We start from the raw sequence: 69,446 nt of genomic DNA on the forward strand, positions 1-69,446 counted from the left end.
GGTTGTGGGTTCTAATCCTGGCCCTGCCACTTGTCTGCTGTGTGACCTTGGGCAAGTCACTTCACTTCTCTGTGCCTCAGTCACCTCATCTGTAAAATGGGGATTAAGAGTGTGAGCCCCAGGTGGGACAGGGACTGTGACTAACCCGATTTGCTTGCATCCACCCCAGTGCTTAGTACAGTGCCTGGCACACAGAAAGCACTTAACAAATACCACAATTATTATTATTATAGGGTCCTGCTCCCCTTCACTCCCCCACCACTGCCATCCCCTGTGTAGGTACTCCGGAATCCCTCAGGCGCCGGTGTGGACTCTCCCTGGGTTGGCCGCCGCTCAGATCGGGCCCGTGCCCCCTCCGCTCTTCTCCTTCTTGCTTCCCAATAAAGGCTCCGGCTTTGAGCCCACAACTGGTTTGTGCCTTGCTTTCCCAGGGTGGAGCCGGTGGGTGAGGGGCTGGTTTTTCCTCCGTGGAGGAGCGCCCTGACTCTGGGGAGGTCGATTCTCTTCACCGAATCCTCCAACCCCGACTGGAGCAGGTCAGAGGTCTGCTTGGCGCCCAGGGGCCGGACCCCCCTCACCCCAAGGCCCGTGTCTTCTCCTTGTCCCCATGGAGCTGCCCACAGAGAACCACCCCCTTAGAAAGGGTCTCCCCCTAGGAAGGCCCATCCCCCTGAAAAGATCTGTCACCAGGAAGGACACCCCTGAGGAAGGACCCCCCCCTTCTCCCCCTTTTAGACTGTGAGCCCACTGTTGGGTAGGGACTGTCTCTATATGTTGCCAACTTGTACTTCCCAAGCGCTTAGTACAGTGCTGTGCACACAGTAAGCGCTCAATAAATATGATTGATTGATTGATTGACCACCAGCCAGGAAGGACCATACCCCTAGGAAGGATCTCTCCTCAAGAAGCCCTCACCAGGAAGGATCTCCTCCCAGAAAAGACCCCCACCCCTAGAAAGGATCTCCCCCCAGGAAGGCCCAAGGATCTCCCCAAGAATGCCACCCCCCCTGAAGGATTTCCCCCCAGGGAGGGACCACCCCCTTGGAAGAATCTCATTCATTCATTCAATTGTATTTATTGAGCACTTACTATGTGCAGAGCACTGTACTAAGCACTTGGAAAGTATAATTCGGCAACTATTAGACAGTCTCTATCCAACAATGGGTATATCAATGTCTGTCTCCCCCTCTAGACTGTAAACTTGTCTTGGTTTTTTTTAAATTTATGGTATTGGTTCATTCATTCATTCATTCATTCTAGGCTTCAAGGCTCTCCAATCAATCAATCGTAGTGAGCGCTTACTGTGTGCAGAGCACTGTACTAAGCGCTTGGGAAGTACAAGTTGGCAACATATACAGACAGTCTCTACCCAACAGTGGGCTCACAGTCTAGTCTCTATCACCTCTCCTCCTCCTTCCCTTCCCCACAGCACCTGTATATATGTATATATGTTTTTATGTATTTTACTCTATTTTACTTGTGCATATTCTATTTATTTTATTTTGTTAATATGTTTGTTTTGTTCTCTGTCTCACCCTTCTAGACTGTGAGCCCACCGTTGGGTAGGTACCGTCTCTATATGTTGCCAACTTGTACTTCCCAAGCGCTTAGCACAGTGCTTTGCACACAGTAAGTGCTCAATAAATACGATTGAATGAATTAATGAATTCAATCGTATTTATTGAGCACTTAGTACAGTGCTCTGCACACAGCAAGTGCTCAATAAATACGATTCAGATAGAGCAGTAAAGGCAGGAAAGCTGACTGCTTGCCCATTCAATTGTATTTATTGGGCGCTTACTGTGTGCAGAGCACTGTACTGTACTAAGCACTTGGGAAGTACAAGTTGGCAACATATAGAGACAGTCCCGACCCAACACCAGGCTCACAGTCTAGAAGGGGGAGACAGACAACAGAACAAAACATGTGGACAGGTGTCAAGTCATCAGAATAAATACAAGTGAAGCTAAATGCTCATCCTTAAAATAAATCGAATAGTAAATATGTACAAGTAAAACAGAGTAATAAATCTGTACAAACATATATACAGGTGCTGTGGGGAGGGGAAGGAGGTAGGGTGGGGGGGAGGGGGAGAGGAAAAAGGGGCTCAGGGTGGGAAGGCCTCCTGGAGGAGGTGAGCTCTCAGTAGGACTTTGAAGGGAGGAAGAGAGCTAGTTTGGGGTATAATAATAATAATAATGGCATTTATTAAGCGCTTACTACGTGCAAAGCACTGTTCTGAGCACTGGGGAGGTTACAAGATGATCAGGTTGTCCCAAGGGATGTGCAGAGGGAGGGCATTCCAGGGCAGGGGGAGGACGTGGGCCGGGGGTTGACAGGCGAGAACAAGGTACAGTAAGGAGGTTGGCAGCAGAGGTGCAGAGGGTGCGGCTGGACTGTAATAATAATAATAATGTTGGTATTTGTTAAGCGCTTACAATGTGCAAAGCACTGTTCTAAGCACAGGGGTAGATACAAGGTAATCAGGTTGTCCCACGAGGGGCTCACAGTCTTCACCCCCATTTTCCAGATGAGGGAACTGAGGCCCAGAGAAGTGAAGTGACTCGTCCAAAGTCACACAGCTAAGTGGCGGGGCCGGGATTGGAGCCCACGACCTCTGACTCCAAAACCGGTGCTCTTTCCAGTGAGCAACTCTGTTGTAGAAAGAGAAGAGTACGAGTGGCAGAACAGGCCCGATTCCGGCCCCTTCTTCCCTTTTATTTGATTCCTCATCAGAGCTACAGAAATGCACTTTGGCACCCTTTTGTGGGGAGATGTTAGCAGGAGACATCGCCCACACAGGATGGGGTCAGACAGGGCGTAGCCGCTTTGATCAGTGTCAGCCCTCCTCGATTCCAGGAAAAGGCGAGGCCTAGTCCTCACATACCCTGCCCTTGAGCCCTGCATACAATGGAGTCGGTTATGCTAAGCCTTTAGGGAAAATGCAGTCAATTTAGGAGAAGCAGCATGGCTCAGTGGAGAGAGCCCGGGCTTTGGGGTCAGGGGTTCAAGTCCCGGCTCCACAACATGTCAGCTGTGTGGCTTTGGGCAAGTCACTTCACTTCTCTGGGCCTCAGTTACCTCATCCTAAAATGGGGATTAAGACTGTGAGCCCCCCGTGGGACAACCTGATCACCCTGTAACCTTCCCGGCGTTTAGAACAGTGCTTTGCACTTAATAAAAGCCATTTTTTTTCTGCTGGAGCACTCGGCTAGGGTGGACAACAGTGGCTCAGCTCTCTTACAATAGAGACTTCTAAGAGAAGCAGCGTGTCTCAGTGGAAAGACCCCGGGCTTTGGAGTCAGAGGTCATGGGTTCAAATCCCAGCTCCGCCAATTGTCAGCTGGGTGATTTTGGGCAAGTCACTTCACTTCTCTGGGCCTCAGTTACCTCATCTGTAAAATGGGGATTAAGCCTGTGAGCCCCACGTGGGACAACCTGATCACCTTGTAACCTCCCCAGCGCTTAGAACAGTGCTTTGCACATAGTAAGTGCTTAATAAATACTATTTTGTTAATGATGTGCAGCTAGCTTTATTTCTATTTATTCTGATGACTTGACACCTGTCCGCATGTTTTGTTTTGTTGTCTGTCTCCCCCTTCTAGACTGTGAGCCCGTTGTTGGGTAGGGACCCTCTCTATATGTCACCAACTTGTACTTCAAGCGCTTAGTCCAGTGCTCTGCACACAGGATAGGATATAATATATCCTATATAATATATCACATAGAATATATTATATTACATCATATCATATAATATATTGTATATTATATAGACTATATTACATTATAATATACTGCACATTATATAGAATATATTATATTGCATTATATTATATAATATATTGCATATGATATAGAATATATCATATAACATATTGCATTATATCATATAATACATTGCATATCGTATAGAATACATTATATTGCATTATATTACATAATATATTGCATATTATATAGAATATATCCTATAACATTATATAATACATTGCACATTATATAGAATATATTATATTACATCATATTATATAATATACTGCATAGAATATATTATATTACATCATATTACATAATACATTACATCATATTACATACTATTACATATCATATAGAATACTTTCTATTATATATTACATATTATATAGAATATATGATATTGTACCATAGTATACGATATATTCATATTATATTACATTATATTATAGAATATATTATATTACATTATATTATATAATATACATGATATGTCATACATATATGATATATATTACATATATTATATATTGTTCAATTGGTATATATTACATATAATACATAATATACAATTGCATATTTTTGTATATATTGCAATTATATATTATTATGTCATAATAATAGATAATTATTATTATTGCCCTATCTACTGTCAGCTGAGCGATTGCCCACGGGGCCTCCCGCCCGGTTGCCCTCAGCCCAGCGGACTACAAGTCCCAGAACCCCCCGCGCGGGCTGGGGGCCTTCCGCTGTCCTCGTCAGCGATTGGTGGCGGGCCGGGGCGAGGCGGCCAATCGCCTCGCCGGATACAGGGAGGGCGGTGAAGCCAACATGGCCCCTGGCACCGTGTGACCGTTGTAGGGCCGAGGTTCGGTGGCGGGAGGTTGGCGGGCTCATGGAGCAGCCCCGGGGCCTCGAGGTGAGAGTGGAGGGGGATGCTCCATAACCCACAGAATATTATAATAATAATAGGAACAATAATAATCATGGCATTTATTAAGCGCTTACTATGTGCCAAGCACTGCTCTAAGCCCTGGGGAGGTTACAAGGGGATCAGGTTGTCCCATGGGGAGCGCACAGTCTTCATCCCCATTTGACAGATGAGGGAACTGAGGCACAGAGAAGTGAAGTAATAATAATAATCATGGCATTTATTAAGCGCTTACTATGTGCAAAGCACCGTTCTAAGCGCTGGGGAGGTTACAAGGGGATCAGGTTGTCCCACGGGGAACGCACAGTCTTCACCCCCATTTGACAGATGAGGGAACTGAGGCACAGAGAAGTGAAGTAATAATAATAATCATGGCATTTATTAAGCGCTTACTATGTGCAAAGCACCGTTCTAAGCGCTGGGGAGGTTACAAGGGGATCAGGTTGTCCCATGGGGAGCGCACAGTCTTCATCCCCATTTGACAGATGAGGGAACTGAGGCACAGAGAAGTGACGTAATAATAATAATAATGGCATTTATTAAGCGCTTACTATGTGCAAAGCACCGTTCTAAGCGCTGGGGAGGCTACAAGGTGATCAGGTTGCCCCACGTGGGGCTTACACTCTGGGTCCTCGTTTTACAGATGAGGTAACTGGGGCCTAGGGAAGTGAAGTGACTTACCCAAAGTCACCCAGCTGACAAGTGGCGGAGGTGGGACTTGAACCCATGACTCCTGACTCCAAAGCCCGTGCTCTTACCACTGAGCCACGCTGCTTCCGCCCTGCAACGCTTTTCTGAGAGGAAGAGCCCCTGGAGGATCTTCGCCCTCACAGACGTCGCCCAGGACTGGGCCGAGGGCACCTCGTGCCCATTTTCTCGAAGGAGGCATCGAGGCTGGGGCAGCACGGGGCCGCCCTCGCCCGATCAGTACCCACCGACCCTCGGGTTTGGGCCAGTTCAGAGGCCTCTTGCTACACAGTGGCCCAGACACGTGTCAGGATCAGTGCCAGGACCTGTGCCTGGCCCTATTCGCCTCCCACCTCTCCTTCAGGGGTATAATGTCTCACGTTAGGCCCCTCCCGGTGACACCAGGCCCATTATTCCTTTGAATTCTGTCACCTTGTCATCCCTGCCCTTATCCTGATTCTTGGCCTTAGCCCAGGCTGGACTCCAAATCCAGGCCCTCCTGCCTTGCCAGGTGGAATCCCGAAACAACCCACTTTTTGGAGTTATTTTTGGCATTTGGGAGCGAGGTGGTGGTGGTGGGTAATATACCCCCATGTGCTCCCGACATCCAGCCTATCAGGCGTCGTGGGATGGACGGGTAACGACTTTCAGGCGGGGATCTTGCTGGAGAGAGTTAAGCTCTTCAGTGCTTAGAACAGTGCTTTGCACATAGTAAGCGCTTAACAAATGCCCTCATTATTATCTCCTTCCACAGCGAGCTGATTCGTGCGGTGGAATGTGCGGTTGTATGTTGCCAACTTGTACTTCCCAAGCGCTTAGTACAGTGCTCTACACACAGTAAGCGCTCAATAAATACGATTGATTGAATCAAGCCCGCAAATCCCCATCCCTTTTAGAGAGTCCCCCGTGTCTTATGACGAGACCTTCTGCCTCCCCCCCTCGTTTGTGCCGTCCCTCTGCCAGGAGACCACGGCCTCCGAAAGGATGGAGGAAGAGGAGGAGGAAGACGAAGAGGAGGACGACAACCTGGATCTCTTCGGGGGCTACGACAGCTTCAGGGGTTACAATAGCAGCTTGGGCAGCGAAAGCAGCTCCTACCTGGACGAGTCCAGTGAAAATGAGCTGGAGGATCGGGAGGCCGGAGAGTTGCCCATTTCCCCCCTGCAGTTGCCCCCTCCGGTTGCCAGCCGCCTGATGGAAGATAATGGTTCTGAGCCAGGTGAGGGAGGGCTTAGATATAGGGGCCGGGGGAGGGGAGGGGAGGGGCAGGGCAGCTGCGAGCTGAATGAGTGTAGACTTCCGTGGAGCCTATTCACATGCGCGCACTCCCTTTCTTTCTTTGTCCCAGCCCCTCTTTCTTTCCCACCAAGCCCAGGTGGGGGAAATGGAATATGGGTCTTCATGAATCCCCTTGCACAAGGTAGGCTTTCAGTCATTCCTGTCCAGGACGACGGTAGGAGGGGCCGGATCTCCCAGGACCTGAGCAATCACCAGGTTGAGGCTGGGCGTCCTGGGCCATGCTCCGCTTTCTCCTTGCAGCCGTCTGTGAGATGTGTGGCATCGTGGGCACACGGGAAGCCTTCTTCTCCAAGACGAAGCGCTTCTGCAGCGTCTCCTGCTCCAGGAGCTACTCCTCAAATTCCAAGAAAGCCAGTATCCTGGCCAGGCTACAGGTGAGCGAGAGCAGGGTAGCCCCGTGGCCCTGTAGGGTGGGGGGCTGATGGGGGGAGGTGGGAGAACTGGGGAACGAAAATGAAGCAATCGTGGCTGTGGCTGATCCCGAAATTTCAGCAAGGGGGACTTTTGGGAACCATTAGGTGCACCCTCCCATGTCCTCTTACCCGGTGCTGGGCCTGTGAACACAGTAAATCTCTCTTCCCCCCCTGAGCGTGGGGAAATCAAAGTGCTACTCTGTTTCTGTGCCTGTCCAGCCCAGATTGCCTGCTCCCATCCCGTACCCTCTGCAGCCCCTTCTTTCTCTGTCCGCGTAGGGGAAGCCACCCACCAAGAAAGCCAAAGTTTTACATAAGGCAGCCTGGTCTGCCAAAATTGGAGCCTTCCTCCACTCCCAGGGAACTGGGCAACTGGCAGACGGGACTCCCACTGGACAGGACGGTAAGGGGGCGTGGGTTTGGGCAAAGGAAACGAGTGCTGGACCGGGCTGTTTGAGCACCCCGAGACAGCCCGGGGACGGCTGACTGTTAGCTTCGGTGGGGAGGACTGTTTGGGAGCTCATGATCCCAACAACTCTTGTTCTCAGCGTGGAAAACCCAGGTGGCTTCAGTGGGGATAGGTGGCCCCGCGTTCCCGGGAAATCCAGAAGCCTGTGGTCAAACCCCACTGTCCTGTTTGTGTGCAGCTCTGGTCCTGGGCTTCGACTGGGGCAAGTTCCTGAAGGAGCACAGTTACAAAGCCGCTCCGGTCAGCTGCTTCAAACACGTGAGCATCCTGCCTCTCTTCGGTCCTTTCCTTCCCGGGGCAGCGTGGTGGGGTTCCGGGCCTCGGGAAATGGAGGGACCGTGGCTGCTGTGCAGGTTGTGTGGCCCAGTGCAAATAGCCCGGGCCTGAAAATCCGAGGACCTGGTTTGTAATCCCTGCCCCTCCTTCCTCTCCCCCTCGTCCCCCCCCATCTTACCTCCTTCCCTTCCCCACAGCACCTGTATATATGTTTGTACATATTTATTACTCTGTTTATTTACTTGTACATATCTATTTTATTTTGTTAGTATGTTTGGTTTTATTCTCTGTCTCCCCCTTTTAGACTGTGAGCCCACTGTTGGGTAGGGACTGTCTCTATATGTTGCCAACTTGTACTTCCCAAGCGCTTAGTACAGTGCTCTGCACACATTAAGCGCTCAATAAATACGATTGATTGATTGATTTGCCTGTTAGCGTGGACAAGTCACTTACCTTCTGTGTGCTTCGGTTTCCTCATCTGTAAAAAATGAGCCTCACGTGGGGCAGGGAGTGTGTCTGACCCAATTATCTTGATCTACCCCAGCACTTAGTACTGTGCTTAGCACATAGTAAGTGCTTAACAAAGACGACAATCGTTACTGACTTTTTGTCCTAAGTACCACTGAACCAGCCCCCGGGGACTGGGACTTTCAAAGTACTGGGTGGTGTGGAAAGTGAACTCAAAAAACTCTGGTCTGCCCCCACCCCGACCTCTTCAGCCCCAAATCCAGGATATTAAGGCCCCCTCAGTTCTATCTCGGGGTCTCCTAAATGAGTTTTCAGGGATGGAATAATGCCTTTTAAGGTCCTCTAACCCGTGACGGTCCCCTGCATGCCATCAAACTTTCCAGGGAAATAATAACAATAATGATGGCATTTGTTCATTCATTCAATCGTATTTATTGAGCGCCTACTGTGTGCAGAGAACTGTACTAAGCGCTTGGGAAGTCCAAGTTGGCAACATATAGAGACGGTCCCTACCCAACAGTGCGTTCACAGTCTAGAAGGGGGAGACAGACCACAAAACAAAACATATTAACAAAATAAAATAGAATAAATATGTACATACATATATACATTGTTAAGCGCTTACTATGTGCGAAACACTGTTCTAAGCGTTGGGGGTGATATAAGGTGATGCGGTTGTCCCACGTGGGGCTCACAGTCTTAATCCCCATTTTACAGGTGAGGTAACTGAGGCTCAGAGAAGTTAAGCGACTTGCCCAAGGTAACATAGCAGACATGTGGTGGAGTCGGGATTAGAACCCATGACCTCCGACTCCCAAGGCCGGGCTTTTTCCACTGAGCCGTGCTGCTTCTCAGTGTGGATTTCCGAGCCCCTCCCTTCCCCCCTGCCGAAGCTGAATTGGCTTCCTTAAGAGCCTTGGGTGGAGGGGGTGGTTGGTCCAAAATATCACTGGCATTGACTTTTTCCCACTCCGCTGAGGGGTTCCCCCTTCTAGACTTTGAGCCCACTGTTGGGTAGGGACCGTCTCTATATGTTGCCAACTTGGACTTCCCAAGCGCTTAGTGCAGTGCTCGGCACACAGTAAGCGCTCAATAAATACGATTGATTGAATCTGAGGAAGCAGGGTAGAGGGCCTTGAGGGGGAATGCGGATTGGGAAACCCTGCTGAAATTCCAGCTCCCCGTGGTGAAGTAAAAGAAGCTTGAGGGGAGAGAGCCCGAGAGCTGCATGGGCCCTGCATAAATAAATATTATTTATAGAGTGATTTATTATAGATTTATAATTTATAGTATAATTATTATAGGAATTATTTATAGAGTCATAAATATTACAGAAGCAGCGTGGCTCAGTGGAGAAGAGCACGGGCTTTGGAGGCAGAGGTCAGGGGTTCAAACCCCGTCTCTGCCAATTGTCAGCTGGGTGACTTTGGGCAAGTCACTTCACTTCTCTGGGCCTCAGTTACCTCATCTGTAAAATGGGGATTGAGACTGTGAGCCCTACGTGGGACAACCTGATCACCTTGTAACCTCCCCAGCGCTTAGAACAGTGCTTTGCACATAGTAAGTGCTTAATAAATGCCATTATTATTATTATTATTACTCTATTTTACTTGTACATATTTATTCTACTTATTTTATTTTGTTAATATGTCCTGTTTTGTTCTCTGTCTTCTTCCAGACTGTGAGCCCACTGTTGGGTAGGGACCGTCTCTATATGTTGCCAATTTGTACTTCCCAGGTGCTTAGTACAGTGCTCCGCACACAGTAAGCGCGCAATAAATACGATTGATTGATTGATTCTGAGGAGGGAGGGTGGAGGGCCTTGAGGGGGAATGCAGACTGGGGAGCCCTGCTGAAATTCCAGCTCCCCGTGGTGAAGTAAAAGAACCTTGAGGGGAGAGAACCTGAGAGCTGCATGGGCCCTGCATAAATAAATATTATGTATAGAGTAAATTATCATAGATTTATAATTATATATTATAATAATTATAGTAATTATTTATAAATTAATAAATATTATTCTATTTTACTTGTACATATTTATTCTACTTATTTTATTTTGTTAATATTTCTTGTTTTGTTCTCTGTCTCCTCCTTCTAGACTGTGAGCCCACTGTTGGGTAGGGACCGTCTCTAGATGTTGCCAACTTGTACTTCCCAAGTGCTTAGTACAGTGCTCTGCACACAGTAAGCGCTCAATAAATACGATTGATTGATTCTGAGGAGGCAGGGTGGAGGGCCTTGAGGGGGAATGCAGACTGGGAAACCCTGCTGAAATTCCAGCTCCCCGTGGTGAAGTAAAAGAACCCTGAGGGGAGAGAGCCCGAGAGCTGCATGGGCCCTGCATAAATAAATATTATATATAGAGTGATTTATTATAGATTTATAATTATATATTATAATTATTATAAGAATTATTTATAGAGTAATAAATATTACAGAAGCAGCGTGGCTCAGTGGAGAAGAGCACGGGCTTTGGAGGCAGAGGTCAGGGGTTCAAACCCCGGCTCCACCAATTGTCAGCTGTGTGACTTTGGGCAAGTCACTTCACTTCTCTGGGCCTCAGTTACCTCATCTGTAAAATGGGGATTGAGACTGAGCCGCACGTGGGACAACCTGATCACCTTGTAACCTCCCCAGCGCTTAGAACAGTGCTTTGCACATAGTAAGTGCTTAATAAATGCCATTATTATTATTATTATTACTCTATTTTACTTGTACATATTTATTCTACTTATTTTATTTTGTTAATATGTCCTGTTTTGTTCTCTGTCTTCTCCTTCCAGACTGTGAGCCCACTGTTGGGTAGGGACTGTCTCTATATGTTGCCAACTTGGACTTCCCAAGTGCTTAGTACAGTGCTCTGCACACAGTAAGCGCTCAATAAATACGATTGATTGATTGATTCTGAGGAGGCAGGGTGGAGGGCCTTGAGGGGGAATGCAGACTGGGGAGCCCTGCTGAAATTCCAGCTCCCCGTGGTGAAGTAAAAGAACCTTGAGGGGAGAGAGCCTGAGAGCTGCTTGGGCCCTGCATAAATAAATATTATTTATTTATAGAGTAATTTATTATAGATTTATAATTATATTATAATTACTATAGTAATTATTTATAGAGTAATAAATATTACTCTATTTTACTTGTACACATTTATTCTACTTATTTTGTTGATTTGTTTTGATCTGTCACCCCCTTCTAGACTGTGAGCCCACTGTTGGGTAGGGACCGTCTCTAGATGTTGCCAACTTGTACTTCCCAAGTGCTTAGTACAGTGCTCTGCACACAGTAAGCGCTCAATAAATCCGATTGAATGAATGAATGAATGCCCTGGAGGGAGAGGGGTTGGGGGAGGAATAGCTATGTCAACTGCAGCTTTTTTTGTGGGAATTGTTTTTGGTTCTGCCTTTTTTTTTTCCTTGTGTTTATAAGTTCCATTCAGCTAAGCATTGATATGTAGAAGAACAAGGCCCCTTTGGTGGGAACAATGTGTCTTTACCTAGAAGAATGGGTCATGGCAGGAGCCCAGTTAGCAGGTCATCTGAATGAGAGAGGGGAAAAAACTGCGCTTCTTTTCTAATTCATTCATTCCTTCGATGGTATTTATTGAGCGCTTACTGTGTGCAGAGCACTGTACTAAGCGCTTGGGAAGTATAAGTTGGCAGCATATAGGGACGGTCCCTACCCATCAGCGGGCTCACAGTCTAGAAGGGGGAGACGGACAACAAAATAGAATAATCGAATAGAATAATTTCTAATAGAATAATAATTATGGTGTTTTTAAGTGCTCACTATATGCCAAGCACTATTCGAAGTACTGGGGTAAATACAAGAGAGGGTGAACGCACTGCCAGTCCCACAAGAGGCTCCGTCCACAAAATCCCCCATTTTACAGATGAGGTAACTGAGGCACAGAAGTTAAGTGACTCGCCCCTGGTCACAGAGCAGACAGATGGAGGGGCCGGGATTAGAACCCCTTCCTTCCTCTCCCCCCTCGTCCCCCTCTCCATCCCCCCATCTTACCTCCTTCCCTTCCCCACAGCACCTGTATATATGTATATATGTTTGTACATATTTATTACTCTATTTATTTATTTATTTTACTTGTCCATATCTATTCTATTTATTTTATTTTGTTAGTATGTTTGGTTTTGTCTCCCCCTTTTAGACCGTGAGCCCACTGTTGGGTAGGGACTGTCCCTATATGTTGCCAGTTTGTACTTCCCAAGCGCTTAGTACAGTGCCCTGCACACAGTAAGAAGGTCACAGTAGGTGGGTGGCACTCTGTTTGGGTCAGTTCAGTCTCCCTCCTCCCCCATGCCGTCTGCACCCACCCTGCCATCTCTTCTCCCCTCTGTCCTTCCTAGTCCCCTCTGTCCCTCCTAGTTGCTTAGCAACTGGTCATCCCTCACTTTGTACCCCCCCAGCACTTAGAACAGTGCTTTGCACATAGTAAGCGCTTAACAAATGCCAACATTATTATTATTATTATCCCTATTTTATTTTATTTTAATTATACATATTTATACATATTTATTACTCTATTTATTTATTTTACTTGTACATTTCTATCCTATTTATTTTATTTTGTTGGTATGTTTGGTTCTGTTCTCTGTCTCCCCCTTTTAGACTGTGAGCCCACTGTTGGGTAGGGACTGTCTCTGTGTGTTGCCAATTTGTACTTCCCAAGCGCTTAGTAGAGTGCTCTGCACATAGTAAGCGCTCAATAAATACGATTGATTGATTGATTGATTGATCCCTCTTAGCCTTGGCTTTCTCCCTGCCAGGAAGCAGCAGACCCCAGCCTGAACTCTTCTGCTCCATGTGTCTACCACCAAGGGTCTAGGATTCACACACAAGTTTTCCCAGCTCCTCCTTTCCACCTTGGCTCAGTCTGGTCCCAACGCACGGAAAAGAGTGGGGCTGCGAGTTGCTTACTACAGTGGTCACTGTGGGGCCGGGACTCCTCCCTGCTGTCCTCTGGAATGCTCCTCCTTCCATTCCTTCCTGCCTTTCTTGCCGGCAGCACAGGGAGTTACACTGTTGCGGAGAGAGGGAGTTGTGTCAAGGCTTCTCCTGCTGCAGATCCCCAGCTCCTTGTTATGGGTCGCGAGAAGCAGCATGGCCAGCGGAAAGAGCACCAGCCTGGGAGCCAGAATCAATCAATCAATCAATCGTATTTATTGAGCGCCTACTGTGTGCAGAGCACTGGACTAAGCGCTTGGGAAGTACAAGTTGGCAACATTTACAGCCCCTACCCAACAGTGGGCTCACAGTCGAAAAGGGGGAGACGGAGAACAAAACCAAACATACTAACAAAATAAATAGAATAGATATGTACAAGTAAAATAAATAAATAAATAGAGTAATAAGGAACCCAGAAGGACCTGGGTTCTAATTCCGGCTCGGCCACTTGTCTGCTGGATGGACTGTGTCCAGCCTAAGTAGCTGGTTATCTACCCTGGCATGTAGTACAGGGCTCGGCACGCAGTAAGCGCTTGGCAAATACTATTTATATATATTTTTTAAAAGCAGGGCTGTTTATCAGCGTGGCTCAGTGGAAAGAGCCCGGGCTTTGGAGTCAGAGGTCATGGGTTCAAATCCCGGCTCCGCCAGCTGTCAGCTGTGTGACTCTGGGCAAGTCACTTAACTTCTCTGTGCCGCAGTTACCTCATCTGTAAAATGGGGATTAAAACTGTGAAACCCCTGTGGGACAACCTGGTCACCTTGTAATCTCCCCAGCGCTTAGAACAGTGCTTTGCACATAGTAAGCGCTTAATAAATGCAATCATTATTATTGTTATTATTATTACTGAACTTCTCTGTGCCTCAGTTACCTCATCTGTAAAATGGGGATTAAAACTCTGAACCCCCTGTGGGACAACCTGATCACCTTGTAATCTCCGCAGTGCTTAGAACGGTGCTTTGCACATAGTAAGTGCTTAACAAATACCATCATTATTATCATTTATCCTCTCCAACCAGAATCACACTGCCCCAGCCAGTCAGTTGATCGTATTTATTGAGCGCTTATTGTGTGCTGAGCACTGTTCTGAGTGGTTGGGACAGTACAGTATAACAGACGCGTTCTCAGCCAAACCGAAGGGCCGAGCCAGCCAGGACTGTCGAGGTTGCTGGAATTGAAAGCCGTGATGGGCCCCCATAGAATAAGGGAGTCTCTGTTAACCTCTATTACTTTCTCCCATCTGTAATTTATTTTAGTATCCTTCACGAGGGGTACGTCTACCTACTCTGATACATTCCCCCATGCTTTGCACCTAGTGCTTGATAAAGAACTCGATAAACACCACCAAAATCAATGCTCTTTATCAAGCCCATTGATTTGGGTGGTGCTTATTGAGTTCTTACTAGGTGCCAAGCACTGTGCTAAGTATTGAACCCAGAGGCAGTTGGCTTCCTTGCTATTCTTGGTCACTTTTAGTCGGGGTGTTTATTCACTATTTACCCCCTGTTTGCACTATTTGCCCCCCCATCCACCCCCCCCGTCTTACCTCCTTCCCATCCCCACAGCACCTGTATATATGTATATATGTTTGTACATATTTATTACTCTATTTATTTTGCTTGTACATATCTATTCTATTTATTTTATGTTGTTAATATGGTTTTGTTCTCTGTCTCCCCCTTCTAGACTGTGAGCCCACTGTTGGGTAGGGACTGTCTCTATATGTTGCCAACTTGTACTTCCCAAATGCTTAGTACAGTGCTCTGCACACAGTAAACGCTCAATAAATACGATTGATTTATTGATATTTACTATGGATCAAGCACTGTTTTAAACACAGGGTTAGCGGTAAATTGATCAGATTGGACATTCATTCAGTTGTATTTATTGAGCGCTTACTGTGTGCAGAGACGTTGTCTCTGTCCCACATGATCTAACAGTCAGGGAGAGCAGGTCTCGTCCCCATTTTAGAGATGAGGAAACGGGGGCCCAGAGAGGGTAAGTGACCTATCGAGGATCCTAGAGCAGGCCAGCGGCAGTGATGGAATTAGAATCTGGGTCTCCTGGCCCCATCCTCTTTGTCCTGGGCCTCGCTGCCTCCCCTGGGCAGGGGTTGCTGCCCTTGACAGCCCCACACATGTACTTTAGGGGAAGCAGTGTGGCTTAGGGGAAGCAGTGTGGCTCAGTGGAAAGAGCCCGGGCTTTGGAGTCAGAGGTCATGGGTTCAAATCCCGGCTCCGCCACTTGTCAGCTGTGTGACGTTGGGCAAGTCACTTCACTTCTCTGGGCCTCAGTTCCCTCATCTGTAAAATGGGGATGAAGACTGTGAGCCCCTCGTGGGACAACCTGATTACCTGGTATCTACCCCAGCGCTTAGAACAGTGCTTTGCACATAGTAAGCGCTTAACAAATACCAACATTATTATTATTATTATTATTACTTGTGGGGGAGGCTGAGGATGGAGGGGCCTCCAACCACACCCCTCCTGGGCCCAAGGCCTTCTCGGAACGACTCCTCCCTGCTTCCACCCTCTCCAGGTCCCGCTGTTTGACCAATGGGAGGATGTAGTGAAAGGGATGAAAGTGGAGGTGCTGAACAATGACGCCGTCCTACCCAGCCGGGTGTACTGGATCGCCTCTGTCATCCAGACCGCAGGTAGGGCCCCAGGCGCTGGGCAGAGGGTGCAGGGGCAATTGGGCATTTCCTCATCCCCATCCTCGGGTTAGACGAGGGTCTTTGGCGGGACTGGACTAGGCTAGACCCTGGCCATTTTAGTTTCTGGGACACAGCCCCCCCGCATTACTGTCCCTCCTCTGGCCGAGTGGCATTGGCGATGAGGCGAGGTCCTGAAGGTGGCTTTGCAGGCACGGGGTTTCTCTGGCTGCACAGCCGCCATGGGTGCCTGTTAAGGTTATTGTGCCACCCACCACATCTCTGATTTAGTCAGCCTGGCAGTGAGAGAGAAGGAGGGAGGCAACGAGGCCTCAGCGGGCCGAGCAGGAGCCCGCAGGGGAACGGATCCCACCCCGTGCCGGAGTCCTTAGCTGACTGGATCTCGGGGTGCCTTGCTCCGGCCCAGTTCGGGAAAGGACTCTCCCTCACCACTCCCGACAGGGTACCGGGTCCTGCTGCGATACGAAGGCTTCGAGAACGATGCCAGCCACGACTTCTGGTGTAACCTGGGCACCGTGGACATCCACCCCATCGGCTGGTGTGCCATCAACAGCAAGATCCTGGTGCCTCCTCAGAGTAAGGGCAAATCTCCCATCTGCCCCCTCAGCGCTCCTGCGCCAATACACGCTTATTCATTCAATCCTATTTATTGAGCGCTTACTGTGTGCAGAGCACTGTACTAAGCGCTTGGGAAGTACAAGTTGGCAACATATAGAGACGGTCCTTACCCAACAGTGGGCTCACAGTCTAGAAGCTTATGTACCCATAGCTCTTCTCTACGTACTGACCTACACACCCGTCTTATCACTTGCTCATCAGTAATAATATTGAAAATGGTGGTATCTGTTAATCGCTTACTATGTGTCTAGCACTGTACTAAGCACTGGGTTAGATAGAAGATAATCCGTTTGGACCCTATCTGTCCCACATAGGGGCTCACAGTCCAAGGGGCAGGGAGGAAAGGAATTTGAATTCCCCATTTTCCAGATGAGGCAACTGAGGCACAGAGAAGCAGGCGAGTGGCAGAGCCAGAATTAGAGCCCAGGTGCCCTGACTCCCTACTCATTCATTCATTCGATTGCATTTATTGAGCGTTTACTGTGTGCAAAGCACTGTACTGAGGGCCTGAGAGTATAATAAAAGGGTGAACAGATAAATTTTCTACCAATCAGTCAATCAATCAATTGTATTTATTGAGCACTTACTGTGTGCAGAGCACTGTACTAAGCGCTTGGGAAGTACAAGTTGGCAACATCTAGAGACAGTCCCTACCCAACAGTGGGCTCACAGTCTAAAAGGGGGAGACAGAGAACAAAACCAAACATACTAACGAAATAAAATAAATAGAATAGATATGTACAGGCAAAATAAATAGAGTAATAAATATGTACAAACATATATACATATATACAGGTACCCTTAACAAGGTTTTCTTTCCTCCTTCCCTTTTTCCCTCCCTCCCCAGCTGGCTGAATCTTAGGCTGGTGGGGCAGGGCAGGTGTGACCGTAACCTCCTGGAGGGTGGGACTCAAAAATGTCAACAAATACTGTTGTTCTCTACCCAAGTGCTAAGTACAGTTCTCTGCACCCAGTAGGTGCTTTAAATATGGAGCCCACAATCCCTGGATGGGCCCGCTAAATCCCAGCAGCACCCCAGGGAGCGGAGATTTGCCAGCTCAGATCTGCCTGGCAGGTGCAGCCAAGACTAATTCTTGGGCTGAGAGGGGGTCTTGGTCTCCGAGGCTAACCCGGTGGGAACCCGGGGGTCTGATGCCAGCTTGGTCTTTCCAGCCATCCATGCCAAATACACGGACTGGAGGAGCTACCTCATGAAGCGCTTGGTGGGGTCCAGGACCATCCCGGTGGATTTCCACATCAAGGTAACCCACTCGGGTCTCCGCTGGAAAAGCCCCGTCAGAGTCCGGAGAGACGGGGGAGCTTCCTGTCGTGCCGTGATGGCTGTTCTTGCCCGTTACCGATGCTCCTTTGGTTTTTCTGGGTCCGGGGTTTTGATGCCCTTTCTGGAGTGGATGGGTGGCTGTGTTTGTTGCCATCCAGTTGTCCTTTGCTTACCGTTGCAAGTAATTGTCCTGGTGCCATCACCCTGCCTGGTGCTCCTTTCACTGCCAGGTGGCTGCCCACACCCCACCCCATCCTCCTGCTCTACCCATCCATTTTGACTCCCACCCTCTACCCGGACAGTTTGACTGCCCCAAATTACCCCACCCTACTGGATGAGGTGCTCAAGCTGCCCACCAAGGGTCTGACCCGCTGCCGGCTGTGCCTGGCAGCCCCCTCAGCCCTGCAGGGCAAGGAGTGACCCTAGCCGCCTCCGCCCCAACCGCTGCCATCTGAGGGGGTGAAGGACTCCTTGGTGTTCGGTGCCCAGAGTCACCCAACTCCTGTGGTCTTCACCCAGGGTGAATATCGTGGGCCGCGGTGTCCCCCTCCTGACGGCATCTCTAGGAAATGGCAGGGCTTTCAGTTTCCATTATGGCCTTCCCTCCCTCCCCGCCCCCCTCAAAATTCACTGGATCCTGTTGCTTCTCAGTCCGTGGGCATCCCGTTATGGGGGCGGGGTTGGAGGGCCCCCTCACTGCCTGCTCTCTTCCTCTCCCTCCCCCTCCCTATTTCATTCATCCATTCATCCAATCGTATTTATTGAGCGCTTACTGTGTGCAGAGCTCTGTACTAAGCGCTTGGGAAGCACAAGTTGGTAACATATAGAGACGGTCCCTACCCAACAACGGGCTCACAGTCTAGAGAAGCAGCGTGGCTCAGTGGAAAGAGCACAGGCTTTGGAGTCAGAGGTCATGGATTCAAATCCTGGCTCCGCCACTTGTCAGCTGTGTGACTTTGGGCAAGGCACTTCTCTGGGCCTCAGTTACTTCATCTGTAGAATGGGGACGAAGACTGTGAGCCCCCCCCCCCATGGGACAACCTGATCACCTTGTAACCTCCCCAGCGCATAGTACAGTGCTTTGCACATAGTAAGCGCTTAATAAATGCCATTATTATTATTATTATTAATAATAAAGTTTCTCCCCACCGACCCATCGCAGGGCTTGAGACAGGCGCCCCCTGCCGGCCCGTGTCGGAATAGCCCTCTAGCTGCCATCCAATAATCCCGAATTTCAGTGATTCAGGATTCATTCAATCGTATTTATTAAGCGCTTACTGTGTGCAGAGCACTGGACTAAGCGCTTGGGAAGTAACTTGGCAACTTGTTTGCAGGATCCCATCTGAGAAACGCTCAGAGGGGTAGACCTGGTGGAAGGTTAGCAAACCACAGCCCCTCTTCACGCGCTGTGCCGGGTGTGGTCTAGTGTTCGTTCGTCCCCATGGCGGCAATAATAATAATAATAATTTTGGTATCTGTTAAGTGCTTGCTATGTGTCAAGCGCTGTTCTAAGCACTGGGGGGGGCTACGAGGTGATCAGGTTGTCCCTTGGAGTGGGACACAGTCTTAATCCCCATTTTCCAGATGAGGCAACTGAAGCCCAGAGAAGAATAATGATGGCATTTATTAAGCGCTTCCTATGTGCAAAGCACTGTTCTAAGCGCTGGGGAGGTTACAAGGTGATCAGGTTGTTCCACGGGGGGGCTCACAGTTTTAATCCCCATTTTACAGATGAGGGAACTGATGCCGAGAGAAGTTAAGTGACTTGCCCAAAGTCACACAGCTGACAGTTGGCAGAGCCGGGATTTGAACCCCTGACTCCAAAGCCCGGGCTCTTTCCACTGAGCCACGAGAGAAGTGAAGTGACTTGCCCAAAGTCACACAGCTGACAAGCGGCGGAGCCGGGATTTGAACACATCATCATCATCATCAATCGTATTTATTGAGCGCTTACTGTGTGCAGAGCACTGTACTAAGCGCTTGGGAAGTACAAGTTGGCAACACATAGAGACAGTCCCTACCCAACAGTGGGCTCACAGTCTAAAAACCCGTGACCTCTGACTCCCAAGCCCGGGCTCTTTCCACTGAGCCACGCTGCTTCTGTATAGGCAGTCCCCCTGTCCACGTGGGCCCTAGCCAAGGAGGGATGTGGAGGTGCCCTTCCCCACCCCGAGAAGGCCCTGTCACTGTTTCGGTCCGCGGCTCTCTGCTGGAATAATTCCAGTATTCGGTTTTTGGCCCTCTGCGGCCACCCCTTAAATAGTCCGTTGCCCCCACCCTCGGCCCCTGTCCGTCCAAAGAGGATCCATCCAGTGTGAAGGCCGTCCACAGAGCAAACATCCTCAAAGAGCTCCGTACCTCTTTCAATCAATCAATCAATCGTATTTATTGAGCGCTTACTATGTGCAGAGCACTGTACTAAGCGCTTGGGAAGTACAAATTGGCATCACATAGAGACAGTCCCTACCCAACAGTGGGCTCACAGTCTAAAATAGTGGGCTCACAGTCTTTCCCATTCTGGCTTCATTCTCTCCGTCCTGCTGAGAGGCAAGGACAAGCACCCTACCTCCTTCCCCTCCCCACAGCACCTGTATATATGTTTGCACAGATTTATTACTCTATTTATTTTACCTGTACATATTTACTATTGTATTTATTTTGTTAATGATGTACATCTAGTTTTATTTCTATTTATTGCGATGACACCTGTCCGCATGTTTTGTTGTCTGTCTCCCCCTTCTAGACTGTGAGCCCGTTGTTGGGTAGGGACCGTCTCTAGATGTTGCCGACTTGTACTTCCCAAGCGCTTAGTACAGCGCTCTGCACACAGTAAGCGCTCAATAAATACGATTGATTGATTGATTGTACTTCCCAAGCGCTTAGTACAGTGCTCTGCACACAGTAAGCACTCAATAAATATGATTGATTGATTGTACTTCCCAAGCGCTTAGTACAGTGCTCTGCACACAGTAAGCGCTCAATAAATACGATTGATTGATTGATTGTACTTCCCAAGCGCTTAGTACAGTGCTCTGCACACAGTAAGCGCTCAATAAATACAATTGATTGATTGTACTTCCCAAGCGCTTAGTACAGTGCTCTGCACACAGTAAGCGCTCAATAAATACGATTGATTGATTGATTGATTGTGAGCCCGTTGCTGGGTAGGGACCGTCTCTAGATGTTGCTGACTTGTACTTCCCAAGCGCTTAGTCCAGTGCCCTGCACACAGTAAGCGCTCAATAAATACGATTGATTGTACTTCCCAAGCGCTTAGTACAGCGCTCTGCACACAGTAAGTGCTCAATAAATATGATTGATTGATTGTGAGCCTGTTGCTGGGTAGGGACCGTCTCTAGATGTTGCCGACTTGTACTTCCCAAGCGCTTAGTCCAGTGCCCTGCACACAGTAAGCGCTCAATAAATACGATTGATTGTACTTCCCAAGCGCTTAGTACAGCGCTCTGCACACAGTAAGTGCTCAATAAATATGATTGATTGATTGTACTTCCCAAGCGCTTAGTACAGTGCTCTGCACACAGTAAGCGCTCAATAAATATGATTGATTGATTGTACTTCCCAAGCGCTTAGTACAGTGCTCTGCACACAGTAAGCACTCAATAAATACGATTGATTGATTGATTGTGAGCCCGTTGCTGGGTAGGGACCGTCTCTAGATGTTGCCGACTTGTACTTCCCAAGCGCTTAGTCCAGTGCCCTGCACACAGTAAGCGCTCAATAAATACGATTGAATAAATGAATGAATGAAAGAGACTTTGGGCAATTCCCGATCCGTGGAGTCCGGTGGTCTTCCCGCCCGCTCACCTGCTGGGGTGGCTTGGCGGTATGTCCGGCAGCCCAGACCCCTCGGCCCCAATCAATCAATCAATCAGTCGTATTTATTGAGCGCTTACTATGTGCAGAGCACTGTACTAAGCGCTTGGGAAGTACAAATTGGCATCACATAGAGACAGTCCCTACCCAACAGTGGGCTCACAGTCTAAAAGGGGGAGACAGAGAACAGAACCAAACATACCAACAAAATAAAATAAGTAGGATAGAAATGTACAAGTAAAATAAATAAATAAATAAATAGAGTAATAAATATGTACAACCATATATACATATATGCAGGTGCTGTGGGGAAGGGAAGGAGGTAAGATGGGGGGATGGAGAGGGGGACGAGGGGGTCTCCAGAGGGGAGGGGGTCGCCGCTGCTCGGCAAAACTCACGTCTTCGGGGTGCGATTGCGATCCCAACCCCAGCGGCTCGTCCCGACCGGACCCTTCCCGCCTCGAGCGGAAGCCCAAGGGCCACAGGCTCCCATCTCCCTTCCAGATGGCCGAGAGCATGAAGTACCCATTCCGTCAGGGCATGCGAGTGGAGGTGGTGGATAAGGCCCACGTGTCCCGGACGCGCATGGCCGTGGTGGACACGGTGATCGGGGGCCGCCTCCGGCTGCTCTACGAGGACGGGGACAGCGACGACGACTTCTGGTGCCACATGTGGAGCCCCCTGATCCACCCGGTGGGCTGGTCCCGGAGGGTTGGCCACAGCATCAAGAAATCAGGTACCTGTTCGTTTTGGGGTTTTTTTTGTGTGGTGTTTGTTAAGCGCTTACTATGTGCAAGGCACTGTACTAAGTACTGGGGTAGATACAAATTAATTAGGTCGGACCCGGTCCACGTAATAATAATAATGATGACGATGGTATTTAAGTGCTTACTATGTGCCGGGCACCGCATTAAGCAGCGTGGGAAGCAGAGTAATCCGGGCTTGTCTCCGAAGAAGAGGCTGGGTGGAGAAGAGGCCCTGTATATATGTTTGTACATATTTATTACTCTATTTTACTTGTACATATCTATTCTATTTATTTTATTTTGGTAGTATGTTTGGTTTTGTTCTCTGTCTCCCCCTTTTAGACTGTGAGCCCGCTGTTGGGTAGGGACCGTCTGTATGTGTTGCCAACTTGGACTTCCCAAGCGCTTAGCACAGTGCTCTGCACACAGTAAGCGCTCAATAAATACGACTGATGATGATGCAAGGTACTGTACTAAGTACTGGGGTAGATACAAATTAATTAGGTTGGACCCGGTCCACATAATAATAATAATGATGATGATGGTATTTAAGTACTTCCTCTGTGCCGGGCACCGCATTAAGCAGCGTGGGAAGCAGAGTAATCCGGGCTTGTCTCCAAAGAAGAGGCTGGGTGGAGAAGAGGCCCTGTATATATGTTTGTACATATTTATTACTCTATTTTACTTGTACATATCTATTCTATTTATTTTATTTTGGTAGTATGTTTGGTTTTGTTCTCTGTCTCCCCCTTTTAGACTGTGAGCCCGCTGTTGGGTAGGGACCGTCTCTATGTGTTGCCAACTTGGACTTCCCAAGCGTTTAGTACAGTGCTCTGCACCCAGTAAGCGCTCAATAAATACGACTGATGACGATGATGATGATGCAAGGTACTGTACTAAGTACTGGGGTAGATACAAATTAATTAGGTCGGACCCGGTCCACGTAATAATAATAATGATGATGATGGTATTTAAGCGCTTACTATGTGCCGGGCACCGCATTAAGCAGCGTGGGAAGCAGAGTAATCCGGGCTTGTCTCCGAAGAAGAGGCTGGGTGGAGAAGAGGCCCTGTATATATGTTTGTACATATTTATTACTCTATTTTACTTGTACATATCTATTCTATTTATTTTATTTTGTTACTATGTTTGGTTTTGTTCTCTGTCTCCCCTTTTTAGACTGTGAGCCCACTGTTGGGTAGGGACCGTCTCTGTGTGTTGCCAACTTGGACTTCCCAAGCACTTAGTACAGTGCTCTGCACACAGTAAGCGCTCAATAAATACGACTGATGATGATGATGAGAAGAAATTTCATTCCCTGTTCAAAGGAGTGCAGGATGGAAGCCACAATGTTAGTGGAAGAGTGAAAGGTAGTGCCTCTGGGGAGCTTTGGTTTCTCTAAATCAGAGGATCTGAGTTCTTGGGCAAGACACTTCACTTCTCTGTGCCTCAGTTCCCTCATCTGTAAAATGGGGATTAAAGCTGTGAGCCCCCCCATGGGACAACCTGATCACCTTGTAACCTCCCCAGCGCTTAGAACAGTACTCTGCGCATAGTAAGCACTTAATAAATGCCATCATCATTATTATTATTATTATTACTAAGTGCTGGGGTGAATGCAAGCAAATCGAGTTGCACACAGTCCCCGTCCCACCTGGGGCTCACAGTCTCAATTCCCATTTTACAGAAGAGGTAACTGAGGCCCAGTCCCTGAACACAGTCCCTGTCCCACTTGGGGCTCACCGTCTCAATCCCCGTTTTACAGATGAGGTCACTGAGGCCCAGAAAAGTGAAGTCACTTGCCCAGGGTCACATTCACTCATTCAGTCGTATTTACTGAGCGCGTACTGTGTGCAGAGCGCTGTACTAAGCACTCTGGGAAAGTACAATACAGCAATAAACGGTGACATTCCCTGCCCACAACAAGCTTATAGTCTAGAGAGGGGGAAAACTCCTGAAGCCCTTCGACCTGGAATCGAACTGGCTACCTATGGATCTACAGTCCTCTGCTAGCAGACCTGTAGCGGAAAGAGAATTAGAACCCAGGTCCTACTGACTTTCAGGCCTGTGCTCTATCCACTAGGCTATACTGCTCCACGGGGAACAGGGCCTCCTTCCTCACTGACTCGGGGAAGGAGTCGGGGGGCACTTGGCATTAGAGGGGCTTGTTCTTGTACTGCTGTTTCCCAAGCACTTAATACAGTGCGCCACACGTAACAAGTACTCAATAAATAAAAAGCCCTGATTGACCTGTATATATGTTTGTACATATTTATTACTCTATTTATTTTGCTTGTACATATCTACTCTATTTTATTTTGTGAGTATGTTTGGTTTTGTTCTCTGTCTCCCCCTTTTAGACTGTGGGCCCACTGTTGGGTAGGGACTGTCTCTATATGTTGCCAACTTGTACTTCCCAAGCGCTTAGTACAGTGCTCTGCACACAGTAAGCGCTCAATAAATACGATTGATTGATTGATCAGGGCCACGACTGGGAGCCTGGCTTATCCCTGCTCCTCCGCCGCCTGGGCGCACGTGCCCTAACTTCCCTCTGCTGTTGCTCGGCCTGCACTGGCCCAACATCCGTAGTACTTCCCAAGCGCTTAGTACAGCGCTCTGCACACAGTAAGCGCTCAAAAAATGCGATTGATTTGTAGTGCCTCTACATAGTCGCTCTCCCTGATTCTCAGACTGGGGCTCTGAGAGGAAGAGAAAAGGTTGCCCCTCCCCTCCCGTCCCGAAAGCCTACCGCCTGGCCTGGCTCCAAGCGGGGCATATCAGCCTTGGCTTGCAGCGGTTTTTGAATTTGTTTTTAAAAACGAAAAGCCTGCAGGTGACGGGATAGTATCTTCATTCTGATATTCCGGCTCCAGAAGGGTAATGAAATCCCGACTAACGTGCTTTGAGGTCTGGGAGTGAGGGAGCAGCACTAGGACCGCCCTGGGGCGATGAGCTGTCCAGGCGCGACTGGGGGCACAGGAGAAAGTGGGGCTCCCCTGTCCCCCTCCCCATTCCCCCCACAGCTTTCCACTTTCCCCTTTCCTAGAAGATAAGCGCAATGACATGGCCAACCACCCCACCTTCCGGAAGATCTACTGCGACGCCGTCCCCTACCTCTTCAAAAAGGTGAGCGGCAGCCCTGCGCTCCCCTGGGCCCCGGCCTCTGCTCGGGCCTCCCGTTGCCCTCCCCGCTCCGTGGCGGGTCACCTCTCGCCACCCCCCCATCCTGGGACGAGCGCTGGCCCTGCCGGTGACAGCCCCCGCCCCTCCCCTCTCAGGTGCGCGCCGTCTACACCGAGGGCGGCTGGTTCGAGGAGGGGATGAAGCTGGAGGCCATCGACCCCCTGAATCTGGGCAACATCTGCGTGGCCACTGTCTGCAAGGTGAGGCTGGGGCCTCGGAAGCTGACCCCAGACCTGACGGAGGGTGGGAGAGCGGGGCTGGCGCCGCGGTGCCGGACCTTTCCCTGAACACATTGGGGTGGTGACCCCCCCCCCCCACCGTTTTCCCCTCCCTCTTTTCCCGGTCCCCACGGACCCCCCCCCCCCCGACAGGTCCTCCTGGACGGGTACCTCATGATCTGCATCGATGGTGCCACCTCGGCCGACGGCTCCGACTGGTTCTGTTACCACGCCTCCTCCCACGCCATCTTCCCTGCCACCTTCTGCCAGAAGAACAACATCGACCTGACTCCCCCGAAAGGTAAAGCAGCGTGGCTCAGTGGGGAAAAGCCCGGGCTTTGGAGTCAGAGGTCATGGGTTCAAATCCCGGCTCCACCACTGTGTGACTTCGGGCAAGTCACTTCACTTCTCTGGGCCTCAGTTCCCTCATCTGTAAAATGGGGGTGAAGACTGTGAGCCCCACGTGGGACAACCTGATCACCTTGTACATTCCCCAGCGCTTAGAACAGTGCTCTGCACATAGTAAGCGCTTAATAAATGCCATTATTATTGTTATTATTATTAAAGCAGCCGAGAGGGTCGCGGGGGGGAATGTGAGGGTCACGGGCACCCCGGCTCCCTCCGGCAGAGTGGTCCCCTTGGGGGCTCACAGGGGGCCCGGGGCAGAGCCGGGTGAGGGCCGAAGGGTGGGAAAGGTGAGGTGGCACCCCCCCACCTCCCCTCCTGCCCCCTCAGGGTATGACGCGAAGACCTTTGACTGGATGGCGTACCTGGAGAAGACCAAATCGAAACCTGTGCCCGCGCGGCTCTTCAACACGGTGAGTCCATCCCCCGAGGCGGGGGTGGGGGGCCGTCCAGAGGTTAGGCCCTCCCGGCCTGACCGCCGCCCCTCCGCCCATCCGCGCGTCCCCCCCAGGACTGCCCCAACCACGGCTTCAAGGTGGGCATGAAGCTGGAGGCGGTGGACCTGATGGAGCCCCGGCTGATCTGCGTGGCCACGGTGAAGCGGGTGGTGCAGCGGCTGCTCAGCATCCACTTCGACGGCTGGGACAGCGAATACGACCAGTGGGTGGACTGCGAGTCCCCAGATATCTATGCCGTGGGCTGGTGCGAGCTGACGGGCTACCAGCTCCAGCCCCCCGTGGCCGCAGGTCCGTACCCCATCCCCGGCCCGGGGGCCCGAGGGCCTTCCGGCCAGCCTCTCCTACTCCCGTGCCAAAAGGTCGTCCCTTTGACGCTTCCCTCTGGCCCAGGCCGGCCCCTCCTGCTGCTGCTGTTGCCGCTCCATCTCCTTGCCCGTTCTCAAGCCCGTGCCCCTGCCCACCTCACTCATGTGCCCCCTCCACCCTCCCCGTTACTCTGCAGCTACCTGACCTCCCTGTTGCCCAGCAGGGTCTGCAGCTGCGCTTCCCAGCTTCTCTCAGCTTCAACTCGCAGGTACCCCGTGCCCTGCAGTTCTCCTCTCCCTTCCCCTCGCCCTCCCGCCCCGTCCAGTGCCCAAGCCCGGGATGGGTTGGGGGAACCGACGGAGCCCCAGGTCCCCTCCCTACACTCTCCTGGGTGAGTTCCACCCTTGGAATCGGGCTGGGGCGAGAACTACCGTCAGCCAGATAGTCACGGGGGATTGAAGTGCCTACTACCACGTGCTAAGCACGGGGGTAGATACAAGATCAGCAGAGCTGACTGTTGGCCCGTCAGCTCTGAGCCCTTATCCCATTTCGCCCCCGCTGTCGCCGACAGAGCCCAGCGCCCCGATGAAGGTGAAGGAGGTGATGAAGAAGAAAAAGAAGCCGTATGGGAAGAAAAGTAAGTGAGACTTCTGGTCCTCTCCTTCCCGCCCCCCAACCCCACTTTCCCCAGGGTGACTTTCCCCACTTCTCCCCCTACTTGTAAGCAGACCTGGAGCCAGAAAATAGAAGCCCCGGTTCTCCCAGCTGTGGGACGGCGGGAGGTCGGGGGGTAGGGGTGGTGTTTTCCTGTGAGCCACAAATTTACACCTCAGTTGCCCCCACTTTTACCATCCCATGGGGTAGAGACTGTCAGAGCGGAGGGGGTGTTGTCCTGTGAGCCACAAATTTACACCTCAGCTGCCCCCAGTCTTACCATCCCATGGGGTAGATACTATCAGAGCGGAGGGGGTGTTTTCCTGTGAGCCACAAATTTACACCTCAGTTGCCCCCACTTTTACCATCCCATGGGGTACTGTCAGAGCCCTTGTCTCCAGGAAGATGAGGGTGAGTTTGTCATTTGTAATGGCGAGGTTTATCGGGCACCAGGAAGCAGACAGGTAGCCGCCAAGCGGGGCGGTTACTTTGAGCCCGAAGGAGCACGGGCGGTTTCCAGAAGCCAACAGCAGATGCTGAGGGAGCCGGCCGAGCAGCACGTTGGGGTCTGGAGTGGAGGCGCCGTGGGAAGGGGTACAGGGAGGCCCCCCACCCCGGGGACCGTCGGGAACTTTGGGTTTGCTGGAGGGGTCGGGGGAGCGCCGACCACTGCCACAATTCCTGGGAGCAAGAGCCGGCTAAGGAGCAACGCTCCCGAGGTCTTCCTGCCAACTGACATTTCATCAGCCGAGGGGTTCAGGGAGTAGGATGGGCAGAAATATTGATCCTGACCCAGTCCAGCGGGGACCGATTAGACCCTGATGGCTCCCAGTAACCCACTCGGCACTTCCGCTCCAGCCCCACAGCCACCCAGGAAGACAGGCGTTCATTCAAGTTTCACTCCATTTTGCTTTTATTCTAAGGGAAAAGGATGTCGGCCAAGACCCGTTCCCTTAAACAGTCGTCCAAGAAGCCGGTGTCTGCCAAGGCAAAGCGGGAGCCAAAGGCTGCCAGGAAGTCCAGAGCCGGGCCACGGCCGGATGAGAGTAAGAGCCTTTTCTTCCGGGGTGCGAGGGAGGGGCGGCCCGCGGTCGGGTGGTGTTCCTGTTGCTCCACCTTGCTGTGTGGCCTCGGGCGTGTTGCTTTTCCTCTCAAGGCTTCCCTTTTCCCACCTGGGCAAATCCGGGTTGAAACGGAGAGGGTCAAAGTCACTACCCTCCTCTTCCTTCGTCATCTTTCCCGCCAGCCGGGTTTTGAGCGGCTTGGGTCCGGATGGGACCCTTGCCTAAGTATTCATTCATTTAGTCATATTTATTGAGCACTTACTGTGTGCAGAGCACTGTACTAAGCACTTGGAAAGTACAATACAGCAATAGAGACAATCCCTGCCCACAACGGGCCTACAGTCTAAGTAGGCATCAATATAAATAAATAGGATTTTCAATGCGTACATATATATGCAGCAGTCCTCTTCTCCCGCCCCATTTGAGCTTCCTTGGCCGGCACTGCTGCCAGCTTCTCGCTCTTCCCCCCAAGAGGGCACGGGGCCGAGGACCCCAGTGACCGAGCTTCCCCGCCGCGAGCTCCGGAAAGCCACCCCGGCCCAGATCTAACCGAGCGTCTCTCTCTTCAGTCATCGCCGTGCGCGTGAAGGAGGAGACCGTCGACCCCACGGCGCCGGAGGCTGCCGTGACAGAACTCCCGGTCCCCATCGACCGCATCAAACAGGAGGAAGAGGACGGAGGGGCCAGTTGACGCTCCCTGGCACCCCGGACCCCTCCTGGGCTGGAGCTGGCCGGCAGTTGTAGACTGAGACGGGAGGAGAGAGGGGCTGGGAACCCACCTCCCTTGCCCTCCGCTCTTTTATTTTTGTAAAGAAAGAGGATTCATTTTGAATATGAACTGAGAGGTGGACGAAGGACCCTGCGGCCGAAAGGGAGGGCCGGCACTGGAACCTCTCTCCCCTCCCTTCCCTGCCATTGCCCTACGGAGCCCCCGTTGTGCCAGCGGAGGCAGGCAGGTGAGTCTTGCGAGGAGCCAGGACTGTGGGGATCAATTACCGAGCCGGGGCCTCGGAAACCCCCGCACGCGAATACCCACACGCTCCTTTCAATCAAGGCAGTTGGTTGTTGGAAGGGGAGCAATAGGGGTGTGTGGGGGCTTGGAGGGGGCGTTGATCTCAGGATCTGACTTCGGTGTAGCCATGTAAATAAACGTGTGAACAGAGATCTTGCCTGGGCCTTGCGGGTCTAGGGGCTGGGCTGTGGCGGTCTGGCTCCCGTGAGGTGCCTTTCCCTACCCCAGTCAGGCCTGCATGCCCATTTCCCCGTGCCCCTTCCCCACCAAGGGCAGGGCTGCACTATGTCTCCATACCTAAGCCCCTAAATTCTTCCCCAGCCACAGCCGGGGCGAGGGTCCTCCTCAAGACCGCGAGGCTCAGTGCCCTGCGTGGTCACTGCCATCTGGCAAAGAGGGAGGGATTGTTTGTTGAGGAGAAACCGAACCTACGCTGCCTCTTTCCTTTTGCCTAGCTCCGAGCCCTCTGGCCTGTAAGCTCATCGTGGGCAGAAAAATGTGTCTACTAAGTGCTATATTGTACTCTCCCAAGCACTTAGTACAGTGCTCTGCACACAGAAAATGCTCAAATCCCACCGATTGTGTTCTGCCCCCAGCAGTCATAGGTTGCTCCGATTTGGGGGCCGTGCCCTCTCCCCTCCTCACAATCCACCCTTGTGCCGGTGAACCTCTGGCCGAGGCCGGGGTGGGGATCTGGTCCGAGGACTGCCCCAATCCTGCCTGGAGCCCCTCACCTTGGTGGGCTTTGTTCTCAGGCGGAGGGTCCTTGCCCCACGCCGGGGCGGCAGGGTCCGCTTAACCTTCCTGCCGCCCCCGCCGGAGCAGGACTCGAAGATGGCCACCGCGGTCTTCACCCTTTGGCCTCGGGCACTGGGCGGGCTCTGGCACGTCGCCCCTACTTGCAGATTCAGGCCGGCAAGCCACCTGTGGAGGGGAGAGGGGCACATCGGTCTGTTACTCCTTGCCAGGACGGTCTGGCCGTGAGCACGTGCGTGAGGCTTAGAGAACAGAGGCGGATGCTGTGACCTAACCGCCCCAGATATCTTTTCTTCGCAGTGGGGGTGATCTGTGAGCCCCTCTTCCTTTCACTGTTCCTCTGGCCCCAGGGGTGGGCCCAGCCTTGCCAGCCTCATCTAATAATAAGTGCTTACTCTGCTCCAAGTTTCGTACCAAGTGCTGGGGTAGTTTTTTTTATGGCATTTATTAAGTGCTTACTATGTGCAAAACACTGTTCTAAGCGCTGTGGAGGTTACAAGGTGATCAGGTTGTCCCACGGGGGGCTCACAGTCTTCCTCACCATTTTACAGATGAGAACTGAGGCACAGAGAAGTTGTGACTTGCCCGAAGTCACCCAGCTGACTAGTGGCGGAGCCGGAATTTGAACCCCTGACCGCTGACTCCAAAGCCCGTGCTCTTTCCACTGAGCCACCGTAATAATAATAATTATGGTATTTGTTAAGCGCTTTACTATGTGCAAAGCACGTTCTAAGTGCTGGGGGGGCTACAAGGTGATCAGGTTGTCCCACGTGGGGCTCACAGTCTTAATCCCCATTTTACAGATGAGGGAACTGAGGCCCAGAGAAGTGAAGTGACTTGCCCAAAGTCACACAGCTGAAAGTTGGCGGAGCCGGGATTTGAACCCCTGACCTCTGACTCCAAAGCCTGGGCTCTTTCCACTGAGCCACGATCCCGCCAAGCGCGTAGTACGGTGCCTGGCACAGAATAAACGCTTAACAAATCATCATCATCATCAATCGTATTTATTGAGTGCTTACTATGTGCAGGGCACTGTACTAAGTGCTTGGGAAGTACAAATTGGCAACATATAGAGACAGTCCCTACCCAACAGTGGGCTCACAGTTTAAAATATCATTATGAGTTATAATTCTTATTACTAAGGAGCGCAGGGAGGTGTCCTTGCCCACAGGCCGCACCAAAAAGCCCAGGAGGGGAGGGAGGAAAGGTGCTGAGGAGGCTCGGGTTAGGCCCCAGCCGCTCCCGGCCACAGCTCCAGCTTTCCCGGGTGAATTTCGTGTGGATATTGGGGCCAGGACTGTACGCTCCTTGCTCTGCTACAAAAGGAACCCGGCTTGGGTGGTTTCATCCATTCCAGCAGGATGGCCGCTCAGTGGAAAGAGCCCGGGCTTTGGAGTCAGAGGTCACGGGTTCGAATCCCACATCCACCACCTGTCTGCCGTGTGACTTTGGGCAAGTCACTTCACTTCTCGGAGCCTCACTGACCTCATCTGTAAAATGGGGATGAAGACTGGGAGCCCCACGTGGGACAACCTGATCACCTTGTATCCTTGTAAGAGAAGCAGCGTGGCTCAGTGGAAAGAGCCCGGGCTTTGGAGTCAGAGGTCATGGGTTCAAACCCCGGCTCCACCAATTGTCAGCTGTGTGACTTTGGGCAAGTCACTTCACTTCTCTGTGCCTCAGTTACCTCATCTGTAAAATGGAGATTGACTGTGAGCCCCCCGTGGGGCAGCCTGATCACCTTGTATCCCCCCAGCACTTAGAACAGTGCTTTGCACATAGTAAGTGCTTAATAAATGCCATTATTATTATTATTATTATTATCCCCCCCCAGCGCTTAGAACAGTGCCTTGCACATAGTAAGCACTTAGCAAATGCCATTATTATCATTATAAACAAATACCAGCATTATTATTACTTTTAGACTGGGAGCCCACTGTTGGGTAGGGACTGTCTCTATATGTTGCCAATTTGTACTTCCCAAGCGCTTAGTACAGTGCTCTGCACATAGTAAGCGCTCAATAAATACGATTGATGATGATGGGGCACTTAACACACGCACCTGTGAAAAACTCCCTTTGGCTGTGGAGCCACTGATGCCAATAGAGTGAGTTCAGGGGTTTGGCCTGTGCCTTAGACCCTCCAGGGGATGGTCCCTGGGTCCCTGGCTACTCCGCAGATGCCGTCGCCCCATCACCCGGACCCGCTCACCTGTGCAGCGGGAGGAGCCGGCAGTCGCAGTGGAAAGGGTTGTCGCTCAGGCTGACGAGTTCCAGCCGGGTGAAGCCTTCCAGAGCAGGCAGGGCCCTCAACCGGTTCCGGTCCAGATACAGGCTCCGGAGGCTGAGCTCCAGTCCGCTGAAAGCCCTGGGAGAAATCTGACCCCGCGGGGGAGAAGGAAGGGATCACCTCTTGCACCCCCCGGAGAGAGCTGGGGCCCAGGAGGCATCAAGGGAACCCTGCTCCGGTGAGATAATGCGGCCAAGTGGGGAGAGAGGTGGGGAGACCGCGGTCAGGCTCTGGTGGGGGTTGGGGGAGGAAGGGAAGCAGCGTGGCTCAGTGGAAAGAGCAGCGGCTTTGGAGTCAGAGGGCAGGCGTTCAAATCCCGGCCCTGCCAATTGTCAGCTGTGTGACTTCGAGCAAGTCTCTTAACTTCTCTTAACATCCTCAAAAATCTCCAGTGGCTACCAATCAATCTGCGCATCAGGCAGAAACTCCTCACCCTGGGCTTCCAGGCTGTCCATCCATCCCCTCGCCCCCTCCTCCCTCACCTCCCTTCTCTCCTTCTCCAGCCCAGCCCGCACCCTCCGCTCCTCTGCCACCGCTAACCTCCTCACCGTTAGGCCTCGTTCTCGCCCGTCCCACCACCGACCCCCAGCCCACGTCATCCCCCGGGCCTGGAATGCCCTCCTTCTGCCCACCCGCCAAGCTAGCTCTCTTCCTCCCTTCAAGGCCCTACTGAGAGCTCACCTCCTCCAGGAGGCCTTCCCAGACTGAGCCCCTTCCTTCCTCTCCCCCTCGTCCCCTTCTCCATCCCCCCATCTTACCTCCTTCCCTTCCCCGCAGCACCTGTATATATGTATATGTATATATGTTTGTACGTATTTATTACTCTATTTTACTTGTACATATCTATTCTATTTTATTTTGTTAGTATGTTTGGTTTTGTTCTCTGTCTCCCCCTTTTAGACTGTGAGCCCACTGTTGGGTAGGGACTATCTCTATATGTTGCCAACTTGTACTTCCCAAGTGCTTAGTACAGTGCTCTGCACACAGTAAGCACTCAAATACGATTGATTCTCTGTGCCTCAGTTACCTCATCTGTAAAATGGGGATCAAAACTGAGCCCCCTGTGGGACAGCCTGTTCACCTTAATAATAATAATGGCATTTATTAAAGCGCTTACTATGTGCAAAGCCCTGTTCTGAGCGCTGGGGTAGATACACAGGCTTACTCCCCATTTTACATGTGAGGTAACTGAGGCCCAGAGAAGTCGAGTGACTTGCCCGAAGTCACACAGCTGACAAGGGGCGGAGCCGGGATTCGAACCCGCGACCTCTGACTCCAGAGCCCGGGCTCTTTCCACTGAGCCACGCTGCTTCTCCTAATCCCCGTTTTACAGAGGAGGAAACCGAGGCATAGAGAAGTGACCTGCCCGAGGTTACCCAGCGGACGAGGGGGGTGCGGGGATTAGAACCCACGACCTCCTCGAGTCCCAGGACCGCGAGGCCAGGCTGGTCCACCCGTTGGCGCGCTCACCCGTTCCAGGCCGGTGGCGTTGAGGTAGAGGTGGCGCAGGGAGCCGGCCGACGGCCCGAAGGCCCCGTCCGCCAGGGCCCGGAGCGGGTTCCCGGCCAGGTCCAGCTCGCCCAGGGCCGGCAGCCGCCGCAGCGCCGCCGTGGGCACCGCGCGCAGCCGGTTCCCATCCAGGCGCAGGCTCTCCAGTTCCCGGGCCGGGCCCAGGGCGTCCACCGCCACCCGGGACACCTGGTTCCCGCTCAGGTAGAGCCGGCGCAGCCGGCCCGCCCAGGCCAGGTCCCCGGACGTCAGCCGGCGCAGGAGGTTGTGCTGCAGGTGCAGGGCGAAGAGGCCCGGCAGCGGGGCCAGCGCCGCCGCGGGGACCCGGGCGAAGCGGTTGCCGTCCAGGTAGAGGTAGCCCAGGCGGGGGGCCCCGCGCAGGGCCGCGGCGCTGAGGCTGGACAGCCGGTTGTCGGACAGGTAGAGGTAGACCAGCTGCGCCAGGCCGGCCAGGGCCCCGGCCTCCACCGTCGCCACCCGGCAGTGCTGGAGGTGCAGGGAGACCAGGCGGCCCAGGCCGCGGAAGGCGCCCGCCGCCACCGAGCCCAGCCGGTTGCGGCGCAGGTCGAGGAGCCGGGTCCCGTCGGGGAAGCCCCGGGGGACGGCCTCCAGGCCCCGGCCCTCGCAGCTGCTGTGCCCGGTCGCGGCCGAGCAGGAGCAGGCTTGGGGGCACGGCCCGGGGGCCCGGCTGGGGCGCGGGGCCCGCGGCGAGCCGCCCTCGTCGTCGTCGTCGTAGTCGTCCTCCTCGGCAGGGCAGCGCAGGTCGGCCGCCCGCAGCGCGGGCAGCGCCTCGCCCCTCAGGCGGCGCGGGCCCGCGCAGGTGGCGTCCAGCCGCAGCCGCGCCCGCCGCGCCCACTCCTGCAGGGGCCGGGCCGCGCAGGTGCAGCGCAGCGGGTTCCCCGTCAGGTTGAGGCGGCGCAGCCGGGCCAGCCCCTCCAGAGGCGGCAGGGCGGCCAGCTGGTTGCCCCCGAGGTCCAGGGAGCGGAGCCGCGGGCAGCGGGCGAAGGCGGCCGCCCCCACCTCCTGCAGGGCCATCCGGGCCAGGGCCAGGCCGCGCAGGGCCGGCAACGCCAGGCCGTCCTCTTCGCCCACGTAGGTCAGGGGGTTGTGGCTGAGGTCCAGGCGCGCCAGGCCCCCCGGCCGGGACAGGGCCTCCCCGGGCAGCGCCTGCAGCTCGTTGTGGTCCAGGCTGAGGCGCCGCAGCCCCGGGAGGCCGCCCAGGGCCTCGGGCGCCAGCACGTTGATGGCGTTGTGCGACAGGCGGAGCCAGCGGGCCCGGACCAGGCCCTGGAAAGCCATGTCCGGCAGGTAGACCAGCGCGTTGTGCGCCAGGCTGAGGGCCCCCAGGGAGCCCAGCTGGCCGAAGGCTCCCGGCCGGATCTCCTCCAGCCGGTTCCGCTCCAGCACCAGTTGGCGCAGGGAGCCCAGCCCGTCCAGGGCCTCCTGGAGCAGGACGGCCAGGTGGTTGGAGGCCAGGTTGAGATGGAGCAGCCGGCCCAGCCCCCGGAAGGCCCCCTCCTCCAGGTGCTCCACCTGGCAGTGCTGCAGGTCCAGGTGAGTGAGGTAGGGCAGCGGCGCGAAGGCCTCCCGCGGGATCACCTTCAGGGCGTTGCCTTGGAGGTTCAGCCTCCGGGTCACCTGGGGGATACGAGCTTGGGGCCTTCCCCCTCTCCTCGCTTCTCCCCCTCATCCCCCTCCCCCTCGTCCCTCTCTCCATCCCCCCGTCTTACCTCCTTCCCTCCTTATGTGATGCCAATCTGTACTTCCCAAGCACTTAGTACAGTGCTCTGCACATAGTAAGCGCTCAATAAATACGATTGATTGATTGATTGATTCCCTTCCCCACAGCACCTGTATATATGTATATATGGTTGTGCATATTTATTACTCTCTATATTTATTTATTTATTTATTTTACTTGTACATTTCTATCCTACTTATTTTATTTTGTTGGTATGTTTGGTTCTGTTCTCTGTCTCCCCCTTTTAGACTGTGAGCCCACTGTTGGGTAGGGACTGTCTCTATGTGATGCCAGTTTGTACTTCCCAAGCGCTTAGTACAGTGCTCTGCACATAGTAAGCGCTCAATAAATATGATTGATTGATTGATTGATTCTCCCCCCACAGAACATCACAAGCCCCTCACCTCCGCGGCCCCCTCCGTCCGGTCCACGCGGCCACCACCCCCGGACCTCCGGCCTCCACCTCGCAGCGGGAGGGGGTGCCTACCTGGGGGACGGAGTCGGGCACTTGCGTCAGGTTTTGCCACCGGCACGCGACGTGGCGTCGCACGTTGTCACAGAGACAGATCCGGGGGCAGGGGTCCGAGGCGGCGCCCCGGGCCGTGGCCAGCACCAGCGCCGACAGCAGCGCCAGCCTCGGAGACCACCACATCCCGGCCAGAGGCTGCTGCGGGGGGACGGAGTGGGGCCCCGTTAGAAGACGGGATGGGGCCCCGCCGGCTGGGGCAGGTGGCATCGGGGGAAGAGAACGTGTCCGGCGTGCTCTCCCAATTGTTTTGCACAGTGCTCTGCACACAGTAAGTGCTCAATAAATAGAATCGACTGATTGACTAAAATAGCCCCTTGGCCGGCCCCACCTCTGGGGCGGTAAAGCTGCTGTCCATCAGGTCCGGCCTGTGGGCTCTGGGCGGTGTGAGCGCTTAGTACAGTGCTCTGCACACAGTAAGCGCTCAATAAATACTATTGATGATTGATGATGATGATGAGCCCACTGTTGGGTAGGGACTGTCTCTATATGTTGCCAACTTGTACTTCCCAAGCTCTTAGTACAGTGCTCTGCACTCAGTAAGTGCTCAGTAAATTTGATTGGTTGGTGGTCAACTAGCCGGGTTGGGGCAGGGGCTCAGCAGCCGAGCTGTCGACGGCAACATCAGGCGTAGAGGAGCAGCGTGGCTCAGTGGAAAGAGCCCGGGCTTGGGAGTCAGAGGTCATGGGTTCTAATCCGGCTCCCGCCACTTATCAGCCATGTGACTTGCTTCTCTGTGCCTGTTACCTCATCTGGATAATGGGGATTAAGACTGAGCTCCGTGTGGGACAACCTGATGACCTCGTATCTCCCCCAGCGCTTAGAACAGTGCTTGGCACAGAGTAAGCGCTTAACAAATACCAAAATGATGATTATTATCTGGCAGGGGTCTTTCCGATCCTGCCCCCACCAACAAAACCCCAGGAAGCTTCCCAGCCAGCCCCAAGCAGCCCATCTTCCTTCTGCGGGGAGGCAGGCACAGCCCATTTGCAGAGGCCGGGATGTGTTAATGCGATGACCAGCCCACTGTTGGGGTAGGAACCGTCTTTATATGTTGCCAACTTGTACTTCCCAAGCGCTTAGTACAGTGCTGGGCACACAGTAAGCGCTCAATAAATACGATTGAATGAATGAATGACCCAACTGCTCTTTGGAACTTTGACTGTGCCCTCTTCCAGCTCTTTGGACGCCCCCCACCACCTCTGCTTCGTCCCCACGCTCCTTCTGAGGCCTGAGCCCAGTGAGAAACCCTGCTCTAGAGCGACTGGGGGGCGAAAGTCCTTGAGAGTGGGCCTCCCCAGGTGAGTGTGCAGAGAAGACGACTCGGGTCTCGCTGCCTGAAAAGCTTGCTGTTGGGGCTGGGCCCCCTCCCAGCCTCGCTAACGGGGTCTCACTGCCCCCGTCCCATCTCACCTCTGCCTTCAGGGGTAGAGAGGACCGAGACAGGCTAAGCAGTCGAGGTACTGGATGACTGGTTCCTCCCTTTCTCCTCAAATCCCCAAGGCCTGGAGACTGTCAGCCCCCCGACCCTGTCTCAGCTTCTCCAGGCCCCAGCCCCTCTGCAAACAGATTCCCGTCCGTACCTCCCGTTCTCGGGCATCTCAACAACTCACCAGGTGCCCTGGTCTCCTTCCTCCCGCTCCTGGGCTCTGGGATGATAGGGTTCCTCCGTGCTGCAGGGGCTCCGGGTTTGGGATAACTTGATCTCCAACTTCCAAAAAAGAAAAACACAAACGCTCCCCCGCCTGAATCCCGGCAGCGGCCCTCCAGCCCCCGCGGTCTCCCACCCCTTCAGCCGTGCGCGTGGCACTGGCCCAGCTCGCCGCTGAATGCAGGGCATTGTTGCTTCCCGGGCCACGGTGTGTACTCCTGGCCAGGACCAGGCGGGCGGGTGGAGGAGGAGGGATGGAGAAGGAGGTCCAGAAAGAGAAGCAGCAACTCTCCCCTCATGGCTGCGGTTCCAGGATTTTCCTCTGAGCTAGGGGAGAGAGGTGTCAGCCCAGGGATCTGAGCCCATCTTGAACCTCAGGTGTCCGGGAAAGAAATCCGGTCGCACGGAGTGGGCAGAGAATTGCTGATGGGTCCGGGTTCCCCGGGGCTGCATACACAGAGAAGCTGAATTGGGTCTTTTTTTTGCCCCTGAATTCAATCAGCCACTTTATCCCTCAGATCCTCCCCGTTAGGCCTCGTTCTCGCCTGTCCCGCCATCGACCCCCGGCCCACGTCCTCCCCCGGGCCTGGAATGCCCTGCTCCCTCTGCCCATCCGCCAAGCTAGCTCTCTTCCTCCCTTCAAGGCCCTGCTGAGAGCTCACCTCCTCCAGGAGGCCTTCCCACACTCAGCCCCTTCCTTCCTCTCCCCCTCGTCCCCCTCTCCATCCCCCCGTCTTACCGCCTTCCCTTCCCCACAGCACCTGTATATATGTTTGTACATATTTATTACTCTATTTTACTTGTACATATCTATTTTATTTTGTTAGTATGTTTGGTTTTGTTCTCTGTTTCCCCTTTTTAGACTGTGACCCCACTGTTGGTTAGGGACTGTCTCTATATGTTGCCAACTTGTATTTCCCAAGTACAGTGCTCTGCACACAGTAAGTGCTCAATAAATATGATTGATTGATTGATCCTAGGCTTGGAAAGGTGCTTGAGAGGTCAAGTGGTCCAGCCCCCTGCCTTCAGGAAGGCACTTACCCTCTTGTCAACGTTGATTGTCCCTGTCTTACTTTGGAAGGAGATTGCACAGGGTGATCCAAAGCAAAGAGGCTGTGCTACACTGACAACAATTCAGCCTGAGTTTAAACCGGGGTGAAGCGATTGGAACGAAAGCATAGTAGTGTGTGTGTGTGTGTAGGATTTATTGTGTTGTAAGGTTTTAGCAGTAAGGGTGTGTGTTTCAGCCTAGAGGGACAAAAGTGCAGCAGAAGAAGGAGCCAGAGAAGCAGCGTGATTCAGGGGTTAGACCTGGATTCTAGCCCCAGCTCTGCCGCTTATCTGGTGTGTGAACTTGGGCAAGTCACTTCACTTCTCTGTGCCTCAGTTACATCAGCTGTGAAATGGGGATTTGAGACTGTGAGCTCCATGTGAGACCTGGACTGTATCCAACCTAATCAGCTCTTTATCTACCCCAGTGTCTCGCACATAGTAAGTGCTTAACAAGCACCATAAAAAACAAGCAAAAAAAATAGAAGTGTCCATCCAATTTTGTGGCCGGGTGGTCTCGGGAGGGAAGCTGGGTGGGACTTGGGCTTGTGCTCTGCACACAGTAAGCGCTCAATAAATACGATTGATGATGATGGGGCAGCACTGAGTGGGCGGTCAAGGCCACGCTGGGTGAGGAACTGGGCCCGCTCTCTCCTCTCTCCGGCTGCAAGCACTGACCGGCCACGCAGGGGGCTGGGACTCGCACAGCCCCCGCCCCACTAGGAATGGAGTCTGCTGTCCAGCCCCCACTCCTTAATTAATAATGGCATTTATTAAGCGCTTACTACACTGTTCTTCCCACCCAGGACCTGGCACACGGGTGAGCACGGGCGCTGCAGCCATCCTGGGCCCCCCCGCCCCGCGGCCTCCAGCCGGTATCCCTGCCCTCCACTATCGGCAACGTCAGCGCGTGGACTGAAGGTGAGGCCTCGCTGACGGTGGCCTGGACGCCCGTGACCAATTGGCGCTGTACTGCATGACTAGGGTAGTAATAATAATAATAATAATGGCACTTAAGTGCTTACTATGTGCAAAACACTGTTCTAAGCCCTGGGGAGGTTACAAGGTGATCAGGAGGCCTTCCCAGACTGAGCCCCCTCCTTCCTCTCCCCCTCGTCCCCCTCTCCATCCCCACTGTCTTACCTCCTTCCCTTCCCCACAGCACCTGTATATATGTTTGTACATATTTATTACTCTATTTTACTTGTACATATCTATTCTATTTATTTTATTTTGTTAATATAATAATAATAATGGCATTTATTAAGCGCTTACTCTGTGCAAAGCACTGTTCTAAGCACTGGGGAGGTTACAAGGTGATCAGGTTGTCCCACGTGGGGCTCACAGTCAGCCCCATTTTACAGATGAGGTAACTGAGGCACAGAGAAGTTAAGTGACTTGCCTGAAGTCACACAGCTGACAAGGGGCGGAGCCGGAATTTGAACCCGTGACCTCTGACTCCAAAGCCTGTGCTTTTTCCACTGAGCCACGCTGCTTCTCTATTCATTTTGTTAATATGTTTGGTTTTGTTCTCTGTCTCCCCCTTCTACACTGTGAGCCCACTGTTGGGTAGGGACTGTCTCTATATGTTGCCAACTTGGACTTCCCAAGTGCTTAGTACAGTGCTCCGCACACAGTAAGCGCTCAATAAATATGATTGATTGATTGATTGTCTCACGGGGAGCTCACCGTCTTAATCCCCATTTTCCAGATGAGGTAACAGGCCCAGAGAAGTGAAGTGACTGAGCCACGCTGCTTCTCAGACCTCCATTTGGGAGGTCACCTGATCACCCCAGTGCTTAGAACAGTGCTTTGCACATAGTAAGCGCTTAATAAATACCATTGTTATTATTATTATTATTAGGCTGTCCCACGTGGGGCTCACAGTCTTAATCCCCATTTTTAATAATAATAATGGCATTTATTAAGCGCTTACTATGTGCAAAGCACTGTTCTAAGCGCTGGGGAGGTTACAAGGTGATCAGGTTGTCCCACAGGGGGCTCACAGTCTTAATCCACATTTTACAGATGAGGGAACTGAGGCACAGAGAAGGGAAGTGACTTGAAGGTGATCAGGTTGTCTCATGTGGGGCTCACAGTCTTCATCCCCATTTTACAGATGAGGTAACTGAGGCCCAGAGAAGTGAAGTAACTGAGCCACGCTGCTTCTCAGACCTCCATGTGGGAGGTCACCTGATCACTCCAGCACTTAGAACAGTGCTTTGCACATAGTAAGCGCTTAATGCCATTGTTATTATTATTATTAGGTTGTCCCACGTGGGGCTCAGTCTTAATCAGTCAATCAATCGTATTTATTGAGCGCTTACTATGTGCAGAGCACTGTACTAAGTGCTTGGGAAGTACAAATTGGCAACATATAGAGACAGTCCCTACCCAACAGTGGGCTCACAGTCTAAAAGGGGGAGACAGAGAACAAAACTAAACATACTAACAACGTAAAATAAATAGAATAGATATGTACAAGCAAAATAATCCCCATTTTTCCCATTAATCCCCATTTTTAATAATAATAATGGCATTTATTAAGCACTTACTATGTGCAAAGCACTGTTCTAAGCGCTGGGGAGGTTACAAGGTGATCAGGTTGTCCCACGGGGGGGGGGGGGGGGGGGGGCTCACAGTCTTCATCCCCATTTTCCAGATGAGGTAACCGAGGCACAGAGAAGTGAAGTGACTTGCCCAAAGTTGGTGGAGCTGGGATTTGAACACATGACTTCTGACTCCGAAGTCCGTGCTCTTTCCACTGAGCCACGCTGGGGTGAGGCGGGGGGGCTGTGGGTGACCGGAGGCATGGATGAGGTGGTGCTGAAGCAGCTGCAGGTGGGCACGGTGTACCAGCTGTGCATCTTGCCCCAGCACCCAGCCATGGCACAGCAACGCATGCAAGGCCACACTCTCCCTGCCCAGGGATGCCTTGGGGGCCAGGAGCTCCCCTCCTTTGGGGAAAGCCATTAGACTCAATCCTCTGGGCGGGCCCCCTACCCAGCCCAGTGACCGAGGTGGCAAGATGCCATCTGGAGAGAGGCCGGATCTGAAAATGCCTCCAGAGGCCTCTGAGCCCGTGTCCCGGGATCCACCGCTCGCTCCTGTTTTCTGAGCCAGTAAAGCTGGAAAGCTCTCTGTCGAGTGGATTGGTGATGCTGAAACGGCAGGGTCCTCATCAGGTTGCAAGGGGAAGAGGAAGTCTTTTAAATGCCTTCCAGGGAAAGTGAACTCGGGTCGGAAGCAGGAGTGGCTGAGCAAACCCCGATGGAGCCAGCTGGAGCAGAGGTGTCGACCACACCGTAGGTGTCCGTTTCCCCCCCCCCACCCCCCCGAAACCTCCATCCCCAGAACCTAATCCCTTGTGTAACATGCCCATGTCTCTCCCATTCTAAAAAAATCCTCTGTTGACCCCACCTCACCTTCTAGTTATCGCCCCATCTCCCTCCTACCATTCCTTTCCAAACTCCTTGAACGAGTTGTCTACACGCGCTGCCTCGAATTCCTCAGCACCAACTCTCTCCTCGACCCCCTCCAGTCTGGCTTCCGTCCCCTTCATTCCACGGAAACTGCCCTCTCAAAGGTCACCAATGACCTCCTGCTTGCCAAATCCAACGGCTCATACTCTCACCTAATCCTCCTCGACCTCTCAGCTGCCTTTGACACTGTGGCCCACCCCCTTCTCCTCAACACGCTATCTGACCTTGGCTTCACAGACTCCGTCCTCTCCTGGTTCTCCTCTTATCTCTCCGGTCGTTCATTCTCAGTCTCTTTTGCGGGCGCCTCCTCCCCCTCCCATCCTCTTAATGTGGGGGTTCCCCAAGGTTCAGTGCTTGGTCCCCTTCTGTTCTCAATCTACACGCACTCCCTTGGTGACCTCATTCGCTCCCACGGCTTCAACTATCATCTCTACGCTGATGACCCCCAGATCTCCATCTCTGCCCCTGCTCTCTCCCCCTCTCTCCAGGCTCGCATCTCCTCCTGCCTTCAGGACATCTCCATCTGGATGTCCGCCCGCCACCTAAAACTCAACATGTCCAAGACTGAACTCCTTGTCTTCCCTCCCAAACCCTGCCCTCTCCCTGACTTTCCCATCTCTGTTGACAGCACTACCATCCTTCCCGTATCACAAGCCTGCAAACTTGGTGTCATCCTCGACTCCGCTCTCTCATTCACCCCTCACATCCAAGCCGTCACCAAAACCTGCCGGTCTCAGCTCCGCAACATTGCCAAGATCCGCCCTTTCCGCCCTGCTCGTTCAAGCTCTCATCCTATCCCGTCTGGACTACTGCATCAGCCTTCTCTCTGATCTCCCATCCTCGTGTCGCTCCCCACTTCAATCCATACTTCACACCGCTGCCTGGATTGTCTTTGAGCAAAAACGCTCTGGCCACGTTACTCCCCTCCTCAAAAACCTCCAATGGCTACCGATCAATCTGCGCATCAGGCAGAAACTCCTCACCCTGGGCTTCAAGGCTGTCCATCACCTCGCCCCCTCCTACCTCACCTCCCTTCTCTCCTTCTCCTGCCCAGCCCGCACCCTCCGCTCCTCTGCCACTAACCTCCTCACCGTGCTTCATTCTCACCCGTCCCGCCGTCGACCCCCGGCCCACGTCCTCCCCCGGGCCTGGAATGCCCCCAATCCCTCTGCCCATCCGCCAAGCTAGCTCTCTTCCTCCCTTCAAGGCCCTACTGAGAGCTCACCTCCTCCAGGAGGCCTTCCCACACTGAGCCCCTTCCTTCCTCTCACCCTCGTCCCCCTCTCCATCTCCCCCATCTTACCTCCTTCCCTTCCCCACAGCACCTGTATATATGTTTGTACATAGTTATTACTCTATGTATTTTACTTGTACTTATCTATTCTATTTATTTTATTAGTATGTTTGGTTTTGTTCTGTCTCCCCCTTTTAGACTGTGAGCCCACTGTTGGGTAGGGACTGTATATGTTGCCAGCTTGTACTTCCCAAGCGCTTAGTACAGTGCTCTGCACACAGTAAGCGCTCAATAAATATGATTGATTGTATATGTGCCCCCCCCCCCCGCCCCACACACACCAAGAGAGATAGAGTGACCAGGTGGTCAGTCAGGGGAGGAGGGGGTCTTCCCAGTTAACTTTATTGGTCGTTATGCTGCTGCCCTAAAGTATGCTCTGGTACAACTGAGTTATAAAGCCATGTCCTCCTCCACCTCCAGACTAACCCCCCTTCCCACTCTCACCCGGATCAGTGGGTCCAAGCCCGGCTCTTCGGCCGGGGGGGAAGTTGGGAGCAGGTGGGGGCCGGAGCGGGGACCCTAGTTGGGGAAGGGCCAGCGGCTCCTCCCAACCCGGAGTAAAAGGAAAAGGAGCCGCATGGAGGCACAGGATCAAAGCGCAGCAACCCAGGGCCGCAGGGGCAGGGGTAACTTGGGGCGGCCCCCCAGCTGGCTGCCTGCCAGCCATCCAGCACGGACTGGAGGGTGTTGGGGGATGGGGCCTCCCTGAAGGAGTGGGGATGCTTGGGCTCCGCTCAAGCGCTCGCAGAAGTGGGAAGGGAAAGGAAGCCGGCCAGGGCCGATGCAGCCAGCCACACCTGTCCCCGGCCGGAGGGAGGGGAAGGAAAAAACAGTGCAACGTTCAGACAGTCACGGGTTGACGAAGGGAGAAATGAGAAGGGATGGAAATCGTCCTCATACCCTGAAACGAAATCCGACGCCACCCACCCCGCCAGCATGGCGACGCCCCTCGGGAACAGAGGGACCGGCCTGAGGGGGTGAGGTGCCGCACAAGCTGGGGGGGAAAGGGAAGATGTGGCCCCGATCCCGACGAGGCCGTGGTCGGGGCACGTGGACTCTACTCGAGTCCAGGGGGAGGGCTGTGGGATGAACTGGAGAAGGCTCCAGAGAGCCTTCCCCACAGCAGGTCAACAAGTCCACTTAATCAGACAAAAACCCTTGGACACACCCACACAAAAAACCAACAAACCACACATACAAGGACACTCACAGACGTACACTCAGCCCTTGGGGAAAGGGGCAGGGGAGGAGAGCCTCCAGTCCGAGCAACTTCTGTAAGACCTGGAGAGTTGAGCGCTGGGGTGGGAGGTGGGGGGAGGCTGAGCCCGCTGGGGCCTTGCAAGGACCAGCCAGTTCATAAAGAGTTCAGGGAGCGGGGGAGGCCTCGGCCCCGTCCGCGGCCTAGGCTTGGTGGAGGGTCTGCAGGAGGCTGTGGCGCGCCAAGGGGCAGGAGTCCAGGGCGTGATTGGGCCTGCGGGCAACAGGGAAAGACAAGTCAGCTGGAAAACCAGGGAGAGGGGGTTGCCCCTGGCTCACCGCAGCACGTAGCGAGGGCTCAGCTAGAGGAGTGAGGAATCACCCCTGAATCCAATGGGGAGCCACGAGCCAAGTCCAACAGAGGGTAGGGCGGGGAGGGAGCAGCATGGCTCAGAGGAAAGAGCCCGGGCTTTGGAGTCAGTGGTCATGGGTTCAAATCCCAGCTCCACCACTTGTCAGCTGTGTGACTTTGGGCACAAGTATCAGGAGTCTCATAGCTCTGCTGCTGCTCCGGCAGCTCTGCTCCCTTGAGGAGTAAACTTCTCTTCTCTAACCCCCGTTTCCTCATCCAGCCGCCAACAGCTGTGAAAACTCTACGGGTCAGGCTGGGCCCAGAGGAGAAGAGCCAGGGCGGCTGCAGAGCCACATGACCCCCTCTGAAGGGCAGCCAGTGGGCCTCTGGGCGGGAAGGTAGCCATTCTGTCCAGTGTAAATGAATGGGGAGGCTGTGGGACAGGGAGACGGCTGGCTGGAAGGGCCGAGCGTTAGATGGCCAGCTGGAGCTGAGTCTTGGCAAAGTTTCCGCTCAAAGGGGCTGAGGTGGCCACCGGGTGATACCAACAATGGTTGCCCCTACGTTCAGTAGGGATGAAGGACTCTGCACCTCCCACAGAGCGGGAGGACTCGTTGGCAGGAGGAATCGGAGAATCTCACCGCCCCGGACGAGTTAAGGAGAGCCTTCCTCTTGGGGACCACCCCACATGCCCTGTCTTCCCTCCCCACCCCCAGCCCAGAGGCCCCCGACGGCTGAAGTCCTGGGAGGGAAAGAAAGGAAGAAGAGAAGGGACAGAAAAGGGAGTCTCATTCCCCTAACGCCACTTAGGGGGCCGGGGCTCCACCCCCAGAAAGTGTCCCTGGTCAACTCACTTGGTCACAAAAGCCAGGAGAACTGGGGCCAGAGACTTGGGGAAATAGTCCTGTTGAGCCGCGTGGTTCAGGGCCATTAGAGGGCCTGTGAGATTGGGGACAGCCTTGATCTTGTCTTCACTCTGCAGGGGATGGGGGAGAAGAGGAAGAGGGAGGGGAGAGGCGGAGAGGAGACAAAATGGGAAGAGAGAAGTCAGTTGGCAACACTATGCTTAGCACAGTGCCTGGTGCATAGTAAGTGCTTAACAAACACCACCCCCGCCCCCCCAAAACCCACTGAAGAGTCTGAGGAATCTGCCTCAGTTCAGCTCCCCAGGCAACTGGCCTCAGCCCTTGCCAATCTGGCAGATGCTTTTCACTGCCCCTGAAGACAGGTGATGGGAAGAATAGGATTCCTTTTGGCTCCCAAACTTGCAGGAGCGCTTCCCAAAGCCGCCGCTCTTCCTCACCTCTTCTCAAGATTCCTGTGGCCCCAAAGGTCCCTGGGGATGCAGCTGAGCAATTAAGGCCCTGGGCCCCAGCTCCTGGCCCCGAGAGGGAAGAGAGAAGCCTCACTGGGCCCCAACCCAGGCAGGAACGATGAGCCCTGAGTCCTAGTCAGGCTGTTTTTTGACGATGCCCAGAGGTGAGGGAAGATGGTTCTCCACCCAATGGAGACAACACAGCCTCTGTTCCCTGGGCGATTCCCACACAACCCAGAAAGCGGGGGATATGGGAGGGGGCAGTACCCGCAGATGTGATCTGGATCACCAGGAGAGGAGACCCAAACCCCACTCACAGGGCCCTGGCAGACTAACGTTCCCTTCACCCTCCCGCTGTGGACTGCGCGGGGCTCGGGCCTGCTGCCTCTAGGTGGGCAGACACCACTGGCCACGGAGCCCTGGACGAGAGCGAGGTGAGGGTCCGGATCCTCAGCCCCCCGGCCCGGCGCCTCACCTTGAGTAAGCCCATGTGCACCAGGAGGCTGGTGATGAAGGCGTCAGAGTTGAAGGTGGCGGTGCTGAAGGCCTTCTTCATCAAGACGTCTGGAAAGGATGGATAGCATCATCATCAACTGTTTCTTTTGAGCGCTTACTGTGTGCAAAGCACTGTACTAAGCCCTTGGGAGAGTGCAGTACAACAGAGTTGGCAGACACATTCCCTGCTCACAATGAGCTTATAGTCTAAAAGATACAGACATTAGTATAATGCCCCTTCCTTCCTCTCCCCCTCGTGCCCCTCTCCGTCCCCCCCTTACCTCCTTCCCTTCCCCACAGCACCTGTATATATGTACATATGTTTGTACATATTTGTTACTCTATTTATTTTACTTGTACATATCTATTCTATTTATTTTATTTTGTTAGCATGTTTGGTTTTGTTCTCTGTCTCCCCCTTTTAGACTGTGAGCCCACTGCTGGGTAGGGACTGTCTCTATATGTTGCCAACGTGTACTTCCCAAGTGCTTAGTACAGTGCTCTGCACACAGTAAGCGCTCAATAAATATGATTGATGATGATGATGATAAAACAGCATGGCCTAGTGGATCGACCATGAGTCCGGGAGTCAGAAGATCTAATCCCGGCTCTGTCACCTGTCTGCTATGGGAACTTGGGCAAGTCACTTCGCTTCTCTGGGCCTCAGTAACTTCAGCTGAAACACGGGGATTAAATTTGTCGGCCCCATGAGTGACAGGGACCGTGTCCAACCCGATTTGCTTGTATCCACCCCAGCTTAGTCCAGTGCCTGGCACATAGTAAGCGCTTAACAAATGCCATTATTATTACTGTTATTAATGGTTTGATATATAATTTAGCTATATCATTTATAGATATGACATAATTGGACAGGACAGGACAGACTCTGCTCCCGGAGCCTCCGGAATTCAGCAAGGCTCCAAGCCTGCTTGCCTTCGGACTCGGCCCAGCCCCGGGGTCTGGATCGGGGCAGGAGGTTGGAGGGGGACCAGGCTCACCGACGGTTTCTTGTACCGCAGCCTTCACCGACACATCATCCTTGAGCACAGACGAGACTTTCAGAAACGTCGAGACCACCTTTTCTGGATCGGACGTGTCTGTCTGAAATTAGGGCCCGGGCAGAAAATTGACCCTCGGCCCCGCTGGTCCGGGGGCAGGGTGCAAGGCCGGTCACTCCCCAATCCTCAGGCTGCAGGAGCCCCGAGACCGCCGCTCTCCTCCCGTGTTCCCGGGGCAAGGGTCCAGAGGAGCAGTACCTGCTGGGTGATCAGAACCGGGCTCTTGGGCCCGAGGCGCAGGAGTTTCTCCGGGGACGGGAAAGCCAGGAACGTGGAGACGTCCACCGGAGGAGGAGAGCAGATCACAGGTGCAGGTTCCTGAAACAGAGAGTGGTGGTCACTTAGGTCGCTTACGCTCTCTGGGCCTTGGTTTTCTCATCTGGAAAATGGGGCTAAGAGCTCTGTTCCCCCTAGCTCTTAGAGCTAGAGCCTCACATCGGGGCAAGAACTGGGTCTGACCTAATAGCCCCGTCTAACCCCAGCACTTCAGCACATAGTAGGGGCTTAATAAATGGTATGACTATGATTGAAGCCCAGCATTCAGAAGGCAACGTTACGTCAGCTCCTGGCAATCGCGCAGAGCTGCTTCCAGGCCTGCCAGAATGTGGCGAAACCATCATCTTCCCTCAGGGACTTCCCTCAATGCATTATCATTCATTCCATCAATCAATCGATGGCATTTATTGAGTGCTTATTATGTACACAGCACTGTACTAAACCTTCGGGAGGGTGCAATACAACAGAATTAGCGGACACGTTCCCTGCCCATAATGAGCTTTAGCCTAGCCTTATTCATTCAATCGTATTTATTGAGTGCTTACTGTGTGTACAGCACTGTACTAAGCGTTTGGAAAGTACAATTCAGCAACAGATAGAGTCCCTACACGGGTTCCCACTTTGGTTTCAACAGCTTGTGCAGTTATTCTTACCCCAACCTGGATCCCTTGAATTTTCTTGGGTGTTGACTTCTGATCTTCCTGGCCTCGCTGCTGTTCCTCTTCCTCCTCCTCTTCCACCTCCTCCTCCTCTTCCACCTCCTCCTCCTCTTCTACCTCCTCCTCTTCGACCTCCTCCTCCTCCTCCTCTTCGTCGTCCTCCTCATCTTCCTCCCCTTCATCCTCCTCTTCGTCATCATCCCCCTCGTCGTCACTGTGGACCAGGCGGATGGGAGCGTAGATGGGCGAGGCCCCGGGCTGGCAGGGTCCAGGGGTCCTTCCCAACGCCCCCTCTACCCCAGCCAAGCTTCCGGGCCACGTCTGCTGCCCCAGGAACAGAAAACCAAGCGAGACGCCAAGCGGCCCCCAGCTCCCGTCCTACCTGAGGGAAGCGAGCACGTGTGCCATGTTGAAACCCTCGAGGATCTCCTGGAGCTGCTCACAACCCTCTTCCCCCAGGGCATTTCCTAGGGCACAGGAACAGAGGAGTCTGAAGGCCCGGGGAGTCTCGCGGTCCCCAGGGCGGAGCCTGGAGGCCTGGGCAGCCGTCATCATCAATCGTATTTATTGAGCGCTTACTATGTGCAGAGCACTGTACTAAGCGCTTGGAAAGTACAAATTGGCAACATATAGAGACAGGCCCTACCCAACAGTGGGCTCACAGTCTAAAAGGGCGAGACAGAGAACAAAACCAAACATACTAACAAAATAAAATAAATAGGATGGATATGTACAAGTAAAATAAATAAAGAGTAATAAATATGTACAAACATATATACATATACACACGGGTCTGTCGCCGGAGAAGTCAGTCTACCAGCGGGCCGGCCCAGAGGCAGGCGGGAGTGATCCCTCCTGAAAAGCTACCGAATTACGGGGACTGGATCCAAGAAAGAGAAGGACAGAGGGGAGTCTGACAAGGGCTCAGAATTCAGTCCCCTCCATCCCCCGAATCAGACTTGAGGCCTCACAGACCCTAGGGAGTAGAGGGCGGGGCGAGGCCGCCATCCCCTAAGACCGCAGGGCCCAGAGGACGCGACAGGACGGCCCACGTGTCCTCGGCCGGGCCGGAAAGGAGAGATCGTGGCGTGGGGCGGGGGACCAGCCGGGACGCGGTGCCGACCTACCATTGAGATCCAGCTTCTCCAGTTCCGACTTGTCCTCGGCGGCTTCGGCGAGAACCAGGGCGGCATCGCGCTTGATCTCACAGAAGGACAAGTTCAGCTCCTGGGAAGCGAGACGGAAAGGGGCTGGAATTTGGGGGGGTGCCGGGGGGAGGAGGAGGAGGAAGGGAGGGGAAGAAGACCCCTCGCCTGCTGCCACCTCAGGAGGGCCCGTTCTTCAAATGGGTGGCTTGAAACGGGCTACTGCTCGTTGGGCCGGGCTACGAGCCCCGGCCGTGGCTTGTGGGGTCAGAGAACGGGCCCGGCGGGGGTAGGATCCCCGAGCTGCAGGGGTGGGTGGGCAGGGGTACCTTCAGCTTGTGCAGCCCCATCTTCACCGCTTCGGCGATGGCAACGGCGCCCTTGGAGCGCACCAGGCAGTCGCCAAAGTTGATCACCTCCACCTGCCGCAGCGTCTTCAGGGTCTGGAGCGAGGGGAGAGCAGAGTCAGGGCACCGTGGGGCTCCCGGAGGGCCCCCCATGCCTTGCCCTCCCATCAGGTCTGGAAGGGCAGTCCTCTCCCATCAGGCAAGAAGCTCTCTAGCAGATTTTCTCCCCTGAAGCTGCCATGTTCTGCACCTGGAAAATCTCCAGCCCAGAACCAGCTGAGCCCCATCCTGGCCCCGGGCAACCTGGCAGGCTCCCCGGGGAGGGCAGAGCAGGAAACTTGGGGGCTCTGGGCCAGGGCAGGGTCTGGGATCAGGGCCCTGAAGCTGAGCTCCCCGCCCCTCAAGGCTCTGGTTCCACTCAACTCCCAGCCCGTCTTGGGCTGGTTGGGGCCTTGAGGGACTCTGGCCTGTGGCCCAACCGACCCACTGTTGACCGTGACTGAATCCCCCATTACCACAGACAGGAAGCCACAGTTCACTTTCTTCCTCCAGGCTCCGAGTCTGGGCAGACGCCAGACAGAGCCGCAACTAGCCCTCTGCCCACAGTGGTGGCAGTCCCCAAGGAGGCTGCCAATTTGTTGCCAATTTGTACTTCCCAAGCGCTTAGTACAGTGCTCTGCACATAGTAACAGCTCAATAAATATGATTGATGATGATGATGATGAGGCTGGGGGTTAGTGGGGTGGCATGGCTGGCCTGAGTCCGGCTGCTCTGACGGACGGGACGTATGCACACGCGTGTGCGCCCGCGGGGACCTCCGTCCCGGCTCACCTCGGCCATGGCGATGGCTCCTTTCTCGGTGAAGGTGTTGTCGTTCAGGTTGATGACCCGGAGCAGGGGGCTGATAGCGAAGGCTTGGGCCAGGGCCGTGATCCCGGGGTGGTTGATCCCATTCTGCGGCATGTGCACCTCCTCCAGGGTTCCGATGTTCTGGGGGCGGGGGGCAGGAATTGGGGCGACTGACCCTGGGGGGCCTCCCAGATTAGGATGCCTCAGGGATTCCCATCCGGAGGGAGGAGATCAGGACCCTTGACGAAACCCAGGAGCGGGAGAGAGGACTGTTCGGAGTATCAGGGACCCGAGCAAGATTTTAAGGAAGGAATTCAAGCATTCCCAGGAGGGAGAGCTAATCTGAGAAACACTCCCAGGGGTTCCTCGGACGCGCTTCTCCTGCCCGCTCTTCCTCTCAGGGTGGGAAAGCAGCACTCTAGCCCTCGCCCCGACCCTCCCGCTGGCGGCCTTACTCCGAACGCCTCTGCCAGGGCGGTGGCCCCGTCGTTCTCCAGGCGGTTTCTGCCGGCCACAAACACCTTCAGAGCCAGCGGCTTGCCCAGCTCGCTGGACTTCCTGTGGCACTCCGTCAGCGCCGCGGCCAAAATCTACGAGGAAGGATGGTCGTTAAACTGGCCGGCTCACCTCGGAAGCCCCCCACGGGACATTCGTCGGCCGGAGCCGATCCTGCCACCCGGAACCGCAGCTACTTCTGGGGTGGCTGCTGAGCTCCGGGAGGGAAAGGCAAGGGAGAGGGCTAGAGGGCCTACTGGCCGTGTAGAGTCTATTCTGTGAGGCGGAATGGGGCGTGCGGCGGGCAGGGCAGCACCGATCTTTCCGAGTGACCCATCCCGCAGGGGGTGACCCACCTTGCCGCCGCCGATCCCCATGCCGCAGTTGTTGAGCTTGAGCTCCTGGAGGGTGTAGCAGGCCGAACTCTTGAGCAGCGCCTCGAAGCCCTGCACGCCGTCCGGCCCGAAGGCGTTGTCGCTCAGGTCCAGCTCCACCAGCTGAGCCCCCGCCGTGATGAGCGCCTGCCCCAGTGACATCTGCCAGCAGGAGCAAGGGTCGGGCAAAAACTCCTCACCCTGGGCTTCAAGGCTGTCCATCCCCTCGCCCCCTCCTACCTCACCTCCCTTCTGTCCTTCTCCAGCCCAGCCCGCACCCTCTGCTCCTCCACCGCTAATCTCCTCGCCGTGCCTCGTTCTCGCCTGTCCTGCCGTCAACCCACGTCATCCCCCGGGCCTGGAAAGCCCACCCTCCGCACATCCGCCAAGCTAGCTCTCTTCCTCCTTTCAAAGCCCTACTGAGATGAGAGCTCACCTCCTCCAGGAGGCCTCCCCACACTGAGCCCCCTCCTTCCTCTCCCTCCCCATCCCCCCCCTTACCTCCTTCCCCTCCCCACACCACCTGTATATGTGTATATATGTTTGTATGTATTACTCTATTTTATTTGTACATATTCTATTTATTTTATTTTGTTAATATGTTTTGTTTTGTTCTGTGTCTCCCCCTTCTAGACTGTGAGCCCACTGTTGGGGAGGGACCGTCTCTGTATGTTGCCAACTTGTACTTCCCAAGCGCTTAGTACAGTGCTCTGCACACAGTAAGCGCTCAATAAATACGATTGAATGAATGAATGAATAACTGAATGAACCATGGGCCCGAGGGCTGCGAGCCCACCACACCTCCCCGCCTGAGGCTCGCGGGCTCTGGCTTCTTTGCCCCCACCTAAGGCCCATGAGCTCTAGTTCCTTGGAACCCGCTACGGGAGTCCTGCAGAGCGGTCCATGCTTCCCCCCAACCTGGCCCCCCTTTCCCGCGCCCCCAGAAGATCTGGGGAGTGCCTCATCCACTTACCAGAGCCGGGGGGATCTCGGACCTCAGCCTCCCGGTGAACATATCGCTCCAGTGGCAGCGCTTCAAGGGGGAGAAGAGACAGGTCCATGGGTCACTGAAGCGGCAGAGCGGCCTCAGAGGGGGTGGACAGTGTGACGTGTAGGGGGGGTGCCTGCCGGGCCAGCTATCAGGCAATGAGCATTCCCCGGGTGTCCGGGGGAGCCAACTCCCTGCCAGGTAGGAATCGGAAGGCTCCCATGACAGAGAGCAGTGAGGTGGGGGGAGATGGGGTCTGACACCAGGATCCTTCCTGGGGAGGGGCTGGCTCTGCGCATCAAGCAAGGGGGCTCCTCCTTCAGAATCCCCACCTTCCCTGCTCCCCACTTCTGGCCACCGGCCAGGTGTTCCCCCCGCCATCCAGGAGCTGCCTGGAGCTGGGAGCCGGGCTCTGGGCCGTGAACCAGGGAAGGGAAGAGGCGGTGGCGGCACTGGGGGTATCCAAGCCGTGGAGGTGATGCCCGTGTGACCGTCTGGTCCAGCAGATGAGGCAAAGCTGCTCCTGGAGGCTCTGGCACGGGGGAGAGGCTACGAACCGTCTCCTGTCCCCGGCGGCCAACCCACTGTGTGCCCCGCAGTGGCCCAGGTGGCCAGGAAGCTGAGGTGGGTGACTCTCCCACACCCCACTCCGAGGCCCTACATCCCTGCCAACTCTTTTGGGCCTCGTCCACCCTGCCCTATGCTGCCCAAGCGCAGACAGAAGGCACTGCCCGGAGGCCACAGGGTGGCTCTTCTCCAGGGAATTCCCAGGGTTCCTGGCACGGCTGGCCAGCGGAAGCGTCCCAGATGGGACGGGTTCCACTCTGGGGGCTGCCCCTCCCCTACTCCCTCTCTTCCTCGGGGGCCGCACGCACCTTCAGCTCCGCTTTCTTCTCCAGCGCCTTGGCAATGACCCGGGCGGCCTCCACGCCCACCGTGTTACCCTCCAGCCGCAGGGCCTCGAGACCGACAAACTCCTCGATCTCCTGAATCACTTCTTGGGCTGCACAGGACAGAAGGGCAGGGCCTCAGACTCCTACTGCTCTCTCGGGGGGCTTCTTGTGGGGAAGGGGAGGGACCCCCACCCCCACCCCAATCAAACCTGGCTCTCCCCGAGCACTTTGCCAGATCGGGCGATTCCACGGCACATTCGGTTTTGCACTTGGACGTGAGGAGTGATAACCGGGGGCCGCTAGGGATGCCCCCAAATATCCCAGGCTTTCAGAGTCTCCGATCAGCTGTGGCCTCGGGGAGTTGGGGAGGGCTCCTGCCCGTCGCCAGGTGGCCATTTGGCTACCGGCAGGCGAGTCACCCGCCTGGCGGGCCCAGGGCCGGTCCCCGGGGAAGAGGTACCAAGAAGAGCGGTCCTGGCCCGCCAATTCAAACAGGTGCCTTGTCAGACATCCTACCGGTCACGTTTTAGAAACAGCACGGCCTGGTAGATATTTCATGGGAGTCGGAAGGACCTGGGTTCTAATCCTGGTTCCGCCACCTGTCTGTTGTGACCTTGGGCAAGCCACTTCACTTCTCCTTGCCTCGGTTACCTCATCTGTAAAAAATGGGGATTAAGAGTGTGAGCCCAATGTGGGACAAGGACTGTGTCCAACTGATTACCTTGTATCTACCCCAGGGCTTAGAACAGTGCTTGGCACATAGTAAGCGTTTAACAAGTACCGCTATCTTTAGGATAAAGATGAAGCCCGGAGGTGTTATCAGAAATCCCACGACACCTCCCGGACAACCCCACAGAGTGGCCGGCTGAGGCGGGTCGGGGGAGAGCCCCCATTGAAGGGAGCAGAACTAGGTAGGGCCCTTTCCAGCGGGTGACGAGCCAACCAATACGTTCGCGTGATTTTTCTTTTAGCGGTATATGTTCTGCGCTCACTGTTTAAAGCGCTGGGACAGATACAAGGTAACTAGGTTGGGCGCAGTCCATGTCCAACATAGGGCTCACAGTCTTAATCCCCATTTTACAGATGAGGTAACTGAAGCACAGTTACCTCACCTGTAAAATGGGGATTAGGCAAGTGAAGTGACTTGCCTAAGGTCACACAGCAGCCAAGCAGCGGAACCAGGATTAGGACCTAAGTCCTTTGACTCCCCAGGCCGTGCTCTTTCCACTCGGGCCACGCTTCTTCTCTGATGTGAACCCATCAGTCCTGTTTGGGCCCAGAAGGGCGGCAAGGACCCAAGACGAACAGGGCGAGCCGACGTTTGTATGAGCTGGAGGGGAGAAAGGGCCTAATTCCCCATTGGGTATTTTTTCCCAGCGCTTAATATCGTGCTTGAAACCTCCACCCGATCCCTGTCTAGAGAGCTGCCCCGCCCGGGTGGGGAAAGGCCTGGGGTTCCCGATTAGTCTGTAATCAGGCAGGTCTGTGTGGGGGGCCGCCCGGCGGCGGAGTCTGCCGGAAATCCGGAGCTGGCGGATCCTAACTCCAGCCGAGAGCCCGGTGATCGGACCGTGAGTCCGAACTTTTCTCTTCTGCCTCCGGCTGCCTTTGGGGGCGAGGGCCGTGACCGCTGTGCCCCTGGGCAGCCAACCCCAGCTCAAAGGTTGCCAACTTGTACTTCCCAAGCGCTTAGTACAGTGCTCTGCACACAGTAAGCACTCAATAAATACGACTGAATGAATGAATGAAAGGGCCAGGCGCAGACACATCTCCCCGTTGGACCGGGTGGGCCGGTTCTGTGCCAAGAGTCCGGAGAGTGGGCTTTGCCAGCTGCTACCCTGGGCCTGGGCCCAGAGTCTCGGTACCCGATCTGTTCCTCAAACTGATCCGAGACCCCATCTCCCTGATGCCAACCCCCAGTATAGCATGGCAGTACCCGTTAAGTGTTTATTTTAGCTCTGAACTAAGCGCTGGGGTAGATCCCAAACCATCGAATCCCAGACCCGCACGGGGCTCGCCGTCTAAACAAGAGGGACAACAGATACCTCATCCCCATTTTACAGCTGAGGAAACCGAGTCGGGGCTGCCCTGCCTCTGGTTGGGAACCCCGGGAGGGACAGGGGAAGGAAAATCGAATAGCAACGCTCCACCACCCCTGCCGGGAAGAAGGGCAAGGCCACGCACCTCCCGAAATAACAGAGGGAAAACACACCACGGGGCGTCAGGAGAATTCAAACCAGTTTTCCCAGTTTAGCTGTGGCGCACATATGCCCGCGTCACATGGGTTGGAGTCACCAATTCCCGAAAAGGCCCAAGGCCTGGGAGCTTACACCTCAATAGATACCAGCACAGGAGAACAGAGGGATGGAAAGGCAGTCCGATGCCCTGCTATCCTGGGTCACTCTTCGCTGTGGTATTTACTCACCACTTACCGTGGGGCAGGCACTGTGCTAAGCACTGAGATAAATACAAGAGGAATCCGACCAAACACAGTCTTTCCTACTCAGAGCCCACAGTCTAAGGAGAGAGTGCAGGTATCTTGTCCCCATTTTACAGATGAGGCCCAGAGAGGGTAAATCACTTGCCCAAAGTCACAAAGGAAACCACCAGCAGTTAGGATTAAAATTCAGGTCTCCTGTTTGATCAGGAGCAGCGTGGGGATAGAGAGGCAGCGTGGCTCGGTGGAAAGAGAGGGCTTTGGAGTCAGAGGTCATGGGTTCAAATCTCGGCTCCACCAATTAGCTGTGTGACTTTGGGCAAGTCACTTCACTTCTCCGGGCCTCAGTTCCCTCATCTGGAAAGTAGGGATTAAGACTGTGAGCCCCCCGTGGGACAACCTGATCACCTTGTAACCTACCCAGCGCTTAGAACGGTGCTTTGCACATAGTAAGCGCTTAATAAATGCCATCATTATTATTACCACTGCCCTGTCCTCCCACCCCGAGACTGTAAGCTCACTGTGAGCACGGAATAAGTCTGTTTATTGTTCTACTGTACTCTCCAAAGCGTTTAGTCCAGTGCTCTACATACTGTAAGTGCTCAGTAGATACAATTGGAAGAATGAATCTTGATCCTCCGAGGTCAAATACCGGACGAGCGGAGGGTCCCCCCATCCCACCCCGAATACAGAGCCCCCATCTCTCACCATCTTCTGCCGTGTTGAGTTTGAGGCTTTTCCCCTTGAAGCTCAGCTGTCCTCCGCCCACCTGGGTCTTGGCGAGCGTCTCTGCGAGCTTGGAGATGTCCTCTGAGGCCATGGTCATCGTCTCAGCGGGCTCCTAAAGCCACCGAGAAACGGGTCATTAGAGGAGGAGGGCCGGAGGAGAAATTTCCCTGCTCGGATCGGTCTCGCTCATGTTGGATAACAGGATGGAGGCAGCGATCCCAGGTTTCACCCCCAGACCGCAAACCCTACCTTTCAGCGGGCACTACTGAGGTGGGACTGGGTTGGGGGGCCTGAACCGGCTGACCAGCCCCGTTCCACCGCGTACAAGGTAATAATAATGATAATAGTGGCATTTGTTAAGCGCTTACTCATCATCATCATCATCATCATCATCAATCGTATTTATTGAGCGCTTACTATGTGCAGAGCACTGTACTAAGCGATTGGGAAGTACAAATTGGCAACATATAGAGACAGTCCCTACCCAACAGTGGGCTCACAGTCTAAAACGGGGAGACAGAGAACAAAACCAAACATACTAACAAAATAAAATAAATAGAATAGATATGTACAAGTAAAATAAATAAATAGAGTAATAAATATGTACAATCATATATACATATAAACAGGTGCTGTGGGCAAGGGAAAGAGGTAAGATGGGGGGGATGGAGAGGGGGACGAGGGGGAGAGGAAGGAAGGGGCTCAGTCTGGGAAGGCCTCCTGGAGGAGGTGAGCTCTCATGGACCAGGCACTGACAAGCAAATCGAGCTGGACGCAAATCGAGTCCCTGTTCCACCTGGGGCTCACAGTCTCAACCCCCACTTTACAAATGCGGTAACTGAGGCACGGAGAAGCCAAGTGACTTTCCCACGGTCACACAGCAGACAAATGGAGGAGCCGTGAGGTGGGGTTGGATGATGTAACTGGGAGGAGGGAATTTCAAAGAGAACCTAAATACCCCCGCTCCTGACTCCAAGGCTTTGTCCTTTTAATTACTACTAAAAATAACTGTGGTATTTGCTAAGCACTTACCGACCTACCACACACTGCAGTAAGCGCCGGGATGGGAGCATCACATCCGACCCTGTCCCCCTCCCACACTTTAAGGGAGAGGAAGAACAGGTATTTAATCCCTCTTTTACAAAGGAGGAAATGAAGGCCACTGAGGTGAAGTGACTTGCTCAAGTCACCGACGGTGATTAAGACCACGGTTCTCCCAATTCACAGGCCGGTGCACTTTCCACTAGGCCACACCGCTGCTTCCCAAAGCCTGGTTGTTTGGTCCATCGATCCTCCCTCAGTGGGCGGAAAGGAACGGAGGAGCGGCCGGACCGTTGGGTCGGTCTCCCGGCTGACTAATCCCGAGTGAGCGGCCGCTGCCAGGAGAAATGGACGAGCACCAGGCCTCGACTTCAGCAGGGGAAAATCTGAGGCGACGATTCGTTCGGCAGGAAGCGCAGCGGGAGAGGGGGGAGGATTTAGGAGGAGGAAGAGAAGGCCTCTTACCCCCAGCCGGGCTGTCGGTCCCAAATGCTTCCCAGTTCAGCTGAAAGGATAAACTGATCCCATTTCCCAACTGTCAGGGGACACGGGAAACCAAGGGCTGAGGAGACCAGAGGTCCTGACGTCACAACGGTTATTAGATCATAATTCATTCATTCTTTCTAATCGTATTTATTGAGCGCTTACTGTGTGCAGAGCGCTTGGAAAGTGCAATTCGGCAACAGATAGAGACAATCTCCCCAACAACGGGCTTATGGTCTAGATGGGGGAGACAGACAACAAAACAATTCCTTTGCTGTAAATGTCAAGAAGCAGACAGACCCGGACTGGGACATATCCGTCTCTGAAGCCACCGGTGCCAGGAAAAATACCCAGGCAATCAATCAATCGTATTTATTGAGCGCTTACTGTGTGCAGAGCACTGTACTAAGCGCTTGGGAAGTACAAGGTGGCAACATATAGAGACGGTCCCTACCCAACAGTGGGCTCAGAGTCTAAAAGGGGGAGAGAGAGAACAAAACCAAACATACTAACAAAATAAAATAAATAGAATAGATATGTACAAGTAAAATAGAGTAATAAATATGTACAAACATATATACAGGTGCTGTGGGGAAGGGAAGGAGGTAAGATGGGGGGGGTGGAGAGGGGGACGAGGGGGAGAGGAAGGAAGGGGCTCAGTCAGGGAATCAATCAATCAATCAATCAATCGTATTTATTGAGCGCTTACTATGTGCAGAGCACTGTACTAAGCGCTTGGGAAGTACAAATTGGCAACACATAGAGACAGTCCCTACCCAACAGTGGGCTCACAGTCTAAAAGGGGGAGACAGAGAACAAAACCAAACGTACCAACAAAATAAAATAAATAGGATAGAAATGTACAAGTAAAATAAATAAATAAATAAATAAATAGAGTAATAAATATGTGCAACCATATATACATATATACAGGTGCTGTGGGGAAGGGAAGGAGGTAAGATGGGGGGATGGAGAGGGGGACGAGGGGGAGAGGAAGGAAGGGGCTGAGTGTGGGAAGGCCTCCTGGAGGAGGTGAGCTCTCAGCAGGGCCTTGAAGGGAGGAAGAGAGCTAGCTTGGCGGATGGGCAGAGGGATTGGGGGCATTCCAGGCCCGGGGGAGGACGTGGGCCGGGGGTCGATGGTGGGACCGGCGAGAACGAGGTACGGTGAGGAGATCAGCGGTGGAGGAGCGGAGGGTGCGGGCTGGGCTGGAGAAGGAGAGAAGGGAGGCGAGGTAGGAGGGGGCGAGGGGATGGGCAGCCTTCAAGCCCAGGGTGAGGAGTTTCTGCCTGATGCGCAGATTGATTGGTAGCCATTGGAGGTTTTGGAGCCATTGGAGGGAAGAGAAAGAGGGTATCACCCCGAGGAGGTGACCCAAACTTTGGAGAAATCTTCAGTTTTTGAGGGAGCAGGGAACCAGGGGGAGGTCAACAGAGATGCTCTCTCCTTAACCACGCTTCCCTTCATAAAGACGCTCTCTCCTTAACCGCGCTTCCCCTCATAAACGGGTTCAAACCCACGACCGGCTTTATACCGACAAGAAAGGGCGGACCCAGGCGGGCATTTCAACAACATCCAAGTAGGTGTGGTTTCCCAACCCCCTCCGCAACCAAATGTCACTGCTGTACATAGCAAGTATGTACAAATATACACAAAGCGCTGTTCTAAACGCTGGGGCAGATACAGAATCATGAGAAGCAGCATGGCTTAGTGGCAAGAGCCCGGGCTGGGAAATCAGAGGTCATGGGTTCTAATCCCCGCTCCGCCACTTGTCAGCTGCGTGACCCCGGGCAAGTCACTTCACTTCTCTGGGCCTCAGTTCTCTCATCTGTAAAATGGGGTTGAAGACTGTGAGGCCCACGTGGGGCAATCTGATCACCTTATATCCCCCCCCAGCACTTAGAACAGTGCTTGGCACATAGTAAGTGCTTAACAAATACCATTATTATTAGTAGTAGTAGTAGCAAGTATGTACAAATATACACAAAGCACTGTTCTAAACGCTGGGGCAGATACATAATCATGAGAAGCAGCATGGCTTAGTGGCAAGAGCCCGGGCTTGGAAATCAGAGGTCATGGGTTCAAATCCCAGCTCCGCCACTTGTCGGCTGTGTGACCCTGGGCAAGTCACTTCACTTCTCTGGGCCTCAGTTCTCTCATCTGTAAAATGGGGATGAAGACTGTGAGCCCCACGTGGGACAACCTGATCACCTTGTATCCCCCAGCCAGCGCTTAGAACAGTGCCTGACACATAGTAAGTGCTTAACAAATACCACCATTGTTATTATTATTATTCTCTGTGCCTCAGTTCCCTCATCTGTAAAATGGGGATGAAGCCTGTGAGCCCCACGTGGGACAACCTGATCACCTTGTATCACCCCAGCACTAAGAACAGAGCTTGGCACATAGTAAACGCTTAACAAATGCCACCAGTATTATTATTATTATTATTATTCTCTGGGCCTCAGTCCCCTCCTCTGTAAAATGAGGAAGAAGCCTGTGAGCCCCACGTGGGACAACCTGATTCAATCGTATTTATTGAGCGCTTACTGTGTGCAGAACACTGTACTAAGCGCTTAGAACATAGTAAGCCCTTAAATACCATCATTATTATGATTATTAATAAGTACGTAGAAATATACACAAAGCATGGTTGTAAACGCTGGGGCAGATAGATGAGGAGGAGGAAGATGTTGGCCACCTCGGCCCTTCCTGTGGACGACGCTTAACAAAAACCATCGTGATTATTAATGAGTACGTACAAATATACACAAAGCACTGTTGTAAACGCTGGGGCAGATAGATGAGGAAGAGGAGGAGGTTGGCCAACTCGGCCCTTCCTGTGGACGACGCTTAACAAATACCATCATGATTAGTATGATTATTAATGAGCACGTACAAATATACACAAAGCACTGTTGTAAGCGCTGGGGTAGAAATCCTGGCCCCACCAACTATCAGCCGTGTGACTTTGGGCAAGTCACTTCACTTCTCTGGGCCTCAGTTCCCTCATCTGTAAAATGGGGATGAAGACTGTGAGCCCCACGTGGGACTACCTGATCACCTTCAAGTCACTTCCCTTCTCTGTGCCTCAGTTCCCTCATCTGTAAAATGGGGATGAAGACTGTGAGTCCCCCACGGGACAACCCGATCACCCTGTAACCTCCCCAGTGCTTAGAACAGTGCTTTGCACATAGTAAGCGCTTAACAAATCCCATCATTATTATTATGATTATTAATAAGCACATAGAAATATACACAAAGCACTGCTGTAAACGCTGGGGTAGACAGCCTGGCCAACCTCCTCGGCCCTTCCTGTGGACGACGCTTAACAAATACCATCGTGATTATGATGATCATTAATCAGTACGCAGAAATACACACAAAGCACTGTTGTAAACGCTGGGGCAGATAGATGAGGAGGAGAAGGGGGATGTTGGCCACCCTGACACTTCCTGTGGACGACGCTTAACAAAAACCATCGTGATTATTATGATTATTAATGAGTACGTACAGATATACACAAAGCACTGTTGTAAACGCTGGGGCAGATAGATGAGGAGGAGGAGGAGGAGGTTGGCCACCTCGGCCCTTCCTGTGGACGACGCTTAACAAAAACCATCGTGATTATTATGATTATTAATGGGTACGTACAAATATACACAAAGTATGGTTGTAAACACTGGGGCAGATAGATGAGGAGGATGTTGGCCATCTCGGCCCTTCCTGTGGACGACGCTTAACAAAAACCATCATGATCATTATGATTATTAATCAGTACGTACAAATATACACAAGGCACTGTTGTAAACATTGGGGTAGAAATCCCAGCCCCGCCAACTGTCAGCCATGTGACTTTGGGCAAGTCACTTCACTTCTCTGGGACTCAGTTCCCTCATCTGAAAAATGGGGGTGAAGACTGGGAGCCCCACGTGGGACAACCCGATCACCTTGTAACCTCCCCAGCGCTTAGAACAGTGCTTTGCACATAGTAAGCGCTTAACAAATCCCATCATTGTTATTATGATTATTAATAAGTACGTAGAAATGTATACAAAGCAGTGTCGTAAGTGCTGGGGTAGATAGATGAGGAGGAGGTTGGCCATCTCGGCCCTTCCTGTGGACGACGCTTAACAAAAAACATCGTGATTATTATGATTATTAATGAGTACGCGCAAGTATACACAAAGCACTGTTGTAAACGCTGGGGCAGATAGATGAGAAAGAGGAGGAGGTTGGCCACCTCGGCCCTTCCTGTGGACGACGCTTAACAAAAACCATCGTGATTATTATGATTATTAATGAGTACGTAGAAATATACACAAAGCACTGTTGTAAACGCTGGGGCAGATAGATGAAAAGGAGGAGGAGGTTGGCCACCTCGCCCCTTCCTGTGGATGACGTTTAACAAAAACCATCGTGACTAATATGATTATTAATGAATATGTACAAATATACATAAAGCACTGTTGTAAACGTTGGGGTAGAAATCCTGGCCCCGCCAACTGTCAGCCGTGTGACTTTGGGCAAGTCACTTCACTTCTCTGGGCCTCAGTCCCCTCATCTGAAAAATGGGGGTGAAGACTGGGAGCCCCACGTGGGACAACCTGATCACCTTGTAACCTCCCCAGCGCTTAGAACAGTGCTTTGCACATAGTAAGCGCTTAACAAATCTCATCATTATGATTATGATTACTAATAAGTACGTAGAAATATACACAAAGCACTGTTGTAAACACTGCGGCAGATAGATGAGGGGGAAGTTGGCCACCTCGGCCCTTCGTGTGGACGACGCTTAACAAAAACCATCATGACTATTATGATTATTAATGAGTACGTACAAATATACACAAAGCACTGTTGTAAACGCTGGGGCAGAGAGAGCAGGAGGAGGAGGAAGTTGGCCACCTCGGCCCTTCCCAAGCGCTTAGTACAGTGCTCTGCACACAGTAAGCGCTCAATAAATACGATTGATTGATTGACTGATTATTAATGAGTACGTACAAATATACACAAAGCACTGTTGCAAACGCTGGGGCAGATAGATGAGAAGGAGGAAGATGCTGGCCACCTCGGCCCTTCCTGTGGACGACGCTTAACAAAAACCATCGTGATTATTATGATTATTAATGGGTATGTACAAATATACACAAAGCACTGTTGTAAACGCTGAGGCAGATAGATGAGGAGGAGGAGGAGGATGTTGGCCAACTCGGCCCTTCCTGTGGACGACGCTTAACAAAAACCATGATGATTATCATGATTATTAATAAGTACATACAAATATACACAAAGCACTGTTGTAAACGCTGAGGCAGATAGATGAGGAGGAGGAGGAGGATGTTGGCCAACTCGGCCCTTCCTGTGGACGACGCTTAACAAAAACCATGATGATTATCATGATTATTAATAAGTACATACAAATATACACAAAGCACTGTTGTAAATGCTGGGGCAGATAGATGAGGAGGAGGAGGAGGAGGATGTTGGCCACCTCGGCCCTTCCTGTGAACGACGCTTAACAAAAACCATGGTGATTAGTATGATTATTAATGAGTACGTACAAATATACACAAAGCACTGTTGTAAACACTGGGGCAGATAGATGAGGAGGAGGAGGATGTTGGCCACCTCGGCCCTTCCTGTGGATGATGCTTAACAAAAACCATGATGATTGGTATGATTATTAATGAGTACGTACAAATATACACAAAGCACTGTTGTAAATGCTGGGGCAGATAGATGAGGAGGATGTTGGCCACCTCGACCCTTCCTGTGGACGACGCTTAACAAAAACCATCGTGATTATTATGATTATTAATCAGTACGTACAAATATACACAAAGCACTGTTGTAAACGCTGGGGCAGATAGATGAGGAGGAGGAGGCTGGCCACCTCGGCCCTTCCCAAGCGCTTAGTACAGTGCTCTGCACTCAGTAAGCGCTCAATAAATACGATTGATTGATTGATTATTAATGAGTACGTATAAATATACACAAAGCACTGTTGTAAACGCTGGGGCAGATAGATGAGAAGGAGGAAGATGTTGGCCACCTCGGCCCTTCCTGTGGACGACGCTTAACAAAAACCATCGTGATTATTATGATTATTAACGAGTACATACAGATATACACAAAGCACTGTTGTAAACGCTGGGGCAGATAGATGAGGAGGAGGAGGTTGGCCACCTCGGCCCTTCCTGTGGACGACGCTTAACAAAAACCATCATGATCATTATGATTATTAATCAGCACGTACAAATATACACAAGGCACTATTGTAAACGTTGGGGTAGAAATCCCGGCCCCACCAACTGTCAGCCGTGTGACTTTGGGCAAGTCACTTCACTTCTCTGGGCCTCAGTTCCCTCATCTGAAAAATGGGGGTGAAGATTGGGAGCCCCACGTGGGACAACCTGATCACCTTGTAACCTCCCCAGCGCTTAGGACAGTGCTTTGCACATAGTAAGCGCTTAACAAATCTCATCATTATGATTATGATTATTAATAAGTACGTAGAAATATACACAAAGCACTGTTGTAAACGCTGGGGCAGATAGATGAGGAGGAGGTTGGCCACCTCGGCCCTTCCAGTGGATGACGCTTAACAAAAACCATGGTGATTATTATGATTATTAATGAGTACGTACAAATAGACACCAAGCACTGTTGTAAACGCTGGGGCAGATAGATGAGGAGGATGTTGGCCACCTGGGCCCTTCCTGTGGACGACACTTAACAAAAACCATGGTGATTATTATTATTATTAATGAGTACGTACAAATAGACACCAAGCACTGTTGTAAACGCTGGGGCAGATAGATGAGAAGGAGGAGGTTGGCCACCTGGGCCCTTCCTGTGGACGACGCTTAACAAAAACCATGGTGATTATTATGATTATTAATGAGTACGTACAAATAGACACCAAGCACTGTTGTAAACGCTGGGGCAGATAGATGAGAAGGAGGAGGAGGAGGATGTTGGCCACCTGGGCCCTTCCCCACGGCTCGGTGATGCTGCTGCTCCTTCTGCTTCTGCTGCTGATGATGGCGGCGTCGAAAGAGGAGGAGGATTTTGAAAGCCGGCAGTTTCTTCGCTTCGATCTGATTTGTCGGAGGCCTTGTCCGGCGGCCTGCCCTCCCGCGCGCAGGGGCGGCCGGGAAGTGTAGTTCCGTCCCCCTGCGCGCCCCCCAGCGGCCCGAGGAAACCAGGGGGCCGAAAGACTACAACTCCCAGGAGGGCATTGCGCGCCGCCCCCCCTCCCCACCGCCCGCGCGCGGCTCGCTTTGGGGCCTTTCACGCGAGACGTAGCGGCGTGGGACGGGGGAGGCCGAAGGACTACGATTCCCATAATGCATCTGCTCGGACGCCCTTCAATTTGCCACAACTTTATTAGCAGCGACGCGCGGCAACAAAGACCAAGGACCGGCCTTCGGGGAGGCTTTTAGGGAGTGGAGGCCGCGTCCTTGACGCGGGTGAGAGGCACTTTTCATTCAGTCAATCAATCAATCAGTCAATCAATCAATCGTATTTATTGAGCGATTAGTGTGTGCAGAGCACTGTACTAGGCGCTTGGGAAGTACAAGTTGGCAACATATAGAGACAATCAATCAGTCGTATTTATTGAGCGCTTACTGTGTGCAGAGCACTGGACTAGGCGCTTGGGAAGTACAAGTTGGCAACATATAGAGACAATCAATCAATCAGTCGTATTTATTGAGCGCTTACTGTGTGCAGAGCACTGTACTAAGCGCTTGGGAAGTAGAAGTTGGCAACATATAGAGACAGTCAATCAATCAGTCGTACTTACTGAGCGCTTACTGTGTGCAGAGCACTGGACTAAGCGCTTGGGAAGTACAAGTTGGCAACATAGAGACAGTCAATCAATCAGTCAATCAATCAATCGTATTTATTGAGCCGTTACTGTGTGCAGAGCACTGTACTAAGCGCTTGGGAAATACAAGTTGGCAACATCTAGAGACGGTCTCTACCCAACAGTGGGCTCACAGTCTAAAAGGGGGAGACAGAGAACAAAACCAAACATACTAACAAAATAAAATAAACAGAATAGATATGTACAATTAAAATAAATAAATAGAGTAATAAATATGTACAAATATATATACGTATATACAGGTATATTTCATTCATTCAGTCGTATTTATTGAGCGCTTACTGTGTGCATTCATTCATTCAATCGTATTTATTGAGTGCTTACTGTGTGTATTCATTCATTCAGTTGTATTTATTGAGCGCTTACTGTGTGCAGAGCGCTGTAATAATAGCATTTATTTAGCACTTACTATCATCATCAATCGTATTTATTGAGCGCTTACTGTGCGCAGAGCACTGTACTAAGTGCTTGGGAAGTACAAGTTGGCAACATATAGAGACAGTCCCTACCCAACAGTGGGCTCACAGTCTAAAAGGTGGGCTCACAGTCTACACTTACTATGTGTAAAGCACTGTTCTAAGCGTTGGGGAGAAGCAGCATGGCTCAGTGGAAAGAGCCTGGGCTTTGGAGTCAGAGGTCATGGGTTCAAATTCCGCCTCCGTCAATCGTCAGCCGTGTGACTTTGGGCAAATCACTTAATAATAATAATGACATTTATTAAGCACTTACTATGTGCAAAGCACTGTTCTAAGCACCGGGAAGGTTACAGGGTGATCAGGTTGCCCCTCAGGGGGCTCACAGTCTTAATCCCCATTTTCCAGATGAGGTAACTGAGGCACAGAGAATAATAATGATGGCATTTGTTAAGCACTTACTATGTGCAAAGCACTCTTCTAAGCGCTGGGGGATACAAGGTAATCAGTTTGTCCCACGTGGGGCTTCACAGTCCATCCCCATTTTACAGATGAGATAACTGAGGCACAGAGAAGTTGACTTGCCCAAAGTCACACAGCTAATTGGCGGAGCTAGGATTTGAACCCATGATCTCTGACTCCAAAGCCCATGCTCTTTCCCACTGAGCCACACTGCTTCTCTAAATAATAATAATAATAATGGCATTTATTAAGCGCTTACTATGTGCAAAGCACTGTTCTAAGTGCTGGAGAGGTTACAAGGTGAGCAGGTTGTCCCACGGCGGGGGGGGGGGGCTCACAGTCTCAATCCCCATTTTACAGTTGAGGTAGCTGAGGCGCAGAGAAGTTAAGTGACTTGCCCAAAGTCACACAGCAGACAACTGGTGGAACCGGAATTTGAACCCATGACCTCTGACTCCCAACCCTGTGGTCTTTCCATTGAGCCACGCTGCTCCTCTGATGGTCTTCTCTGATCTTCCTTCCTCTCCCCCTTGTCCCCCTCTCCACCCCCCCATCTTACCTCCTTCCCTTCCCCGCAGCACCTGTATATATGTATAGATGTTTGTACATATTTATTACTCTATTTATTTATTTATTTATTTTACTTGTCCATATCTATTCTATTTATTTCACTTTGTTAGTATGTTTGATTTTGTCTCCCCCTTTTAGACCGTGAGCCCACTGTTGGGTAGGGACTGTCTCTATATGTTGCCAGTTTGTACTTCCCAAGCGCTTAGTACAGTGCTCTGCACACAGTGAGCGCTCAATAAATACGACATTGATTGATTGATTGATTGAAGTGGCGGGGCTTGGATTAATAATAATAATAATGATGGCATTTATTAAGCACTTACTATGTGCAAAGCACTGTTCTAAGCGCTGGAAGAGTGCTAAGAACAGTGCTCTGCACACAGTAAGCGCTCAATAAATATGATTGATGATGATGATGATCTTACAGCTGACATTCACAAGACTCGAAGGCTGCTAAAAACAGAAGGTTTTTGTTTTGTCCAGGGGCCCAGGGGCTGTTTGATTATGAAAACCCAATTTCAAAGGCGAAATAAAAACAGTCGGTGCCACGGAAATGGCATTCGTTTCATATATTCTTCTTTCCCCAAACCCTGAATCATTGGCTTCAGGACTCCTCACAATTGCTTTCTTCTCCTGCCACGTCCCAGCTTTTCCCTCCCGACAGACTGAGGAGAAAGAGCGTGGCTCAGTGGAAAGAGCCTGGGCTTTGGAGTCAGAGGTCATGGGTTCAAATCCCTGCTCCGCCAATTGTCAAGCTGTGTGACTTTGGGCAGGTCACTTCACTTCTCTGGGCCTCAGTTCCCTCATCTGTAAAATGGGGATTAAGATTGTGAGCCCCCCATGGGACAACCAGATCACCTTGTAATCTTCCCAGCGCTTAGAACAGTGCTTTGCCCATAGTAAGCACTTATTAAATGCCATCATTATTATTATTATATCGGTATTTCCTTCTCCACTCTC

General features: G+C 52.7%; 3 protein-coding genes across 10 annotated transcripts; 1 reads left to right on the forward strand and 2 right to left on the reverse strand.

The window, feature by feature from the left end:
* Positions 1-4,604: 4,604 nt before the first annotated feature.
* On the forward strand, positions 4,605-29,861 carry L3MBTL2 (L3MBTL histone methyl-lysine binding protein 2). 6 transcript variants are annotated; one of them, XM_038756793.1, is made up of 19 exons: positions 4,605-4,675; positions 6,338-6,593; positions 6,723-6,794; positions 6,914-7,047; positions 7,366-7,489; positions 7,734-7,813; positions 15,801-15,918; positions 16,378-16,512; positions 17,728-17,816; positions 22,175-22,406; positions 25,463-25,542; positions 25,695-25,799; positions 25,971-26,118; positions 26,553-26,635; positions 26,734-26,968; positions 27,210-27,254; positions 27,558-27,623; positions 28,564-28,686; positions 29,274-29,861. In XM_038756793.1, the coding sequence occupies exons 1-19, from the start codon at positions 4,652-4,654 to the stop codon at positions 29,393-29,395; spliced, it is 2,271 nt and encodes a 756-aa protein (XP_038612721.1). In that variant the 5' UTR covers positions 4,605-4,651; the 3' UTR covers positions 29,396-29,861. The 6 variants fall into 6 exon arrangements, with proteins under 6 accessions (XP_038612721.1, XP_038612722.1, XP_038612723.1 ...); XM_038756794.1 differs by having other exon boundaries at positions 25,466-25,542; XM_038756795.1 differs by lacking the exon at positions 27,210-27,254.
* On the reverse strand, positions 28,591-38,224 carry CHADL (chondroadherin like). Its single transcript, XM_038756799.1, has 6 exons — positions 38,151-38,224; positions 36,499-36,678; positions 34,232-35,908; positions 32,684-32,850; positions 30,451-30,640; positions 28,591-28,812 (listed from the first exon to the last, which is right to left on the reverse strand). The coding sequence occupies exons 2-6, from the start codon at positions 36,661-36,663 to the stop codon at positions 28,792-28,794; spliced, it is 2,220 nt and encodes a 739-aa protein (XP_038612727.1). The 5' UTR covers positions 36,664-36,678; positions 38,151-38,224; the 3' UTR covers positions 28,591-28,791.
* A 6,100-nt stretch (positions 38,225-44,324) lies between these two features.
* Positions 44,325-66,242, reverse strand: RANGAP1 (Ran GTPase activating protein 1). Of its 3 annotated transcripts, XM_038756809.1 has the most exons (17): positions 66,073-66,242; positions 65,798-65,807; positions 57,603-57,735; positions 54,440-54,567; positions 53,550-53,609; positions 52,559-52,738; positions 52,163-52,297; positions 51,690-51,848; positions 50,841-50,954; positions 50,494-50,593; positions 49,749-49,833; positions 49,361-49,580; positions 48,630-48,749; positions 48,372-48,474; positions 47,354-47,442; positions 46,418-46,539; positions 44,325-45,485 (listed from the first exon to the last, which is right to left on the reverse strand). In XM_038756809.1, exons 3-17 carry the CDS (start codon positions 57,718-57,720, stop codon positions 45,416-45,418), a joined length of 1,803 nt encoding a protein of 600 aa, XP_038612737.1. In that variant the 5' UTR covers positions 57,721-57,735; positions 65,798-65,807; positions 66,073-66,242; the 3' UTR covers positions 44,325-45,415. The 3 variants fall into 3 exon arrangements, with proteins under 3 accessions (XP_038612737.1, XP_038612736.1, XP_038612738.1); XM_038756808.1 differs by lacking the exon at positions 65,798-65,807 and having other exon boundaries at positions 66,063-66,242; XM_038756810.1 differs by lacking the exons at positions 65,798-65,807; positions 66,073-66,242 and adding an exon at positions 59,130-59,201.
* Positions 66,243-69,446: the final 3,204 nt, after the last annotated feature.

This window comes from Tachyglossus aculeatus, chromosome 14, assembly GCF_015852505.1.
Source record: "Tachyglossus aculeatus isolate mTacAcu1 chromosome 14, mTacAcu1.pri, whole genome shotgun sequence".
Lineage (NCBI taxonomy): Eukaryota > Metazoa > Chordata > Mammalia > Monotremata > Tachyglossidae > Tachyglossus > Tachyglossus aculeatus.

What these genes read in the sequence shown, in the direction of transcription:
- RANGAP1 (XM_038756809.1), bottom strand. Translation starts at nt 57,720, where the DNA reads ATGACCATGGCCTCAGAGGACATCTCCAAGCTCGCAGAGACGCTCGCC. An exon ending in TGGGGCTGCACAAGCTGAAG is followed by an intron (nt 50,594 to 50,840) that starts GTACCCCTGCCC and finishes CTCGCTTCCCAG; the next exon opens with GAGCTGAACTTGTCCTTCTG. An exon ending in TGCACATGGGCTTACTCAAG is followed by an intron (nt 46,540 to 47,353) that starts GTGAGGCGCCGG and finishes CATCCCCTGCAG; the next exon opens with AGTGAAGACAAGATCAAGGC.
- L3MBTL2 (XM_038756793.1), top strand. Translation starts at nt 4,652, where the DNA reads ATGGAGCAGCCCCGGGGCCTCGAG. An exon ending in CGGTCAGCTGCTTCAAACAC is followed by an intron (nt 7,814 to 15,800) that starts GTGAGCATCCTG and finishes CACCCTCTCCAG; the next exon opens with GTCCCGCTGTTTGACCAATG. An exon ending in CGGGCCACGGCCGGATGAGA is followed by an intron (nt 28,687 to 29,273) that starts GTAAGAGCCTTT and finishes CTCTCTCTTCAG; the next exon opens with TCATCGCCGTGCGCGTGAAG.
- CHADL (XM_038756799.1), bottom strand. Translation starts at nt 36,663, where the DNA reads ATGTGGTGGTCTCCGAGGCTGGCGCTGCTGTCGGCGCTGGTGCTGGCC. An exon ending in CGGCTCCTCCCGCTGCACAG is followed by an intron (nt 30,641 to 32,683) that starts GTGAGCGGGTCC and finishes TCCCCTCCACAG; the next exon opens with GTGGCTTGCCGGCCTGAATC. An exon ending in TGAGAACAAAGCCCACCAAG is followed by an intron (nt 28,813 to 30,450) that starts GTGAGGGGCTCC and finishes GGATTTGCCCAG; the next exon opens with GTGGGAAAAGGGAAGCCTTG.